This window comes from Neomonachus schauinslandi, chromosome 4, assembly GCF_002201575.2.
Source record: "Neomonachus schauinslandi chromosome 4, ASM220157v2, whole genome shotgun sequence".
Lineage (NCBI taxonomy): Eukaryota > Metazoa > Chordata > Mammalia > Carnivora > Phocidae > Neomonachus > Neomonachus schauinslandi.
Genome location: NC_058406.1, coordinates 30,619,213 through 30,691,301, shown reverse-complemented (window position 1 = coordinate 30,691,301; position 72,089 = coordinate 30,619,213). Strand labels below are relative to the sequence as shown.

General features: G+C 40.6%; 4 protein-coding genes and 1 pseudogene across 5 annotated transcripts in view; 1 reads left to right on the top strand and 4 right to left on the bottom strand.

Moving 5' to 3' along the window:
- Positions 1–9,723: 9,723 nt before the first annotated feature.
- On the bottom strand, positions 9,724–14,446 carry LOC110575425 (zinc finger protein 684-like). Its single transcript, XM_021684426.1, has 4 exons — positions 14,302–14,446; positions 13,868–13,963; positions 10,416–10,731; positions 9,724–10,324 (listed from the first exon to the last, which is right to left on the bottom strand). Exons 1-4 carry the CDS (start codon positions 14,444–14,446, stop codon positions 9,724–9,726), a joined length of 1,158 nt encoding a protein of 385 aa, XP_021540101.1.
- Positions 14,447–29,631: 15,185 nt separating this feature from the next.
- On the bottom strand, positions 29,632–38,924 carry ZNF684 (zinc finger protein 684). Its single transcript, XM_021684238.1, has 4 exons — positions 38,910–38,924; positions 35,250–35,376; positions 34,816–34,911; positions 29,632–30,816 (listed from the first exon to the last, which is right to left on the bottom strand). Exons 1-4 carry the CDS (start codon positions 38,922–38,924, stop codon positions 29,912–29,914), a joined length of 1,143 nt encoding a protein of 380 aa, XP_021539913.1. The 3' UTR covers positions 29,632–29,911.
- A 10,385-nt stretch (positions 38,925–49,309) lies between these two features.
- EXO5 (exonuclease 5) lies at positions 49,310–55,286 on the bottom strand. The gene is given in 3 exon segments (XM_021684237.1): positions 49,310–50,167; positions 50,169–50,812; positions 55,122–55,286. Coding segments are annotated over 3 exon segments (1,167 nt in total). The 5' UTR covers positions 55,153–55,286; the 3' UTR covers positions 49,310–49,675.
- A 4,463-nt stretch (positions 55,287–59,749) lies between these two features.
- Positions 59,750–61,482, top strand: LOC110575424 (annotated as a pseudogene).
- Positions 61,483–65,954: 4,472 nt separating this feature from the next.
- The window catches only part of ZFP69 (ZFP69 zinc finger protein), a 12,693-nt gene continuing 6,558 nt past the window's right edge, over positions 65,955–72,089 (bottom strand). The window contains exons 3-5 of one of the 2 annotated variants that reach the window (XM_021684232.1): positions 71,741–71,867; positions 71,360–71,458; positions 65,955–67,271 (exon numbers count right to left, since the gene is read on the bottom strand). In XM_021684232.1, coding sequence (XP_021539907.1) covers positions 66,139–67,271; positions 71,360–71,458; positions 71,741–71,867 — 1,359 coding nt within the window. In that variant the 3' untranslated portion in view covers positions 65,955–66,138. The remainder of the gene's footprint in view (positions 67,272–71,359; positions 71,459–71,740; positions 71,868–72,089) is intronic. The other variant, XM_021684234.1, reaches the window with a different exon arrangement.

The following is a 72,089-nucleotide window of genomic DNA, read 5'->3' as shown; positions in this document are numbered from 1 at the left end:
CTCAGAGCCGGAGCAGCCGGTCACAGGGCTGCGGAGCCAAGCCTGGAGTCGGAAGGAGAAAGGGATCCACGAGCCACTCGGAGGCAGATGCCACTAACCCCCGTCGGAGATGAGCAGAGCACCGTGAGGTGAGTGCTTTAGAGAACCGGAAAGGTTCTCACCCTCTACAGTCAAATCTCGGCATTACACTCTTTTCGAGACCATCGCCCCCGGGGCCCCAGATTTGGGGGTTCAAGTCCCTCCATCGCACCCGCACTCCGGCGTTCTGATCTCCATCGTTCCGCTGACCCCGAGTGCCCCTGTAAGCCCCAGTCTCTCCGCGAGTGACTGCTGGCGCTGCGAAGAGCTCGGTGGCCGGGACTAAGCCCGCCGCCCGGCAGCACTGCGCCCGCGCGCGGGGAGCCCGCAGCACCTCCCACAAGACCCCGCGGCGCGCCGCCTCAGTGCCCCCCGGCTGCCAGGTGAGCAACCTGGCCCCGCGGCGTGCAGAGGTTCCTCTGCCAGCCCTGCCGGTAGGTAGGAAAGTCACTTTTTAATTTCAGTTCCTGGGATCCTCAGTGGGAGGACGTTCTCCCTCCTTCCGATGTGGAAGCTTGCGCCGCACGGCAGAGCTCCGAGCCCGAGCCTCGCACTTGGGAGTCTGGCTTCTTAGGGGTTGGGGCTAAGAGACGGGCAGGGACTGGTTCCTCTTATTTGGCCGGTGGTCCTTTCTGGAATGTCATCGCACTGGCTCCTCTGGGCCAGCAGGCGTTCTCAGATAGGGTCGCCCGGGGCCTGAGTGTGCGGCCCTCCCTCTCGCACAGTTCTCTGATGCGTAGCCCCAGCCCAAGGTGACCCCGCCAAACCCCGGGCCTCTCCCCCGTCCCCAGTCAGGACACTTAATGTGATATCCACTTGGCCGCCCTTCCTCCCTCCTGTTTCTATACAGGTTTCCTACCTCCTCCTTGTAAGCAGCCTCAGTCTCCACGAGGGCATCTCTTAGAATCCTCACTTGATTTTTGGAGCAAACCCCGGGGGGGCATTCTCCCCCAAGGCTGATTCATGGCTGCTGGTTTCCAGCCCCACCCGCCAACTAATCTTGAAGTTATTTCAGGTGGTGGGGGTTGTCAGAACAGGTCTGGGGAAATGGTGGAGGATGGAGAAGGCTGTTTGGTCACCTTTTAGTAAGTCCTGGAAATGGAGAGGTTGTCTGGCCCCCAGTTATTTATGGCTCTTTTTACATTGTGGGGTGCTTAATGCCTCACCTCTTAATCCTAGTTTCCATCCTGAACTAAAGGACAAATCCCAGTTAACGTCATGTTCTGCACCTGTGACTCTGGTAGTCGGCCCTGTTCACAAATGTTCTGGGTTCCCTCCTCTTTCCAGAACATGGTAGGACTGCAATTTCCCATCCCTTGGAAGTTAGTGATGACAGTGCAAACTGTTTGGCCACAAAATATGAGCAGAAGTACTGTATGCCACTTCCAAAGGGATCTTTTAGGAGCCAATGCACAATTTGTCATGTTTCTTTTCCCTCTGCCCCAGAAATTGTAATGTTCAGTGTGTAGGCAGCCTCTAAAATGGCCCCGAGTTATCCCCTGCACACTTCAGGTCTCTGTCACATTTTGGTAATTCTCAAAATTTCAAACTTTCTCATTTTTATATTTGTTATTGTGAGCTATGATCAGTGATTACCACTTGCTGAAAGCTCAGATGATGCTTAGCATTTTTTAGCCAGAAAGTATTTTTTCAATTAAGGTATGTACATAGTGTTTTTAAACATAATGGTATTGCACGCTTATACAGACCACAGTATATACAGTATATACACACATATACATGTAATATAACACATATGCATACAGTATATATAGTATATACATACATATACAGGCTTATAACATTTTTTTAAGATTTTATTTGTGATCTTTCAGCCTCCATTCTTTTTTATTTGTCAGAGAGAGAGCACAAGCAGGGGGAGTAGCAGGCAGAGGGAGAAGCAGGCTCCCCGCTGAGCAAGGAGCCCAATGCAGGACTCGATCCCAGGACCCTGAGATCATGACCTGAGCCAAAGTCAGACACTTAACCAACTGAGCCACCCAGGCACCCCTGGGCTTATAACTTTTAAATGCACTGGAAAACCAAAAAAATTTGACTTGCTTTATTGCAGCAGTCTGGAACTGAACCTGCAATATCTCCAGGGTACGTGTGTACTTCAGTGACAACCCCTGTGTTAGTTATAGGGGATTAAACTGCTGTAACAAATAGACTTCCCAATGCATTGGCTCAAGCAAAATAGGAGTTCCCTCCTCTTCCTTATTTCACAGTACAGGGTAGGTGGTCCATGTTGGTGTGCAGCTCTCTCCCATGTGGTCATTCAGTGACTTAGTCCGTTAAGGCTGCTATAACAAAATGCCATAGACTGGGTAGCCTACAAAGAACAGAAATTTCTCATAGTTCTGAAGGCTGAAAAGTCTGAGATCAGGGTGCAGCATGGTCAGGAGAGGGACCTCTTCAGGCTGGCAGACTTCTTGTACCATCACATGGCAGAAGGGGCTAGTGAGCTCTGTGGGACCTCTTTTGCAAGGGTACTAATCCCAATCATGAAGTCTGCCTTGATGACCTAATCATCTCCCAAAGGCCTCACCTCCTAATACCATCACCTTGGGCATGAAGTTTTCAACATATGAATTTGAGGAGAACACAAAAGTTCAGACCATAGCAATGATCCAGACTATAGTGGCTCTGCCCTCTTCAACACATTACTTCCAAGGCTGCTCTGGCTGACACAGTCTAGCCACCAGAAGAGCATCTCCACTCCCAACACCCTAGTCCAAAGCACCATCATCTGTTGTCTGGACTCTGGAACAACTGCCTCTTAACTGGTCTCCCTATTTGCCATCTTGCCATCCCTACTATCTATCCCCCACACACAGCCAGGGAGAACTTTTCAAAAGTAAATCAGACTATACCAGTCTTCTGCTCAAAATCTTCACAACCTTCCCATCACATTTAGAATGCAATGTCACATACTCTGGAAACCTATCTAATGCACAAAACTCATCTCCACATCTCTCCTCCAGCCACACTGGAATTCTTGCTGGTTCTCAACAGGCCAGACTCACTCTTGCCTCAGGATCCTTGCAGGATCTTTCCAATGCTCCTTCCTTCACCGCATTCAGGTCTCGGCTTAAAGGTCTCTTCTCAGAGGACTTCCTTTGCCACTCCATCTTAGTTTCCTATCACATTCAATGTCCTCACAGGTTTTAAAGAGTGTTTTACTGGTCAATGCCTAAGATGATCATTTATTTGTTTCTTGTTGAGTAAAGTGCTGGTATCTTACGTTTTTTGGTCACTGCTGTGTTATCAGTGTACAGTTAGAACAGGGGTAGGCAATCTACACCTGAGGAACAAATCTGTTTTTCTGCCTGTTTTTGTATATAGTTTTATTAGAATACAACCACACTCATCTGTTTGTGTGTCTATGGCTGCTTTCATGCTACAGCAACAGAATAGTTGTAACAGATTGTATTGCCCACAAAGCAAGGTAACTGATATCTGGCCCTTTACAGGGAAAGTTTACCACCCTTGATCTATGGCAATTAATATTGATACATCAGCTTCCTATTATTTGATTAGTGGATCTTGTACCACTCCTTTATTTTCTATCCTTTCTGGATGATTTGGCTTCAATCTTGCATGCAGCTTATATTTGGATTTTAAAAAACAATCTGCTAGCCTCTGCTTTGGAAAAGTATGGATTTTTAGGCCTCTCTTTTGTTAAGACAAAAGGAGGAGGAATAAAAAGTATCTCCTTCTCCCTCTTGATTAAAATGCAGTGAAGACAGAGAACCCAGAAACAGTCACTCTGACTTTAAAGATATTTGTACCACTGCTGTGTGATGGAGAGCCTTGCTCAAAACAGACTAAATTAATCCTTTCTCTGCCCAACGTAAAGAGATAACTCTTATACTGATTAAGCACGCTTACTGCTTTACTAGTTATAATTAATTTCTAGACTTGAAAAAATTATTTGAACTTTGTTTTTTTTTAGAGAGAGAGAGTGTGTGCACTAGGTGGGGAGGGGCAGAGGAAGAGAAAATCTTATGCAGGCTCCGTGCCCAATGGGGAACCCCACACGTGGCTTGATTTCAAGACCCTGAGATCATGACCTGAGCTGAAACCAAGAGTTGGACACTTAACCAACTGAGTCACCCAGGCGCCCGGAAAACATTTTTTTTTTAAATAAGAGATAGCATTAGTTCATGAAATAAATTAGTCATATCACCAATTTACCTTCTTTCTTCCTTCTTTTCTCAAAAAAGTATCAGCCTTTGTTTTTGGAGAGCACCTGATTATCTCCCTTTTGCAATGTAAGTTATAAAGTGCTTTTGACATGTTAAAAAAGTATCCCTAAATATAATGCAGGCATTATTATTCCTCAGGATAGTGATTTAATCCATTTGCCTTTATTGTGATTAGTGATATACTTGGACACATTCCTGAGTTTTATTCTTCCTTTGTATTTACCATGCTTTTTCCTTGTTGCTTTAGTTTTCCTTTCCTGTGTTCTACTGGATTTATAGTTTTTATTCCCTTTCTCTCCAGTGACTTGTGACAGTCTGTTTCTTTTAGTGGGTAGCCTTCAGTTTTTATCATGCATATTCAACAAGGTGTAAAGTTAATATCTATCCTCTCCCAGAACACAAATTTATAACACTGTAACCCTGATTCCTACCATTTATTCTAATGTTATCTAGAATATTCATTTCACCTTATTTCTAGCCTTCTCCCAAATTAATCCTTAAATTACTTACCCCCAACATAAATTCAGATTTATGAACATGTTTACAATTCATTTGTTCATCAATGCCTCTTGCATTCTATTTCCCCCAGTGGCTGATGTTAATGCTGGTTTTCTCAGAAAAATGAGATTTCAGGTAATATTTTCATTAAAATTTTTTGTATGTTATATGTGGGTTTTTTTTTTTTAAAGATTTTATTTACTTATTTGAGAGAGAGAATGAGAGAGAGCACAAGAGAGGGGAGTTTCAGAGGGAGAAGCAGGCTTCCTGCTGAGCAAGGAGCCCAATGCGGGGCTTGATCCCAGGACCCTGAGATCATGACCTGACCGAAGGCAGACGCTTAACTGACTGAGCCACCAGGCCCCCGTTTTTTGTTTTTGTTTTTTAAAGAAGTAGTACTATATAAAAAATAACCTATCTTCATACTGGAAAAAATCAACCTAATGTCTGAGTATAACACTAAACAAAGAGAGTGTTGAGTGTTCCTGTTAAAAGGGGGGAAAATGAAAAGTAAAAATATATTCAAATGTAACATTCTAGAGGGAAGGTGAGTGTAAAAAAAGATATTCTGCTTACATTATATATGACTATTTCAGACACTTTTGACAACTAGACAAATGTGTAGACTTCAAATTTTAAAATATGGAATCTGGGGATTCTAAGATCAAGTTTGAGCTGAGTGTAAATAGTATTTTGGTTTTCTTCTTGTCAAAATCATGTTCTGGGGTTGAGGTTACCTAGGAAAAGAATGAGGTCAATGGTAGAAAGTTCCCCAGGTAACAATATGTATGTATCCAGTACTAGAATACTAGGTGTCAAAGAAGTCTGGAAATGTGGGAAAATAATTTTTTTCAGGTTAATGGTCATACTTATTGCTTTATTTTTTTTTTAAGATTTTATTTATTTATTTGAGAGAGAGAGAATGAGAGACAGAGAGCATGAGAGGGAGGAGAGTCAGAGGGAGAAGAAGACTCCCTGCTCCGCAGGAAGCCTGCTTCTCCCTCTCCCACTCCCCCTGCTGTGTTCCCTCTCTCACTGTGTCTCTCTGTCAAATAAATAAATAAAATCTTTAAAAAAAAAAAAAAAGAAAGAAAATGTAACTAGTTACTGTGTGAAACTTTTCTTGCAGCATTATTATAATAGCCAAGATATGGAAGCAGCCTAAGAGTCCATCGATGGATAAGTACATGAAGATGTCATGCACACACACACGTATACACATACAGTGGAATTGTTATTCAGGAATAAGGAAATCTTGCCATTTGCGACATGGATGGAACTTGAGGGCATTATGCTAAGTAAAATAAATCAGAGAAAGACAAATACCATATGAAATCACTTATATACAGAATCTAAAAAAGACCCTGAACTCATACAGAAAACAGATTGGTGTTTGTCAGAGGTAGAGGTCAGGGCGTGGAGAAAATGGGTAAAGGGGATCAAAAGGTACAAAGTCCCAGCTCTAAAATAATTAAGTCCTAGGCATGTAATGTACAGCATGGTGAATACTATGTTGTATGTTTGAAAGTTGCTGGGAGAGCAAATCTTAAAAGTTCCCATCACAAGAAAAAAATTTGTAACTGTGTGGTGATGGATATTCACTTGACTTATTGTGAACATTTCACAATGTATACAAATATCAAATTACGTTGTACACCTGGAACTAATATAATGTTATATGTCAGCTATATATCTCAATTTTTTAAATTTAGCAATATATATTTGTAAAAATATATTCAAGAAACTAAAACACTACAATAACTTGGGATCAGAGAAATCATTAACAACACAGGTCTTGGCTTAGATAAGAGTCTTCCAATTACCTCTTTTACTTCTCTTCACCAGTTTTTAAATTTATGAAAGATTAGGAAGATAATGTCAGTAGAGGTGGTAAAAACCTTTATGTGTAGTTAGTATAAGGCAATAAAGGAAATCTTCATTATTACAAGAGTGCAAAAAAAACCCAGCTGAATTTTTCTTACTTTTGGAAAATTTGAAGAGTATCAAAAGTCTCAAGCTTCTATATTTTAACAGTGACTACTCTTAAGGATTATGTTTGAGGCGCCTGAAATAATACATAAAAAATCAGTTAGCAATAAAGAACACCTAAACCAGAATGCTTACTAACCATTCTTAGTATTACAAAATTCTAGTCTTTCAATAAACTATAATTTGCTCAATAAAAAAAAAGAGTCTTCCAATTAAGTATAAATACCTAGTGCTCCTTGTAACCCTATTTTACTCAATAATATAGTTTCTTTATTTGAGAAAGAGTGAGGGTGCCTTGGTGGCTCAGTCAGTAAGTGTCTGCCTTCGGCTCAGGTCATGATCCCAGGGTCCTGGGATCAAGTCCCGTGTCAGGCTCCCTGCTCAGCGGGAAGCCTGCTTCTCCCTCTGTCTCTCCCTCTCCCTCTGCTTGTGTTCCCTCTCTCACTGTGTCTGTCAAATAAATAAATAAAATCTAAAAAAAAAAAAAAAGAGTGAGCCTAAGTTTGAGCAGGGGGAGAGGCAAAGGGGGAGAGAATCTCAAGCAGACTCCCCACTGAGTGCAGAGCCTGATGCAGGGCTCGATCTCATGACCCTGAGATCATGACGCGAGCCAAAATCAAGAGTTGGACACCTAAGCAACTAAGCCACCCAGGCACCCCTATACATGATGTTTTAAAAAAAAAAAACTTTAAATTCAATTTTACTTAAACAATCTGCATACTTGATTAGTTGACATAATGTTCTGCACACCTCACACTTAATCTCAAAATGTTGCTAATTTATGCATTTGCGTAATATGTACACAGCGTAGACCAGTTCCCCCTTCTCAAACATGAGCTCTAGCCCCATGAAATGCATTAGAATTAGTGGGATTCATGACTTTGTTTGAGTGCCTGACAATGACTTAGTTTAAATAGGAAAAAATTTTCTTTGTTTCAACTTTTCAAACATTTAATTTTGGTTCATACTTAGCTAATTCTTTTACTCTATTAATTACAGCATTTAAGAAAGGGAGCAAACATTTTAGTTCATAGAGCTCAGACTATAACTTCAAATAACACTCCCAGCCTCCTCATTCTCAGTCTGCCCCCTAATCACAAGACCTCTCTTAAGAGTCTCGCATAATTCTCACAGCAATGAGACATTCTACACCCCTAAGGGAGTCTTCTTGCTGTCTTAAAGTTTGTACTTGCTCAGATGCTATTACTGCTAAGGACAGGAGCTGAGAAAGAACTAGGAGGGGAAGAGTAATGTTAAATAAAGCAAAACGACAGCTTTAAAAGGAAATGAGAGATAAGGCAGTTGAACTTGAGAAAAGCTCCCTGAGTTTATAATTTGTTTACATATACACTTTTGTGGTTTGCCAAGTGATTTGGTGTGACTACCTGTTTAATTAGCATGTAGTCTTAGTTATTGAAAACTTTGTGAGACAGGCTTAACTTAGATCTGATGGATATTCTGAAAATCACTCTCATGCATAAGTCTTCACCCATCACCACCTACAAAAATGCTCAAGAAAGAAAAATAATTCCAAGTTCATACATTTAATCCAAAAACTTAGGCTAGCAAGAGAAAACCTGATTTGGTGAATTTAGGTTCAAGCTCAATGCTGTATAAGCCTTACAACCACCGAAGAAAGGGTTTAAAGACTTTTTTACATTATCAACGAACATTTAAAGTGAAATATAAAATTTCCACTTAAACCATTGTTGGTTCATGTGTTTTAAAAGAGAAAACACAGAATTTACATAATGTCAAATTATAAAATAGCTGCCAAGCAGCTCATGAAAGCAGAAAAGCTTTTCAAATAGCTTGATGCAACACCTAGGCTAGTCACCCAGAAACTTCCAAACAAGCGTGAGATATCGCTAAATCAATTTCCAAAACAAGAAAGTAATAATTTTCTTCCAGAAGTCTCTGCAAAGTATCATGCTGCCTAATTTTTCTAAACAAAGTATCCCAGTTATAAGCTACTTGAGCTAGGTTCACTCCTACTTATGTACCTGTGCCAGGGAAATAGGATGGCTTTTATTTACATGACTATTTACCCGAAGAAATGCCTCTTTTCCTGTACTAAGTGCTTAGAGTACGAAACACAGCTGCTTTCTTTCTTCAGTGACTAGTTAATCAGGATTAAACACACACACACGCACACACACACACACTTTGGTGTTCTGCATAGACAAGAAAACATATTATCCAATGTCCTCAGCTGAGCAGAGGCAGTACAAGACTTCATCACTGTCCCTAACTTCTATTATTTAAAAGGAGGCTCCAGAAGGCTCGGGCCTTCCAGAAGGCTGCCTTATCTCTTGCCACAGCTTTATATAGGTGCCATGAAATGGTCTATAAAATAAGCCGTACGATTTCACTTATAACTGGCCAGCCTGCATATGGTGATTTTAGGTTTGAAGAGACAATGATGCTGTTTACCAGACATAATCCTGGTTGAGAGTTTTATTTATACATTTTTTATTACAATAAAATATACACTCCATAAAATTTACTATTTTAACCATTTTAAGTGTACAATTCATTGGCATTAAGTACAATCACAGTGTTGTGTAACCATCACCATAACAGATAAAATTTTGTGTAAGTGCCTAGCCCGTATTTCAAACCTATGGTTATACAAATTTAAGCAATGCATTAATTGTATTTGTATAACTTGTATGACAATCATAAACCGGGGCAGTACATATATGTAATTATAGTCAGCTTGATGCCTTGATTTTTAAATTTTTTACAACTTCCTCGTTTTATGCTATACAGTAAAATTGTCAATTTATAACTCAAAATTTTCTATAATCTTCTCAATAAAATTAGTAGTATCACAGAATATGAATTTCAGAACATGCTTTTCCATATCTATCCAATTGATAGAGTTTTTCTCATGATGAATTCTTTGCCGCTTTATTAAAAGGCTAACTAATTGTAAGTTTTCCCACATTCACACAGCTTCCCTGTTTTTATGACTCCTTTGATGGAGAATGAGAGTCTTCTGGTTAAAAGATTTCCCACACGCACTACATTTGTTTTGTTGCTCTGCTGTATGAGTTAAGTAATGTTTAAGGAGATGTGACTTCTTGATGAAGGCTTTGCCACATTTAGTACACCCATGGGGTTTCTCGCCTGTATGAATCCTCTGATGCATGACTAGCACTGAGAAGTCTGCAAAGGCTTTGCCACATTCTCTACATCGGTACAGTTTCTCTCCTGTATGAATTTGAGAATGTTTATAAAGGGATGAGCTGTACCTGAAGGTTTTCCCACATTCTTTACATTCAAATGAGTTCTCAAATGTATGCGATTTCACATGTTGGGTAAAGGAAGAGTGCCAAGTGAATGACTTCCCGCACTGATGGCATTCGTAAGGTTTCTCTCCCATGTGGAGTCTCTGGTGGACCACCAGTTGTGCTTTATGCATAAACGCTTTCCCACAATCATTGCATACATAGGGCCTCTCTCCACTATGAATTTTTTGATGAGCTATAAGGTGTCCCTTACTGTTAAAGGCTTTCCCACAGTCATTGCATTCAAAGGTTTTTTTTTTTCCCCCTTGTATGTTTCTTTTCATGTCTAATGAGGCAAGACTTCTTTTGGAAGGCTTTCCCACATTCAGGGCATCCAAAGGTTTTTTTTCTTGTAGGCTTCTTTTCATGCTTAACGAGACAAAACTTGTTTCTGAAGGCTTTTCCACATTCCTTGTATTCATAAGAGTTTTCTCGGATATAACTTTTATTATAACTGAGCAAGTGTGAATTAGGTTGCAGACTCTTTCCATTTGACTCACATTTACGTTGTGTTTGTCTTAAAGAAATATATTTTATACTCAGATTATAATTTTGGACTCTCTCCTTGGTCAGTGTTTTCTTGAAGGTGAGCATATCTTGGTTCAAAAAATTGTTTTTGCTTCCCTCCTCTCTCTCTAGTGCATCACTGAGTAAGCAGATAACTTCTAAAAAGGTGTAAAATGAAATATTCCCAGTTACTCTTTCCAATCTCATGTTATAAAAAGAAAAAAATTTGAAGTATATAATGTCGGCAAGGATGCCTATTCTGACCACTTCTATTCAACATAGTCCTGAAGTCCTAGCAAGACCAATTAGGTAAGAAAGAAGTAAAGGTATCCAAACTAGAAAAGAAGACATAAAAATATCTCTGTTCACAGATGATATGATCTCATATGTAGAAAACCCTAAAGATTCCACAAAAAAACACTATTAGAGCTAATACTCAAATTTGGCAAAGTTGCAGGATGCAAAGTCAGCATACAGAAATCTGTGTGTTTCCATACACTAAAACAATCCAAAAAGGAAATTAAGAAAACAATCCTATTTACAATAGCATCAGAAAGAATCAATTAGGAATAAACTTAACCAAGGAGGTGGAATACTTGTATACTGACAACTACAAAATACTGCTGAAAGAAATTAAAGACAAGTAAATGGAAAGACATCTTGTGTTCATGGACTAGAAGACTTAATATTGTTAAAATGTCCATACTAACCAAAGTGATCTATAGATTCAATGCAATTCCAATGGCATTTTTTGCAGAAATCGAAAAAACAATTCTAAAATTCATATGGAACCACAACGGATTCAAACAGCTAAAACATTCTTGAGAAAGAAGAAGCAGGAGGCCTCACACTTCCTGACTTGAAACCATGTTACCAAATTACAGTAATCAAATCAGTATGGTACTGGCATAAAGACAGACATGTAGATCAGTGGAACAGAAGAGAGAGCCCAGCAATAAACCCATGCTTATATGGTCTTCAACAAGTGAGTTAAGACTACACAAGGGGGAAAGGATCTCTCCAACTAATGGCTGATATCTGGGAAAACTAGACATCCACATGTAAAAGAATGAAAATGGACCCTAATCTTACACCATATACAAAAATGTATTAGAGACTTAAAATGTAAGACCTGAAACTATAAAACTCCTAGAAGAAAACATAGGGGAAAAGCTTCATGTCATTGGTTTTGGCAAAGACTTCTTGCAGGACTCCAAAAGCACTGGCAGCAAAAACATAGACAAGTGGGACCACATCAAATTCAAAAGCTTCTGTGCAGCAAAGGAAACAATCAGCAGAGTGAAAAGGCAACCTACAGAAGGGAGAAAATATTCTAAAAACATTTATCAGATAAGAGGTTAATATCCCAAATCCATAAGGAACCCCCACAAGTCAACAGCAAAAAAAAATGGGCAAAGGACTTGAATAGACCTATCTCCAAAGGAGACATAAATGGTCAACAGGTATGAAAAGATGTTCAATATCATTAATCAGGGAAATGCAAATCAAAACCACAGTAAGATCACACCTTGCATCTGTTAGATGTCTATTACAAAACAACAACAACAACAACAGAAAATAACCAGTACTGGCAAAGCCTGGTGCACTGTTGCTGGTAATGTAAGATGATGGAGCCACTGTGGAAAACAGTATGGAATTTCCTCAAAATATCAAAAATAGAACCACTATACAATCCAGCAATCCCACTTCTGGGCATTTATCAGAAAACTGAAAACGGGATTTCCTAGAGATGTTTACACTCTCATGTTAATTGCAGCATTATTCACAATAGCCAAGAATTGGAAATAATCTAATGTTAATCAACAGATAAAGGTATGAAGAAAATACAGCATATACATACGTACTTTTATTTTTTAAAGATTTTATTTATTTGACAGAGACACAGTGAGAGAGGGAACACAAGCAGGGGGAGTGGGAGAGGGAGAAGCAGGCTTCCCGCGGAGCAGGGAGCCGGATGCGGGGCTCGATCCCAGGACCCTGGGACCATGACCTGAGCCGAAAGCAGACGCTTAATGACTGAGCCACCCAGGTGACATACGTACTTTTAAAAAGAAGGAAATCCATCATAAGCTATATGAATGAACCCTGAGGACATTAGGCTAAGTGAATAAGCCAGTCACAGAAGGATAAATACTGCAAGATTCCACTCATATGAGGTATTTAAAATAGTCAAACATATTTGAGGCACCTGGGTGGCTCAGTCGGTTAAGCATCTGACTCAATTTAGGCTCAGGTCATGATCTCAGGGTCCTTGGATTGAGCCCTCCCTCGGGCTCCACACTCGGGGGGGGGTGGGCGGGTAGTCTGCTTAGGAATTCTCTCTCCCTCTCCTTCTGTCCCTCCCCCCACTCGTGCTTTCTCTCTCACTCTCAAATAAATCTTTTTTAAAAAAATGACCAAACATAAATTCCTTTTGCATCTATCATCAGTTATTTCCACCACTTGATACAACTTTGTCCTGAAAATGGCTTTTTAGTTATAACCTCTTTCAATCTCCCAGATATAAGTCTCCAGAACCCTGCTTTGCCCGTGATACCACACGCTTCAACTCAAATTTCCCATTTTTGTTTCCACAATTAATGACTTCTATTAACTCTGGGGACATGAAACAGAAGACTTCTAGTTTTTAGCAACCTTTGCCTTTATATAGTTTATGATCAAGTAGGTCAACTCTGATTGTTACCATGATGCCACACCTTGCCCAGTGTAACATCATCACTGCTGAGCTCAAATCCTTACAACGCTAAGTCCACTGATACAATAATGTTAGGGAAAATGGGAAGAAGATGGTTCTTCATTATTTCTGAGATTTGATTCCCTTCCATTAAGAGGGAATATTAGTGCAACACTCTAGATTCTTAGCTCATTCCTTATTTCTCAAATCTATATGATCTAATTACCTTATAAGAACCAGATGTATGGAAAAGATCTGTGCTCCTGTTGAGGAAAAAAAGAAGAATGAAGATTTTAGGAATTAAGAGAACAAAGCAAGGACCTCCATGGAACAGGCAGTGCAGGGAGCCAGGGCAGAGAGGAGAGGGCCCTCCCTCCACACAAAAGCTGAGCAAAGAGAAAGAGTAGCTATGCAGAGTGAGTGAAGGTGTCATCTGGGGATCTGACGATGTTATGTCAAGTGGACCCAGTCACTTCCAAAGCTGTGTGGCTTTTAAGAAGGGCTTCCTGAAAGAGCTGCTTCAGAGGGACCTGTCCCTCACTGACCGACTGGAATCTCAATTCCAAAGACTCCCATCTGCCTGGTTTTCTTTCACTCACCTGGATGGCGCCAACGTGGGTTCTCCCCCTCCCCCATCCATGGCTCTTGTCCTTGCTCTGCCTTGAAGATCGCTTTTGTTTGGGTAACTGGGCCCCCTGTTCATGGGAAACAACACAGAACTGGAGACCAAGTGCTAGAGACAAATGACTACCTCACAATTCAGGTCTGTCTCCTTGAGTCTCAGGGCCTGGAAAGGATGACAAACAGGCTTTAGAACAGAAAAGACCCTTCTCCTCCATTTGGGAGGCAGAAGCATAAACCCTCTGTCTGTTTATGCGTCATCTCAAAGGGGATTAAGAATCTGTGACCACTAACATTCAGGGCCAAACTCAGGAATGCTTCAGAATGTCCACAGCTTCCAGCAAGTCCTAAAGGCAGGGCGCTAGGAGTATATTCTTAGTTCCCCTGAAGAGTTACCACCCACTGTCCTTACCCACTGAGATGAGGTTTCTAAAGTTCTCCAACATCACATCCCAATACAAGGTTCTCTGCTCACAGTCAAGCAGCTGCCACTCCTCTGGGGTGAAGTCCACAGCCACATCCGGGAATGTCACTGATCCCTGTAACAGCACATTCATCTTCAACCTGTAGTGAGTACCGCTGGGGAATGTGGAGGGGATTCAGAGCAATTCCTCTGATTATGTTCATTGTTCTGAATTTGCAGTAAGTTATACAGAGTAACTAAAAACTACTATATACTTGACTCAGAATTAAAATTTGTGAGAAAAAAATCTTATACACACTATATACCTATAAACACACATGTATATATACACAGATATATATACATCCATATATATGGGGAGGGAGAGAGGAAGAGAAGGAAAAAGAGAGAAAATATTAAGTTCACTGAGCATTGCTTTGGTCTCATGTATTCTGTTTATACAAAAGGACACTAAACAATGGTCATATGAAAACTGCTACTGCATTTACACAAATCCCCTACATAATAAATACCCCAATTTTTCTTTCATAGTCCGTGCCAGGCAAACTTTTATCTGTGGAATTGTTATACCTTATTCTCTAGGACAAGGCCAAGAATTCACCGATTGGGTATCCTTTTTCTATGACTGCCAAGATTAAGCACACATTTGCATCTCAACATTACAAACGGTGTGCAGACCCAATGGTCTTCACATAGGCTAAGTTTGTATTCAATTTAAATGTCTACCTATATTTTTCCGGTTTCTTATATAGTAATACTTTCCATGTCAGTATATGGATTCTTATAAGTTCCTGCAAATCCACCAGAAAACAAAGTGAAATTTGAATGAATAATTGGATGGACAGATGGATGGATGGATGGATGAATGTCCTGCCTGGAAACTGGTCATTTTCTGATGCTCATGGGAAAGGACACAGATCTATGAAAACAAGACTTCGGGGATTTCTCTGCCTTTCCAGCCTGGAAATAAGTACTCATATGCCAGCTACAGAAAAGGCTACTTGCAAGTCAGGGAAGTCCACATTCTGGAAGCAGTAACTTGTCCACTTTTAATTCTGATATGATAGTAGGAAACTTGGACAAGGATGTTCTCTTTTGGGTAGATGTACACATTTCTTCCCTATTGATTTACTGTTCATTTCTTATCTGGTGATTTCTTTTCTCCCAGAAATTAATCCTAAAGAAATAAAAAGGGATGGATGCAAAGATTAAAGCCTGGGCTGGGGAGCCAGGCAGCCTGGGTTCAAATTCAGCTGCCCTACCTACTGGCAGTGTGACCCTGACAGAGTTACCTTAACCACTCTGTAGCTCACTTTTCCTATCTGCAAAATGCTGGTAATAATAGTACATATGTCATAGGATTTTGTGAAGATTAACTAAGTTAATACATATAAAGCATTCAGAACAATATATGGCACATGGTAAGAACTTAGTAAAACTGTAATTATTTTTTAAAATAAAGGAGAGATAAAAAGTAATGTTTTCACATCATTGCTTATAATATGAAAGCACTGACAACAGCCTAAATATCCATTAATATGGTGTTGATTTTTAAAAAATGCTATAGGAAGATATTGTTAGAAGAGGTTCCATTTATATTTGTAGGTGAAAAAAGTACATTAAAATACATAATAAGATCCTTCCCTGCGCTTTAAAAAAAATATACACACAGGGACACCTAGGTGGTTCAGTAGGTTAAGTGTCTACCTTCGGCTCAGGTCATGATCCTGGGGTCCCGGGATCGAGTCCCACATCGGGTTACTTGCTCGGTAGGGAGCCTGCTTCTCCCTCTGCCTGCCGCTGCCCCTCCTTATGCTCTCTCTCTGACAAATAAATAAATAAAACCTTTAAAAAATATTTGGTGAGATATATCATATTTAAAAAAATATGCACACAGACACAGACACACAATCTTGGCAGTCATATGTCAAAATGTAAATAACTATTATTTAGGGTTGTAAAGAGATAGCAGGGTCATATGTAACTTTTATTTTATACTTGTACTTTCAAAATTTTTTATAATGCATTACTTTTTCAAAGATATATGTACATATATACGTACACACATCAAAAAAACCCAGCTATACATATACAATCTACAAAGATACAAAGGCTGTGAGTCCCTACACCATCTTGGTTCCACCTCTTCTAATCTCATCTACTTCAATCTTTCAATCACTCTCTTACAGCTCACCCTGATCAGACCTTCAGCTTTCTTGCTGTTCCTCCCAAATACTGAGGTTGATTACTCAGGATCTCTGTACATTCCTTCCGCTGGGTCAGTTCTTCCAGGAAAAACCCAGATACTGCACAGCTCACTCTACATTCCCCATGTCATTTAGCAGTGAGGCTTTTCTTGGCCACTTCATATAAAATAGCTTCCCTCACTGTCATCATTACTCTGGACACCCTTACTCCTTTTCCTCAGAGCACAGATTATGTACCTGTTCATTTGGGTTTCATTTATTTCCTTCCATGAAAAAAAAAAAGGCTCTGTTTTGTTGACTGTGGTATACCAAGCACTAGAACAGTGTTCAGTCCACAACAGATACTTAGCAAATGTTTGCTGAGTGTATTGATGGATAAACCTCTCTTAGTGTTGGTTTTCTCCTTGCTATGCATTTTCTAAAGAAACTTATTAAGCACCTTGGGCCCCAAGGAACTGTGAGGCAGGAAAAAGAACAACAGTCTGGGAATTAAAGACTGGATTTGGGCCTGACTTAGCCATTAACAAGCTGTGAGGTTGCAGGCACTCAATGGCCATCTCTGGGCTAGTTTCATTCCTTCTTAAAATGAAGAAGCTAGAAGATTCCTAAAAGACCTTCTAGGACTACTAGTCATTGATTACTCTGTAAAGTATTTCTGCATTTAGGTAAGGGGAGAGAGGGAATCAGTATCCCCAAAAGGCAAATGTAACAACAAATGGTATGGAGCCAGCCTAATTCTGGAAGATCCAATGGACTAATAGGAAATGAAGGGAACACATCTGTGGTAATGTGTGTTTGTGAGAGCCCAGAGAGGGAGGGAGAGGGAAGGAGACAAGGACAAAGGGAGGGGCGGCAGATGCAGAGAGGAGGAGAGAATGTGTTTAGCAAAGAAACAGTTTCGTTTGGTAGTAGTTCTTGATTCTTCCTTTCCTTGATCATCTCCTCCTCCTCCTCCAAGCGAGTTTCCTTTTCTTGTGGGGCCTGACCACATACACCCAACTCTGTTTTTCTGTAATTCTCACCTCTCTCCTCAAATACTTAGGATACTTCTACTGACAAAGTCCTTGAAGGCACTCACATGGAATGCCTTGAGTCAAGCCCTACTCTCACTAGATAAGCAGGACAAACGTTGATTCCTGTCTCTCCTAAAATGGGATAAAAAGTCACAGTTCAGGAGAGTCTCCTCCCCCTTTCCTTCTTCTAGAAAAGATGGACTGGATGACAGACAAGCAACACTCCAACTGGAACCTTCACGTTGGGCCCCAAGTCTGTAAACTCACCATCACCTGCGGCCCCAAGTTGGCCTTGTGTGGATTTTAACCAGGGCTGCTGGAAACTGAAACAGGCAGGAATAGGCAAGAGGAGCCCACAGTTCAATTACACAGACTTCGTGCAGGGACACCAAGAGTTCTCTCAAAAAGCAGTAATCGCAAGTTGAAATTCACTTAGCACTCACTCCTCAGAAACAATACAAACTAACTTTTTTGTTTTAGGCAGAGTACTACGTTACAGAAAGAAATTTCAGGTAAAAGTGCTCCAAGTTTGAATACTATCGCTTCCACTTACTGGCTGTGTGATCTTAAGCAGGTAACTCCGCATCTCTCTCCAAAACGATGAGGACACTTACATCGCAGAGTAACCATGATAAATAAATGCCATACTCTTTGAAAAGTGCTTAACAGTGTCTGGCACTGGGTATACTGGTTCTCGTCCCCGCCGCCTTGAGGGGGTTTACTACCGTTTGCGAGTCAAAAGGCTCCTGGAACGAGATTAGATTCAATTCAATGCCCTGGCGTGGGCTCCCTACGCAGTGCACAGCACCTACAGCACAGCGACACACTGACCCGCCACACCCCAGCCAGACCTGGGCTCCACCCAGGGCAGTGGGAGCCCGGCCCTTCCTCGGCTTTCTCTGAGCCAAATGGTCCCGTGCAGAGGGTTTACCTATAGTTTTACTTCTTTTGAATGAACCAACAAGCCGGCCTTTGCTCTTCAACGGTCCCTCCAGCCCTTCAGGGTCACCGGCAACTCGACACCCAAGCAAGCCGGAGAACTCGGACTCTTCCTGATAGCCCGCTGCGCGTGCGCGGAAGTAGCGACCCACCCAGTTTCCCAGGGTCTTCCGGGGAAATCCACTTGAGACAACATTTCCCACATGGCTCGTGGAGTTTTTGTCCGGAAAGCACCACTACCTGGTGGAGATTTCTGATTTGGTGGCCTTTGAGCTTCATGGAAGAGCCCTGGTTATACTGAAGGGAAATGTGTACGTAATTTTTATTTATTAATGTAGACATGACATATAGAAAATATATGCCATATCCGCACGGCAAATAGAAAAGAGTAATTTATGAAAACAGACTATGGCCAAGTATGAGTTCTTCTTTTATTTTCTTTTTAAAAACAAACTTCTTTGAGTAACACAGGAATAACGTAAATACGTTTTATTTTAAATAATTTAAAAATATAATCTGTTTAATGTATTAGGGCCCTGTTAAAAAGGGGGTTTTTTTTGTTTGTTTCAGGCAGCCTAATTATGAGTATGTTTTCAAAGTTTGGTTTGGTTTTGTTTTGTTTTTAGATTATTTATTTTAGAGAGAGAGAGAGAGAATCCTGAAGCAGACTCCTTGCTGAGCGTGGAGCCAGAGACAGGGCTCAGTCCCAGGACCCTGAGATCATGACCGGAGCGGAAATCAAGAATCCGGTGCTTAAACGTCTGAGCCACCCAGGCCCCCTCAAAGTTTGTTGTGTGTGTGTGTGTGTTTTGTTTTGTTTTGTTTTGTTTTTATAGTCTTGCTATAAAGGAACGTTGGCAAGAGGCGAATTTCAAGTTTCACTTAGGGAAAAGACTTTATAAGTGGAAAAGAGATGGATTACATAATCATTTTTGGCTAGCTACAAAAAGAGTATATCTGACAGGCATCAAGGTGGGGAAACGACTGGTTTCTACAAGTCTTAATTCCATTAAAGTCATGTTAAAATTTATTAGGAATGATCATTCTTCTGAGAATTATCCCAGAATGATCATTTTCCCCATGAATTATGCAAAACAAAAACAAGCCCTTTTCCCAGACCAGGTTTGAGATAATTTCTCTTTTGCAGGATTTTTTAGACCTTTTCCCCTCAACCCTCTGCCCCCACCCTTTAAGATAAAATGTGTGTATGCCGTCAGGCCTTATTGTAAGCATATATCCAGTATTCTTTCAACAAAAACATGTTGATCGAGCTCCTATTATGTACCAGGCATTGGTTTAGATGTGTACTAGTGAACAAAACAGATAAAAATACTTGCCCTCATGGAGCTAATGTTCTATTTTATTAGACACTAATACATTTTTGATGAGAAACAGGATATTTCCTGTGCAAATTAATTAAAAAGGAAAAAATGGTAATTTTACAAGGGAGAAACCTGGTAGATGCCACCTTAACCAAGTGATCAAAGTTCAAATCACCAATGATGAGACAAGTCAACATTGTGCCTCCTGTCATGAAATGCTGAGAATATAGCTTATGTGATATACTTGCCCCAAAATGCATAGCTTAAATCTAATTATGAGGAAACATCAGACCAACCAAAAATGAGGGACATTCAACAAAATAACTGGCCTGTACTCTTAAAAAATATCAGTGTCATGAAAGATGTCGAAAGGCTGAGGAATTGTTGCAGATTAAAGGAATCTAAAGAAATATGATGACTAAATGGAGTGGGTAATCCTGGTTTGGATCCTGGACTGGAAAAAAAAAAAAAAACCCAGTTAAAAAGAACATTGTTTAAATGCAGTGTAATATCTTGGATTGAATCCTCGAATAGAAAAAGGACATTTGTGGAAAAAGTAGTGAAATATGAATGAAGTCTGGAATTTAGTTAATAGTGATGTAAAAGTGCTGGTTTCTTTGTTGTACTCCGATAATATGAGACGTTAACACTAGGGGAAATAGGTGAGGGGCATATGGGAACTCTCTACTAGTTTTGAAGCTTTACTGTAAATCTAAAATTATTCCCAAATTAAAAATTTATTTTAAAAAGAACATTATTGAAGAGCGCCTGGGTGGCTCAGTCAGTTAAGCATCTGACTCTTGACTTTGGCTCAGGTCGTGTTCTCAGAATTGTGGGATTGAGCTCTGTGTCAGGCTCCATGCTGGGTATGGAGCCTGCTTGAGATTCTCTTTCACCCTCTCCCTTTGCCCCTCCTCCCTAAAAAAAATTTTTTTAAAGCACATTTTTGAGATAGTTGGGTAATTTTATGGATGACAGATTAGATAATAGTATTGTATCAGTGGTAAATTTTTTGATCTTGATAATTGAACTGTGGTTATGGAACAGAATGTCCATGTTCAAATGAATGAAATATTAGTGGAAATCTGCTCAGCTCCACTTCCTCCTTCTTTTTTCTTTGGAGGGACTGCACTGTTCCTATTACATGGGATCTTAGTGGTAATATAAATAAAGTTTTCCTACTCTCCTGCGAAGGGGTGAACATGTTATCCAATTTAAACTGATCACGCACACCTATGAATTTAAATATTTAACAGAGTGACTATATAGTTGGCTAGGTCTTCCATGACACAATACCACAGACTGGAAGGCTTAAATAATAGAAATTTATTTTCTCATAGTTCTGGAGGCTGTAAGTCTAATGTCTCAGTAGGTATGGCTTCTTCTGAGCTCTCTCTCCTTGGCTTGCAGATGGTCTCCTTGCTGTGTCCTCCCATGATCTTTCTCTGTATGCATCTCTGTGTCCAAATTTCCTCTTCTTATAAGGACATTAGTCAGATTGAGTTAGGGCCTACCCTAAAGACCTAAATTAATTATCTATTTAAAGATCTTATCGGGCGCCTGGGTGGCTCAGTTGGTTAAGCGACTGCCTTCGGCTCAGGTCATGATCCTGGAGTCCTGGGATCGAGTCCCGCATCGGGCTCCCTGCTCAGCGGGGGGTCTGCTTCTCCCTCTGACCCTCTTCCCTCTCATGCTCTGTCTCTCATTCTCTCTCTCAAATAAATAAATAAAATCTTTAAAAATAAATAAATAAATAAATAAAGATCTTATCTCCAAACATGGTTATATTCTGACGCACTGGGGTTAGGCCTTGATCATATGAGTGGGAGTACAGAGGGGGGATCACAATTCTGCCCGTAACAGTGACAAAATGATGTTAGGTGATTGGAGCTGAGTTATTCCACAGGCAACACTGTTATAGAAAATCAGAATTTTTAAAAGTAAATCTGTTAAAGACTTTTTTATTCTTGAGAAATTACATTTGCAAGAAGGAATATTTTTAGATACATTCCTGATATTAAGAGGGTTTTCAGTCTTTAGAATGTATTATGTTTATTAAATTTGATTAAGTTCATTAGAATTGATTGAGTGGAGTCAGGGTCAACAGTTTAATTATCACAACGCCCAAATCTCATTGGTTTAAGATTAAGATTTAATATTAGGGTCTCAAAGGTTTATTTTTTGTGCTTGCTACACATCCATTACAAAACAGCCTGGGGGGGCGCCTGGGTGGCTCAGTTGGTTAAGCGACTGCCTTCGGCTCAGGTCATGATCCTGGAGTCCTGGGATCGAGTCCCGCATTGGGCTCCCGGCTCGGCGGAGCCTGCTTCTCCCTCTGACCCTATCCCCTCTCATGCTGTTTCTCTCTCTCTCAAATAAATAAATAAACAAAATCTTTAAAAAAACAAAAACAAAAACAAAACAGCCTGGGGTTCCTTATTGTCACCCAAGACCCAGCCGGAAGAGTAGTTACCATCTTGGCATGCCAGAGGGTAAATCCAGTTTTGAGGGGTCTTGTATCAGCAATTAAGTGCTATGACTGGAAATAACACTTCAGTTTCGCTTATAATTCATGGGCCAGAACTAATCGCTTGGCATCATCCAAACATGAAAAAAATGGAGGGGCACCTGGGTGGCTCAGTTGTTAAGTGTCTGCCTTCAGCTCAGGTCATGATCCCAGGGTCCTGGGATCAAGCCCCACATCGGGCTCCCTGCTCCGCAGGAAGCCTGGTTCTCCCTCTCCCACTCCCCCTGCTTGTGTTCCCTCTCTCTCTGTGTCTCTCTCTGTCAAATAAATAAATAAAATCTTTTTTAAAAAATGGAAATTCAATCCTACTCAGTGCCTACGAGAGTTAGACATCTTTGGTGAATGTATTAACAACCACTGGTCACCAAATATTCAACTCATGCTCCCCTCTGAAGGCAAAATACAGTCATCTTCTTCCCAATGGAGAAAACCAAAAAGTCCCATCCTGTCAAATATTAAACTCCTAAGCTCAGGATTTCTGGGTAGTGCACAATAGTGTATAAATAAGAGGTGATGAGTGGTAGTCTTTTTATGAAGTCCAGATGTGGCCGCTTGATCTGATATCTGTGACCCAAATGGACAAGTTTTCTGTACATCACACAACTTGATTTGGCAGAGGGTAGAACAGAGACTGATGAGCATATACACTCCCATTGTGAAGGATGACAAGTCTTTTGTCATTTTCATTCTGAAGACAACACTCCCTTTAGGGTGAGAAATGATCCTTCTGTAGGTCTTGGTTCTCCTTCCTGGAAGTAGCTTTTGTTCATTATTGTTGTTCTTTGTTATTGTCCATTATTCTCCGTAGACCTTGGCTCCCTCTCCGGGAAGTTCTTCCTTTTCCATTATCCTCGCCCCCATCTAAAAAGGGCTTTGGGGAGTATGCCCTCCTTGTGCAGCTTTCTTACCGCTTGCTGTCTGTGCACAGCTGGGGCTTCCTATTTTAAATCTTGAGTAGTTGCTGTCTCTTGTAGCTCAGGTAGTACAATGGTCTCAAAGCCTTCTTATCTGTGTGATTCCAGTCAGCCTCACGTGGCGACAGCCACACCCCCAGTTCTTTTCCAGACATACTTATATTTACTATGTGTATCTTCTTTCTCAGCCCCAGCACTCCTACCCCGTCTCAATTCAAGTCCTCTGAGCCTGTAAGGCTTCAAGGAGAGAAGCACATCTTTAGTCTCCCTAGCTCCACCTATTTTGCTCATTGAAGATATTTGTGAGCATAAGGACATTAATTGGGTATTTTCTCGAAGAGACTTTCAACTGTTGAGAGGTTTTTAGGATGTGTGTGTCAGCCATAACCTTGATTTGATCCTTGCTGCAAGACCAAGTTTAATTCAGACTTTTTTTTCCCTCCAAGGCTCTCTCAATTTATCTTGGTAGGGAATGGAAAGTGGTACATGAGGCCAGCAGCTTCCCCCAGCGCCCCCTTGGTTGGTCTTGTAGAGAGTGCCTCCGGCTCCTGCAGCATTTGTCCCTCCTGCTGTGCATGGTGGCCAGAAGCGCCCAGTGGCCAACAGCTTTCCCGGCCTCCCACAGCAGTTACTAAGCATGTTGCTCCCAGTGAGACACCTACCAGTGAAGAGCTTTGCCCAGTATCCCAGGGGTGGGTTTCCAGCAGCTTCTGCAGGTGCAGTGACACACAACTTCTCTGCCATCCTGCGGCTGAGGCCTCACCACCAGGATCTGGATCTCAGCACTGGCTGGGGGGTGCTCTTCCTTTGGACACTCTATCTGAGCCCTAGAGATAGTGACTGCTCCTTATATCTATTATTTCTGTATTTTTTAGAGTTCTCTTTACATCTTACCAGCCAATCCCTTGTTATTTGTTTTTTTTGTTTGTTTTTTAAGATTTTATTTATTTATTTGACAGAGACACAGCGGGAGAGGGAACACAGGCGGGGGAGTGGGAGAAGGAGAAGCAGGCTTCCCATGGAGCAGGGAGCCGATGTGGGGCTTGATCCCAGGACCCCGGGATCACGACCCGAGCCGAAGGCAGACGCTCAACCGACTGAGCCACCCAGGTGCCCCCAATCCCTTGTTATTTGAATCCTGTTACAGGAAAAAATTCTTCTATTAATAGGGGTGCCTGCCTGGCTGAGTTGGAAGAACATGTGACTCTTGATCTCAGGGTCATGAGTTCGAGCCCTATGGTGGGTGCAGAGATTACTAAAAGAAAATAAACTTAAAAAAATTCTTATATGAATAACTTTCCCCGTGTGGTTTCTATCTCCTGGCTGGACCTTGATTGATACATATCTTAAGTGAAACAAAACCAAACAAGATGCAAAACATTATATATAGTAGTATGCTGTTTAAGATAAAAGAAGAAAGAATATGTAACAATAACGTATAACATATATATACGTGTGTGTGTGTGTGTCTGTGTAAGAACCTGGAATAAACAAGAAATTAATGAAAATGATTATATGGTAGGTGGCAATGGAATGGAGGAGATACAGTTTGACATTTAAACCTTGGAAATATTTGTTTAAAAACAAATTAGAAAAAATATATGAGGAATTCAAATACTGATTCAATGTTTATATTGGATTACTTTAATAAGTGTTGTTAGTAGGGATAATCCTATTGTGGTCATGTTTTTAAAAAGAATCCTTAACTTTTAGATATAGATATTGAAGTATTATGAATGTAATGATCTGGTTTCTGTGATTTACTTAAAAAATAATTGAAGAGTGAATGGATACTGGGAATGAATATAAAGAAACAAGATTGGCCTTGAATTGCTGATTGTTGAAGTAGGAAGCAGGTACATGGTTGGGAATTCATTATAGTATTCCCTCTATTTATGTGTATGTTTGAAAATTTCCATTACTTAAAGTAAAAAGTAAATTAAATAAAAAAGAAAAAAACAAAACCCTAAAATTAAATGCCAACAGAAGAAAATGAACCAAACTGCATATTAAATCAATAATAAACATGCAAAGAAATGAAGCAATTGAAATAATTTTGAACATGGTACAGAAAGTATACAATACTGGTGCTGAAACTCCTCTCCCAGCTCCTGTCCCCCATCAAAGAAACTCCGAAGTGTACTTAAGACAACAAGAAGTGAGGGACACCTGGATGGCTCGGTCAGTTGAGCATCTGCCTTAGGCTCGGGTCATGATCCCAGGACCCTGGGATCGAGTCTCACATCGGGCTCCTTTCTCAGCGGGGAGCCTGCTTCTCCTTCTGTCTGCCTCTCCCTCTGCTTGTGCTGTCTCTCTGTCTCTTTCTCTCTCTGTGTGACAAATAAATAAATAATTTTTAAAAAGACAACAAGAAGTGGGTAGAGGGCTGTTGCGAGTGAAGGGCAACTGAGTGGGTCAAGGTGGCAAGAAGTGTCCAGTGGTATGCTCTAGCTCACTGGAAATTAGTTATTTTTTTTTTTTTTTTTTTTAAAGTTTTTTTTTTTTTAAAGATTTTATTTATTTATTTGAGAGAGAGAGAATGAGAGACAGAGAGCATGAGAGGGATGAGGGTCAGAGGGAGAAGCAGACTCCCTGCCAAGCAGGGAGCCCGATGCGGGACTCGATCCCGGGACTCCAGGATCATGACCTGAGCCGAAGGCAGTCGCTTAACCAACTGAGCCACCCAGGCGCCCTGGAAATTAGTTATTTTTAGTTTGCAAAGGAGATTATCAAAAGAATAGGGCACCTGGGTGGCTCAGTCGGGTAAGCATTCAACTCTTGATTCCCTCTCAAGTCATGATCTCGGGGTTGTGAGATCAGCCCTGCATCAGGCTCTGCACTGGGCACAGAGCCTGCTTAAGATTCTTCCTCTCCCGGGGCACCTGGGTGGCTCAGATGGTTAAGCATCTGCCTTCGGCTCAGGTCATGATTCCAGGGTCCTGGGATCGAGCCCCACATCGGGCTCCTGGCTCAGCAGGGAGCCCGCTTCTCCTTCTCCCTCTGCCTCTCTCCCTGCTCATGCTCTCTCTCTCTGTATCTCTGTGTCTCAAATGAATAAAAAAAAAAAAAGATTCTTCCTCTCCCTCTGCCCCTCCCCTCCAAATAAAAAAATAAAAACAAAAGATTAAAGTGCTTCTGGAAAAATCATAATGGAAATTATTCTTCACAGGTGAGTTTAACCCATTTGCAGTTAATGTTATTATTGACAGCCTATTATTTATTTATGCCTTTTTTGTTTTTTTCTTAGATTTTATTATTTATTTGACAGAGATAGAGAGAGCACAAGCAGGCAGAGAGGCAGGCAGAGGGAGAGGGAGAAGCAGACTCCCCGCTGAGCAGGGAGCCTGATGTGGGACTTGATCCCAGAACCCTGGGATCATGACCTGAGCTGAAGGCAGCCGCTTAACCAACTGAGCCACCCAGGCGCCCTTGTTTACTTTCTATTTACTTTTCTGCACCTTTCATCTTTCCTGATCACTGTTGGATTTATTAAGTTTTCATTATTCCTCTCTTTAGATACATTCTGTTTCTATGCTTTCTAGTTTCCCTTAAAGCTTTTCACATCTTAGAAGGCCTAAATGTTCTGTTTCTAGAACATGAGGACTCCTAAACTCAGACTTCCCTTTTCCACTTTTTTTCTTCTTTTCATTACATTTTTTGTATTTAATTCTTAAAAATTAGCATATATGATATAATCAGAAAAATGAAGTTTCACTGGGGGAAAAATACCAATCCACCATCCATGTATAAATAAAAGAGAAAGAAGGCATTTTTGAATGATCTTTTTATAGAGTGAAAAAAGAAAATATCAAGGTATGACAAACTCTTAGAGGTGGGAAAAATCAAGGGATTTCTCACCAAAATGCTCTGTTTCAGCCACAGAGCACAAATAGACTAGGGAGTTCTGGGAATCCAAGATGTTTGGATGGATCCAAACATAGTTTTGTTTTTCTTCTTGCCAAAATCTTGTACAGCCCAAGACAATGAGGTCAGCGACAAAAGCTCTCTAGGAGGGAGTTTATATTTGCCCAGTACTGGAAATAATTTTATCTTCTATTTGTATTCCTACTTCCACTTAAAGGAGGGAGCAAAATAATTCATGAAATCCAGATTACATGCTCCCTGATCTATTACCATCAAAACTCCCTTGTTTTACTCCCTTATTTCCAGGGCAGACCAGTGTACACTTCTTGCCACTTGACCTACACCCCTGCTCTTTCAAGGGGCCTCGCTCATGCTGGCAACAGTAGGAGCCCCTGCTCCCTCTCTTCCTGTAGACTTAAGTAGTTTGGCATTTCTCAGATGAGAGGCACAGGTTTGGGAAAGGGAGATAGGATGAGATGGCAGAACTAAGTAGGACGAAGTGGGGATTTCATGTAGGAAATGAGAGAACAGTTGAGCTGAGAAAAAGGCAAGTCCTGTGACTATAAATACCTAAAGAATTTCCTGCATGGCTGTCAAACTGATTCTGAGGACAATTCCAAAAGAAAGAGGTTCCGGAAATTTTGGAAACTCCAAGAGTGAAACCAGCATGTAGCCTCCTGAAATACTTGGGGATTGTTGAAGAAAGAAGCTATTCAAGGACACTTGTTAAAGATGGCAAGGCTGATTTTATTCAGATAGGTATAAGGACCACTGTAATGGGATTTTAGTCAGGTAGAGAGATTGGGCTCAACTGTGAATACAGCATGGGTAAGTGGGAATTTATAGCAAAGGAGGGGGAGGAGAGGGGTGGTGGTCAATGGATGGAAAATTACTAAGAGAAAACATCAGAGGTAAGGAGGGTTCTGGCTAAATTGGCCTAAAAGGAATCCTTTCCTTTTTTTAAGTTTGTTTGTTTGAGAGAGAACATGCACATGGGAGGGAGGGAGAGAGAGAAAGAGAGAGCACGCGAGCATGAGCAGAGAGAGGGGCATAGGGAGAGGGAGAAGCAGACGCCCCGCTGAGCAGGGAGCCCCACACAGGGCTCAATCCCAGGACCCTGAGATCATGGCCTGAGCCGAAGGCAGCCCCTTGACCTAACAGGAATCTTGCTGAAGAAAGGCCAGGGTGATCAGACCTCACCTGATGGACTGTAGAGGGTGAAGAACCAGATCACATATCAAGAGTAGGGAGTTCTGGTTAAACTGATTTAGTGAGATTCTTGCTAAAACTAGATTTTACAAGGAAGTGCACAGAAGGCCTAGGAGAAGGTTTGGGAGCCTGACTATAGTTTGGTCAAGCAAGGAATTTTTGTCAGTAGACAAGATTTAATTTAGTTCCTTAAGTTCTAGCATGCTTGTTCAAAAAGGTACTTTCATTCATTTACAGTCATTACACAACATTACTCTTCAAAAAATGACTAATGGAAGAAAAACAATGCAACAGAGTTGTAACTCAGCTTAAACTTGAAAAGGCTTGATATCCAAATTTAGGTTCAGGTTGTTTTGTCACCACTCAAGAAGGCATAAAGGTTTTTGACATTAGCAAGGAACACTGTGGACAGCAATAAAAACTCTAGCCTAAATAATGGGTGGTTCATCCTTTTAAGGGAATAGGTGTAACTGACATATCACATTCCAGATTCAAGTTGCTAAGCAGAGAAACTTGCTCTTTTCAACTTGATTAATGCTGCCTATGCTATCACAAGGACAGTTCTAGGCACCCCTAGGCGCTAAACCTGTATTGATTTCTTAAATACAGACCCAAAAACTCACTCCCCAAAAGTTGCCAAGTATGACACCCTACTTATTAAAATCAAATACAGATGGGGCGCCTGGGTGGCTCAGATGGTTAAGCGTCTGCCTTCGGCTCAGGTCATGATCCCAGGGTCCTGGGATCGAGTCCCGCATCGGGCTCCCTGCTCAGCGGGGAGCCTGCTTCTCCCTCTGCCTCTCTCTCTCTCTCTTATGAATAAATAAATAAAATCTTTAAAAAAAAAAAAAAAATCAAATACAGATGGTACCTGTGATAGACACTACTTGAGCTACACTCACATCTTATGTAGATACATCAATGAAAAAGAACAGGAATATTTGAAGTGCAAATGTTTTATTTACAAGCTTATTTAAATACTTATTCTCCTCAACTGAATACTTACTGTAATACGGAATACAACGGCTCTTCCCTCTCAAATGGTGCCTTAAATTGGTTGTTTTGCTGTTTACATACATAGGAAAACATCTTTATAACAAGTTTTATAACTCAAGAGGAGACAGATCAGTAACACTGCCTTGCCCATTAAAAGTGCCAGCAAATGGGTAAAAATATTACTGAAATTCATATTTCATATTAGACCACATTTTTTTCCACTTGTATGTTAGGATTCGAAGAAAAAATGATATGTACTTCACTTTAATTGATATAATTTAATGTAATACATAAACATTTTATACTTACACTTGTATAATTCTGTGTTATAAAAACAAAAATCAGAGATAATAAGTGTTTTCACTGATTCCTTGATTAATTTATGCTCACTTTCTAAGCTCTATGCTCTATTACTTATGAATCAATGTTTTCTGTGAACTTTTTCTGTAAAAACTTTATTATCACTTCCAGAACATGATTGGCATTGATTCTTTTTTATGGGAATCTACTCTTGCAAATTCATTTGAATTGGTGGATTTCTCACCATGAATTCTGTTTTAATAAGATTTATCTAGTATTTAAGGCTTTGTCATATTCAACATGAATATTATGTATGAATTTTCTGATGTACAATAAGATTTGACTTCTGGGAAAATGCTTTCCCACATCTATTACATTCATAGGGCTTCTCTCCTGTATGAGTTATCTGATGTCTAAGCAGATGTGACTTCTTGATGAAGGCTTTGCCACATTCGATACACCCATACGGTTTCTCTCCTGTATGAATTCTTTGATGCGTAACAAGCACAGACGTGTTACCAAAGGCTTTGCCACATACAATACATCGGTACGGTTTCTCTCCTGTATGAAATCTAGAATGTTTATAAAGGGATGAGCTGTACCTGAAGGTTTTCCCACATTCCTTACATTCAAACGAGTTCTCAAGTGTATGCGATTTCACATGTTGGGTAAAGGAGGAGTTCCAAGTGAATGACTTCCCGCACTGATGGCATTCGTACGGTTTCTCTCCCGTGTGGAGTCTCTGGTGGACCACCAGTTGTGCTTTATGCATAAACGCTTTCCCACAATCATTGCACACAAAGGGTCTCTCTCCATTATGGATTTTCTGATGAGTTGCAAGGTGAGCCTTCCTGCTATAGGCTTTCCCACAGTCATTGCATTCAAAGGGTTTTTTTCTTGTATGATTTTTTTCATGTCTAATGAAATGAAACTTCTTTTTGAAGGCTTTCCCACATTCAGTGCATTCATATGAGTTTTCTTCCGTGTAACATCTATTATAATTAAGTAAATCTAAAGTAGGTTGCAAGCTCTTCCCATATGATTTACATTTATATGATTTTTTTCTTGTAGGATTAAGACTTGTGCTCATGTTATAACCATGGAGTCTCTCCACAGTCAGAATTTTATTGAACGTGAACAAAACTGAATTCAAAAAATTGTCTTTGCTTTCCTGGTACTTCTCTGATTCATCAACAAGTAGGCAATCAGCTTCTAAAAAGGAGTACAATAAAACATGGCTCTGTTAATTTTTTCCATACCAGTTATAGAAAGAAACATTATTTCAAATCTAGTATCTAATTCTGAAACAAATCCTGTATTTGCTTCCCTCCTGAGCTTTAAGAATACAACTGCTAAAGAGGAAATGGGAGCAGATGCATGACAATAATGAGAATAGATGGTTTAACTTGTGACCTATGGGAAGATTGTGAAATAGGCACAAGTTACAGTGAATAGGGTACAAACATCAAGGCCTGGTTATCTCACATGAAGAGAGCCCACTGAGGAGATCTGACCAATGGATGAGGTGACCCAAAGAACAAGATACTAGGAGCTAAGGGAAGATACCAGAGGAAAAACTAGATCTGGAGGTGGCAGATCTAGAATCCTCACTACTCCAGTCCTAGATTACCCTGATGGGAGGGCTCCCCATTTCCCTCATTCACATCTCTTTTTCCTCTTAATCACCTGGCACAACGGCAGTTACCTTCAGGAACATTCTTATATTTCCAGTCCTCTAATTCCATCCGTATCACAAGTGAGACAGGCCTACAGACAGGGCTCTAACTCTGCAACAGCTGGGATTCATTCTCCCACGTACTTGTAAGTCCAGGCACAGATTCTGCCTGCTTGCTATTGCTTTTATTCTGGCTGCGTTTCTTTTTTGGAGCGGGGGGGGGGTTCTATATATGACCATTTGTCATATTTGTATTTGACAAGTACTGTTTTTACATTTTCTTTCAAACTACCTAACAAACTAGTCCCCAGAAAGCTGCTGAAGTCACTTTTCTTTGTCCTGAAGTCACATTTTTTTCATTCCTAACCTCAAAACCCTAAAAATTTCCAATCCATTTCTCCATTAAAAAGGGGGGACACCTGGCTGGCTCAGTGAGAGGAGCATGAGGCTCTTGATCTCAAGGTCATTGGTTCAAGCCCCACACTGGGTGCAGAGATTGCTTAAATAAATAAACTTAAAAAAAAAACAAACAAACTAGGGAGAAGGGGTTATATTCCCCACTCCTGAGTTTCCCTCCTTGTGGAATGTTAGTACCACACCCCAACTTCTTGCTTCATGTCTCATTCTTCTCTGTGCAGCTGCCCCGAGTAGCGGGCTATAGCCATCAGTGTGCATTTCTTTATGGGGATTGGGGTTCCTGTCTTCTTTCCTCTCTACTTCAACTAATGGGAAGCAGCATCCTGTGTTACCTCAACTAGCAGTAACCACCTGAAAAATCCAAGGCACTCAGCCTGGTGAACAAAACTATACATTATAATGGGCGCCTGGGTGGCTCAGTCGGTTAAGCGACTGCCTTCGGCTCAGGTCATGATCCCAGGGTCCTGGGATCGAGCCCCACATCGGGCTCCCTGCTCCACGGGAAGCCTGCTTCTCCCTCTCCCACTCCCCCTGCTTGTGTTCCCTCTCTCGCTGTGTCTCTCAAATAAATAAATAAAATCTTAAAAAAAAAAAACAAAACTATACATTATAATGAATTCACTCATGGTATCTAAGTACACATTCTTCTCGTCCTGAACAAATACTTTCTGTTCCAAGAATTCTAGACTCTAAATAACTACAATATTTTGCTCATGTCTCTTCCCCACCTTAACATGCCCTACCTCACTCCCTCTCATCCTATCTGGTCCTTAGATATTCTTTAGGGAGGAGCCATTGTTCCATGATCTCAAAAAAAGACTCCTCTAATCTTTGTATACTTTAAACTTTAAGCTCCATTTTCTCTGAATTCCCAAGATAGTCACCACTGCTCCCCAAAACCATTCATTCTGACAATTAACTAGAACAAAAATGGCAATGTTACTGTGCATTGAACAAATATTCCACAATCCTAAAACTTTAAAATGTTTTATATGGCTGTTTTGCCTTTCAACTACAACTTACACACCTGGAAAATGGTAATGGGCTGTTTTTTGTTTTGGGATTGTGGTGGTTGTTGTTTTTTGTTTTTTGTTTTTTTTGCTTTCTTTGAATCCTTCTCAGGAAACATAAAAAAGCCTCATTGAAAGAATAAGAAACACCCCACAATGCCTGACTTCACAACAGTGAATTAATGAAATGTTCATTAAATATCTGTTGTGTGCTCAGAAATAGTGTAAAAACAAACAATGGTACAGGGCTTTCTCTTTAGGGCATTATCACAAGAAAACATGCCTTATAAGCTACAGGATTAAAAAAAAATCTAAGAGAATATATGTCAAGTTTTCATGATAGAGTCATAGGAGGGCTAGGATGGAGGTTCCAAGAAGGTAGAGATTAATCTAGGCTGGAGTTACCATGAAAGAGGAGAAGACTGAATTCAGACTTACTAGCATGCTGGGCTTCGTTAGGTAGAGCACATCAGCATCAAAAGAGCCGATGCACAGAAGAAAATCATGTACAAAGTTCGCTAAAGAGCCCAACTGCCATGGCATAAGGAAAAGATGGACCATTCCGGGCAAACAAAATGGGATCACATTAAAGAGGGCCTTAAAAGCCTTTTAAATATCACAAGTTATGAAGAAATAATTTGTGTCTGTCAGCAGAGTGACAAGGAATATGTAATGATTTGGATACATCTTGCAGGAACATCTAAGATAAACCAGAAAATAGGATGAAATTGGCAATATAGACTCATGAACAGCCTAGACACCCTATCGGGAGTTAAAAATCATTTGGTTTAGGTCATTAGAAGTTGGGGTCCCAGGGGATCTAAAATACACTTAATTTGTATCTTAATCATTTGAAACATATGTCTTTTATAGGCTCTGTGGAAAAAGAAAATTTTATTTTAAATCAGTCTTGGATAAACTAATAGTTAAATCATAGGTAATAAGTCATAAAAGTATTTAAGGAGACACTCTTGAGAGAAAAAAGCTAAGTTGCTTACCACAGTGATCTGGAGACTGCAAAGCAGCAGGCCAGCCATTATCTTTTATTATAATGTAAACAGAAAGGTGAAGGTTGAAGAATATTAAATAGTGGTTACTATGAAAAAACTGAGATGAAGGCCAGGTCCCCACCTGGAGAATGGGAATGGGAAGTTGGAGACGCACGGATGCCACAGAGAGCACAAAGAAAATCCCATTAGTTCTTCAGAGGGATGCAGTTTCTGAGGGAGTTACTGTGAGAGGAGTTCTGAAGGTGGACACAAAGGCAGGAAGCAACGGTGGGGAAGCCGTAAGTGAAGGTGAGGGCAGATTCGTGAGGAACCAACTCACATGATGTTGGGAATTTCCAAATAATATCAGTATTACCAAGTGAAGCAGAGAGATGCACTATAAGGTAGATACCCCAAGTCAGCAGTGAGACTAAAGATGAGCAAGATGGGGTACACAGGTGGGGTATATGCTACAAGAAAAGGAAGAGGTTTTTTTTTGAAAAGGGGAAATAATTAGAAAGCATAATGTTACTAAAAGTTTTGAAATAAAAACAACCAACATACTGAACACGTACTATATGGCAACTATTTGAAGGGTTTTACATGTATTAACTCATGTGATCTTTCAAAGGAACCGGAAGTAAGGATTAATATTATCCCTCTTTTATAAATAAAGTTGTGCTACAAAATAATTAGGTTAGACAGTGATTGGTGGAGTAAGACTTCAAATCCACACAATCTGACTACCTTACGAGAACCAGATGTATGGAAAAGATCTGTGCTCCTGTTGAGGAAAAAAAGAAGAATGAAGATTTTAGGAATTAAGAGAACAAAGCAAGGACCTCCATGGAACAGGCAGTGCAGGGAGCCAGGGCAGAGAGGAGAGGGCCCTCCCTCCACACAAAAGCTGAGCAAAGAGAAAGAGTAGCTATGCAGAGTGAGTGAAGGTGTCATCTGGGGATCTGACGATGTTATGTCAAGTGGACCCAGTCACTTCCAAAGCTATGTGGCTTTTAAGAAGGGCTTCCTGAAAGAGCTGCTTCAGAGGGACCTGTCCCTCACTGACCGACTGGAATCTCAATTCCAAAGACTCCCATCTGCCTGGTTTTCTTTCACTCACCTGGATGGCGCCAACGTGGGTTCTCCCCCTCCCCCATCCATGGCTCTTGTCCTTGCTCTGCCTTGAAGATCGCTTTTGTTTGGGTAACTGGGCCCCCTGTTCATGGGAAACAACACAGAACTGGAGACCAAGTGCTAGAGACAAACGACTACCTCACAATTCAGGTCTGTCTCCTTGAGTCTCAGGGCCTGGAAAGGATGACAAACAGGCTTTAGAACAGAAAAGACCCTTCTCCTCCATTTGGGAGGCAGAAGCATAAACCCTCTGTCTGTTTATGCGTCATCTCAAAGGGGATTAAGAATCTGTGACCACTAACATTCAGGGCCAAACTCAGGAATGCTTCAGAATGTCCACAGCTTCCAGCAAGTCCTAAAGGCAGGGCGCTAGGAGTATATTCTTAGTTCCCCTGAAGAGTTACCACCCACTGTCCTTACCCACTGAGATGAGGTTTCTAAAGTTCTCCAACATCACATCCCAATACAAGGTTCTCTGCTCACAGTCAAGCAGCTGCCACTCCTCTGGGGTGAAGTCCACAGCCACATCCGGGAATGTCACTGATCCCTGTAACAGCACATTCATCTTCAAACTAAAGTGTGCATCATTTGGGGACTTGCAAGAGAATCATGGCAGCCTCTTATGATCGTATCATATTCATTGTTGAGTTTTCAGAAAGTTATATATTATAACTACTATATGCTTGACTCAGAAATATATTTTGTGATCGGGCGCCTGGGTGGCTCAGTTGGTTAAGCGACTGCCTTCGGCTTAGGTCATGATCCTGGAGTCCTGGGATCGAGTCCCGCATCGGGCTCCCTGCTCGGCGGGGAGTCTGCATCTCCCTCAGACCCTCCCCCCTCTCATGTGCTCTCTTTCTCATTCTCTCTCTCTCAAATAAAAAAAAAAAATCTTTAAAAAAAAGAAATATATTTTGTGATAGAAATAAAAATCACATTAAAAATATTCACTAGTGTCAGGACAGTTCAATCGGGTAAAGCATAGTCTTTTTAACAAATGGTGTTGGGATAGCTAAATATCCACATGCAAAAGAATGAAGCTGGACCCCCTTCACACACACAAACACCTCATATCATATGCGAAAATGAACTAAAAAGGGATCAGAGACCTAAATGCAAGAGCTAAAACTATAAAATTCTTAGAATACATACATAGGAGTAAATCTTTCCGACCTTGGATTGGGCAATGGTTTCTTAGATACGACAGGAAGTGTAAGTGACCAAAGAAAAAAATAGATAAAATGGAAATCATCAAAATTTAAACTTTGTGCTTCAAAGGACAACATCAAGAAAGTGAAAAGACAACCCACAGAATAGGATAAAATATGTGCAAATCATATACCTTGATAAGAGACTTGTACCTAGAATATGAAAAGAACTCTTACAACATAACAATAAAAAGATAACCCAACTTAAAAATGGGCAAAGGATTTGAACAGATTTTCTCCAAAGACACACATGGTCCATAAGCACATGAAAAGATGCTCAACATCATTAGTAAATACAAATCAAAAGCAAATGAGATACCACTGCAGACTCACTAGGATGGTTAAAATCAAAGACAGACAATGACAAGCAGTGACAAGGATGTGGAAAAACTGGAACTCTCATATATTACTAGAGGGGTTGTAAAATGGTGCAACAACTATGGAAAACAGTTTTACAGTTCCTTGAAATGTAAAACATTGAGTTACCATATGACCCAGCAATTCCTCCTAAGTATGCCCGCATAAAAACTATACACAAATGTTCACTGAGAAGTATTCATCCAAAAGTAAAAACAATATGAGTATCCATCAGCTGATGAATAGATGGATAAACAAAATGAGGTATATCCATATAATGCAATATTATTTGGCATACATGTAACATTAATGACCCTTGAAAATACTGTGCTAGGTGAAAGAAGCTAGTCAAAAAAAAATCACATATTGTATTGTCCTAGTTACATTAAATGTTCAGAAAAGGCAAATCCATAGAAACAGGAAACAAATTAGGGCTGGGAGATGGGAGGAACAGGGAATGACTGCTAATATACGGTTTCTTTTGAGGTAATGAAGATATTCTGAAGTTAGATAATGGAGATGGTTTTAGTGAATAGACTAAAAACCACTAAGTTGTATATACTTTAAATGGGTCAATCTGTAATATTTGAATTATGTCTCAATAAAATTATTTAAAATATTGCTTATATGTCCTTCATTCATTCACTCAAAGAATGTTTAATAAGGACCTACCAGACACTGTACTAGTGATACAAAAAAGAATAAAGGTATTACTGGTCTCAGAGATCTTACAATCTATTAGACACAACAAAGTAAATATATAAATTAGAAGGGCTATAAGTTAACATGTCAGACTCACATGACCATAATAAAATAGAAAATAAGGACTCTTTTTTACATGATAAAATATATCCTCTCAACCATAAGGCCAAAATCATGTTTAACTAACTTATGCTGAAATTAAAAAGGCATGTAGCTACATGTCTATCACAAAGAGATAGTTAAGACCATAAAGAACAGGGGTCAGCAAACTACAACCTATACACTGGCCTGCTGTTTTTGTAAATAAAATGTTACTGGAACATTTACACCCATTCATTTACTTCAGCTGCAAAGTCAGAGGTGAGTAGTTGCCACAGAGGCCATGTGGACTTCAAACCTAAAATATTTACTATATGGCCCTTTAAAAAGTTAGGAGACTAGCTAGGGTTTGTCCCATGAATGCATAGATAGTTCAGTATTAAGAAATGTGTTAGAAATTATCTAAGTTGCTGTATTAAAGAAGACAAAATATATTATTTCATCAACAGGTATTTTAAAAAACATATAAGGATAAAGTTTCCAATTTATGAAAACAATCTTAAGCTAAAAATCTTTAACTTAATTAAAAACAACAAAAAACAAAAAACCCCAAATATCTACCAAAATACAAAAGGAAACAATGAAACACTGGAACCATTCCCATTAAAACTGGAACAAAAAAGATACTGGCTAGTAATTACATTGAAAATTATAGTTTCCAGAAGTCCTGTCCATTCCAATAAGACAAGAAAAAAAATGAAGACATACATATTGAGCAGTAAGGAACAAACTCCATTTGAAGAGTATATGACTGTCTACCTAGAAAATCTAAGAACCAACTAAAAAATTCTTGGACTTAATAAGAGTCCTGTAAGTTGACATAAAGTCAAATAGATAAACACATATTTTCCTATACACCAAAATAGCTGATTAGAAAATATAATGAAAAAAGATCCATTCATTCTCAACAGCAACCTAAACCATAAGTAAGAATAAACATTACAAGAAATGTACAAGAATTATAATAATAAACCTATAAAAATATAAATAAGGACCTATAAGAAAAATTGAACGGAGAATACTTTATCAAAAAGTTATGAATTCTCTACAAATCAATGTAAAAGTATACTGCAATCACAATAAAACACCTAATATATTCCTTTATAGAGCCCGACACACTGATTTTAAAATTCACATGGAAGAGAAAATGCTCAAGAATACCAGAAGACTCTGGAAAAAGGTACAAGGTTTACTTATGGTTCCAGAAGAATATTAGAAAGGCTATGTAACTGAACTTACAAATTGAGTTCATATAGTGCTGCTTATTGGCACTATGTTCTCTGCTTACTCTGGGAAACACTCTTAAGAAAGTCATAGGAAATGTGATGTTATATTTATCACAGGTTTGTTGCTGTGAATGTTATTTCTAACATTATCTCTATAAAAACCCATTATAAGATTTTTTTTTCAGAGAACTGAATCAGGAATATCTTTACTTATCTGAGGAATTATTTAGCTTCAATCCTTACAGATAATACCAATACTTTAACTGGTTGGCTATCCATTTTCTATGATTGAATAAAGACTGGGTATACACATGCAGCTCAAATTTATTCCAACTATGTGCAGACCCTGTGACCTGGATATCAACTTATCAATTTTCTAAATTTTCTTTTGGACTTGATCTATTCAATCCATGTTTTCCCTGTTTATACATTTCCTTTTTATATGGATTTTTGAGAGATTTAAATGACTGAATAAATGGATACCTTACCTGCAAGTTGATCATTTTCTGCAGCTCTTACACAGAGACCTATGAATATAAAAATGGGAAAAAAGAATAGAAAGGCATGAAAAACTAGAAAGCAATGTAGAAAAGAAAAGAAGCACTATCAGAAAAGAAGGACCCGGGCGCCTGGGTGGCTCAGATGGTTAAGCGTCTGCCGTCGGCTCAGGTCATGATCCCGGGGTCCTGGGATTGAGTCCCACATCGGGCTCCCCGCTCTGCGGGGAGCCTGCTTCTCCCTCTGACTCTTTCTCTCTCATGAATAAATAAATAAAATCTTTAAAAAAAAAAAAGAAAAGAAGGACCCACACTGTAGCTTCAGTAAATGTCACCTAGTGGGAGAATTATGATTCTAGGAGATGTCAGAAAAGTCCGTATTTTATAAGCACCAAACTCTACTGGTGGTTTTGTTATGAATATATGAAGGTTAGATAAGTATGTTGTACATTTCTGTCCTGCTGATCTAACAGCAAGTTGTTAATCTTTGAACCAGTGACATTTTTTCCTCCCAAAATTTATCCTAAGAAAATAATAATAAATGAGTCAAAAGACTAACTAAAAGCCTGGTCTCTGAAACTCAGTATCTCTGGAAGTCTCTGCTCTGAAGCTGGGATAAAAGAGCTCAAATTAGGTTGGGTTTTCTTGAGAAGGCTGGACCCAGGAATTTTTTTTTTTTTTTTTTTAAGCTGGAGCACCTTCAGTCTAAACTCTAAATCAAACTCTCTCTCTTTCTCTGGAAATTCACCATCTCCTATGAGCCTAGTATCAGTTGTTTTTTTGGTGTTTTTTTTTTTTTTAAAGATTTTATTTATTTATTTGAGAGAGAGAGAAAGCATGAGGTGGGGAGGGTCAGAGGCAGAAGCAGACTCCTCGCTGAGCAAGGAGCCCGATGCGGGACTCGATCCCAGGACTCCAGGATCATGACCTGAGCCGAAGGCAGTCGCTTAACCAACTGAGCCACCCAGGCGCCCGCCTAGTATCAGTTTTTAAAAATTCCAACCAGCAGGGCGCCTGGGTGGCTCAGTTGGTTAAGCGACTGCCTTCGGCTCAGGTCATGATCCTGGAGTCCCTGGTCATGATCCTGGAGTCCCTGGATCGAGTCCCGCATCGGGCTCCCTGCTCGGCAGGGAGTCTGCTTCTCCCTCTGACCCTCCTCCCTCTCATGCTCTCTGTATCTCATTCTCTCTGTCTCAAATAAATAAATAAAATCTTTAAAAAAAAAAAAAAAAAAAATTCCAACCAGCAAAGCTGGGGCCATAAAAAGGCTAAAATACGCAAAAGGGACTCACAGCTTTATTTACACAGCCTTCCCTGGAAAATCTGCATTCAACAGAGACCCTTTAAAAAAAGAAGACTACAAATCGAAACTTACTTAGAATTCATTGCTCAAATATTTCAAAAGGAGAATAAATCCAACTTTTGTTTTTTTTGCAGGATGCTATCTTGCAAAAAAAGAATAAAATTTGGAGCACAGCATAAGGAATATAGTCAATGATACTGTAATAGTAATTTAAGGGGTAGAGATGGTAACTACACTTGTGGTGAACATAGCATAATGTGTAAACTTGTCAAATCACTAAGTTGTACATCTGAAACTAATATAACATTGTGTGTCAACTATAACCAAAAGAAGAAAAGGAGGAGGAAGAGGAGAAAGAGAAGGAAGATAATTTGTAGAAAACTCATCTGGGTTTGAATCTCAGCTCTTCCACTTTCTGTCAGTCTAAAGCAAATAACCTCTCTCAGCTTCAGTTCATATGCAAAATGGAGAGAACACTTACTTCAGATTATTGTGAAAATACACTAAGAAGAGAACATAGTAGTTTCTCTAGAAATGCTTTCTTCCTAGATCCCTTTGAATGGTTTAATATTACCTTTTGCAGGCTCTGGTAGGGCCAATGATGTTCTTGTAACATCATTAGGAAAGGTGCTGCTTGATGCACATACTCCTACACAGTGATCTCTACCTACAAGAGCAGGAATATGCAAACTGAGCCTGCCCCAGCCCCACCCGGAATCTGGGAACCCACTGAGTGGTAGTCAGCCCCTGCTCTTGCTCTCTCTGAACTACTCCAGAATTGGACAGGTCTCACACACCCAAACACGAAATCACCGCACGTGGGGGTTGTGAAGTTTTATCTTCGGTAAGCCAATAAACTGGTCCCTGTCTTTCTCCTCGCCCGTCCCTTACGTCCCCAGGCTCCGCAGAGTCATACCTGCCTTTCACCGCCACGCTCCCAGCGTTGCCTCTAAAACATCAGGTTACAGAGCTCTCCTAGAGACTCGGGGCGAAACCCGCGTTCTCACTTCACTCTGCACAGGTTGGAAGATTACGGAATACCGGTTGCCGCCCCATTGCGCGTGTGCGGAAGTAACTGACGTCCAGGTTCCCAGGTCCCTCCGCGGTGCAGCCTATTCATAGGGGACTACATTTCCCATAAGGCCTGTGGAGCTCGTTTCCGGAAGGCGTCAGAAGCATCGGCCTCTTTGGGGCAGGTTTCTGGGTAGTATCTCTGGGGCTTCCCTGAGAGCTGCGCTCCTTTGTAAAAAGGAGGAGTATATATCATTTTCGTTAAAAATATATAAAGACATCAGAATTTTTAAGAACTGGAAAATCTAAATCAGCGGTGTAAAATAATAATCTACCCTTAGTTCAGTTTCTTCTGGCAATGCCCCAGCTTAGGTCCCAACAAAGGAGGTGAAGAGGACTCAAGAAAAAAGACTAAGAGATAATGTGTGAGACAGACTTAAAAGTAGGAGAGTTTGGATCTACAAAATCGAAGGAAGAAAATGTTTCAAGACGTGGAGACTGATCCACTGTGTTAAATGCTAGTGATAAGTAGGATGGTAACTAAGAATTGACCATTGGATTTAGCATGGTGGAAGCTGTTAAAACATGCCGTTTTGGTGTAGTGGTAGAAGTTTGATTAAATCTGATAAGAACTTGATAAGAGTGGGATGAAAGAATGGGAAGAGAGGCAGTGTAGAAAGCAAGTATAGACAGTACTTTTTTTTTTATTATTCTTATGTTAATCCCCATACATTACATCATTAGTTTTAGATGAAGTGTTCCGTGATTCATTGTTTGTGCATAACACCCAGTGCTCCATGCAGAACGTGCCCTCCTCAGTACCCACCACCAGGCTAACCCATCCTCCCACCCCCCTCCCCTCTAGAACCCTCAGTTTGTTTTTCAGAGTCCATCGTCTCTCATGGTTCGTCTACCCCTCCGATTTCCCCCGCTTCATTCTTCCCCTCCCGCTACCTTCTTCTTCTTCTTTTTTTTTTAACTTAACATATATTGCATTATTTGTTTCAGAGGTACAGATCTGAGATTCAACAGTCTTGCACAATTCACAGCGCTTACCAGAGCACATACCCTCCCCAGTGTCTATCACCCAGTCACCCCATCCCTCCCACCCGACCCCCCACTCCAGCAACCCTCAGTTTGTTTCCTGCAATTAAGAATTCCTCATATCAGTGAGATCATATGATACATGTATAGACAGTACTTTTAAGAAGTTTGTTTGGGGGGAGCACCTTGGTGGCTCAGTCGTTAAGCATCTGCCTTCCGCTCAGGTCCTGATCCCAGGGTCCTGGGATCGAGTCCCATATTGGGCTCCCTGCTCATCTGGAAGCCTGCCTCTCCCTCTCTTGCTGTCTCTCTCTCTGTAATAATAATAATTAAAATATTATATAATATAATAATAAATATAATAATAATTATTATATAATTTGTATAATAATAAAATATAAATATAAAAATAAATATAATAATAAAAATATTATAATATTTTTATAAATAAAAATATATTTTTAAAAAGGTTGATTTTTTTAAAGGTGAGTAGAAAAAGAAAGCTGTCATTGCATATGGATTTGAGGTCCAGAATTTTTTTTTTAAGTTGGAAGAAATTATAGTATGTATGTTAATTAAAATGATACAGTAGAGGGGGAAATTGACAATATAGGAGACATGGGACAGTTGCAGAAAGAAAGTCCTTGAGAAAAGGGATGGAATCCAGTACACATCAGAAGGATCAGTTGTGAGTATGGAACATTCATCTATTGAAATAAAAAGGGAGGCAGAATTTATAGGTACAGATGCAGATAGGCACACAGATTTGGTGGTGGGAGAATGAGTATGTCCTTTTCTGAGTGCTTCTGTTTTCTCAGTGAAATAGGAAGCTGAAAATGAAGATAGGGAGACGGTATTGGAGGTCTGAGGAGAGAAAAGAAATACTATATTACATTGATTCTAATACACTTTTTATATTTTAACATCTGCGAAATTTGCTTTCTTACAAATGTTGGCATGCCATAGTTTAACTGGCAGTATTTTTTTTCTTTTTTAGAGTATGTGAAATATTTATGTATCTTATAGTCAATGGCATCTGAGATTCTAATGATAGTTACTTAGGAATGTGGGAGAGTGAATGGATTAAGGAAATATAGTACTATTGCTCGGTAACAGTAAGAGCCCACTCGATATTAGTAGCCATTGACTTTACTGGCATTTTCAATGTCATAAAAACATATTTTTATATCTCATCTTTTAAAAACATCCTTTTGGGGCACCTGGGTGGCTTAGTCAGTTAAGTGTCTGCTTTTGGCTCAGGTCATGATCTCAGGGTCCTGGGATCGAGTCCCACATTGGGCCACTGCTCAGTGGGGTGTCTGCTTCTCCCTCTCCCTCTGACCCTCCACCCCTGCTCATGTGCTCACTCTCTCTCTCTCTCTCAAATAAATAAAATATTTTTTAAAAATTAAAATCTTTTCTTGGGGTGCCTGCGTGGCTCAGTCAGTTAAATGTCCGACTCTTGATCTCAGCTCAGGTCTTGATCTAGGGTCATGAGTTCAAGCCCAGTGTTGGGCTTCATGCAGGGCAGGCATGGAGTCTACTTTAAAAAAATCCTTTCTTGATCTGTAGCCCACTTGAGCAATTGCACCATTTCTTAACTTTCCTTCATAGAAAAATTCTTCTTAAGAGTTGTTTCTTGTTGCTGCCTACATTTTCTCACCTCCAATTTTCTCTGCAGTCCACTCTAATGGCTTCTTGACTCTATTCTCCTGAAACTGATCTTGTAAAGTTACTAATGAAATTCCATTCTGTCCTCATTACATTTGACCTCAACAGCACTCAACATAATTAAAACACTTCCTTATTTTGGTTTCTAGAACATCTCAAAAAATCTAGTTTCTCCCACTTCACTAAGACTACTTCTGTATTTCCTTTACTAAAACTCTTCCTCTGTTCTACCTCCAAATGTTTGAATACTCAAGGGTTTGACTTTGGGTCTTTTCTTTCTGAAAATTTCCTCTAAATGATCTCATTTGGTCCATGACTTTTAATACCATTTATGTGATGATGACTAAAAATATATATATCTCCAGCTTTCATCTCTCCCCTGAACAGAAGACCCCTGATTCCTATGCCTACCTGAAATCTCCCCTTAAATATCTAAAAGTCACCTCCAACTTCACATGTCCAAACCCATTAATGCCTGCCCCCTCCCACCCCCCAGTCTAGCACTTCTAGTTCGATAAATACATCACCACCTCATTACTCAAGCAAAAATTTAGGAGCCATCCTTGATTTCTCCTATTCCTTTTCCTTTCTTTCCCTCATTGTATATATGTTCTATGAAAGCACATTATTTTTGTTTTGCGATATTGTGACATAATAAGAAATATATATTTCATCTTCATCCCCATTTCTGGCACAGAGCTCCTAAAACTCTTGGAATTTCCTAATGATAATGGTGTTTTTTATTATATTAATGAAGTGACTTTTGGACTGTACCTAAGGATGGGGGCTGGCTGCCAGGAGAAACAACCATATGATTAGAGGGTTGGAACTTTCAGTCCCAACTCCCTGACTTCTGGGGAGGGGAGAGAGGCTGGTGGTTGAATCAATTGCCAGTGACCAATAATTTAATCAATCATGCCTATGTAATGAAGTCTCCAAAAGAACTCAAAGGATGGGGTTCAGAGACTTTCTGGGTTGGTGAACACATGGAGATATAGGGAGAGTGATGACCCAGAAAGGGTGTGGAAGCTCTTTACCCCTTTCCCATACTTTGCCCTATGCATCTCTTCCATCTGACTGTTCCTGAGTTATATATTATTTTCTAATAAACTGGTAATCTAGAGAATAAAGTGTTTCTCCAAGTTCTGTGAACTGCCTAGAAAATTGGCCAAACCCAAGGAGGGACTGTTGGAACCTCCAATCTATAGCCAGTAGGTCAAAAGCACAGGTGACAGCATGGACATGTGACTGGCATCTGAAGTTGGGGGAGAGGGCCAGCCTTGCAGGACTGAACTCTTAACCTGTGGGATCTGACACTATCACCAGGTGGTGTCAGAGAATTGTTTGGTTGTGGGGAAAAACCCATACATTGGAATTGATATTGGTAGAATTTTCGTTTTGTTCATGACTATATCTCCAGAACCTGGCACATAATAGGTGCTAAATAAATACTTGCAATACTGAATAAATGTGTAATTGTCTATAGTTTTATCTCCATAAATGCATCATGGAATTTGTGTTTCCCAGATATGGGAAAATATAAGTCTGTTTCTGTTCTGCTTTATTTGTTCATTTGTTTTGTTTTTCAGATCCCACATATAAGTGAAATCATATGGTATTTGTCTTTCTCTGACTGATTTCACTTAGCATAATACTGTCTAGGTCCATTCATGTTGTCAAAAATGGCAAGATTTCATTCTTTTTTATGACTAATATTTCATATTCCGTTTTGTGTGTGTGTGTTTGTATGTGTGCGCACACACACACATTTTCTTTATCCATTCATCTGTTGGGCACTTAGGTTGCTTCCATATCTTGACTATTGTAAATAATGCTGCAATGAATATAAGGGTGCATATGTTTCTTCAAATTGGTGTTTGTGTTTTGGTTTTTGGTTTTCATTTTGTATAAATACCCAGATGTGGTATTGCTGGATCACATGGTAGTTCTATTCTTAATTTTTGAGGAATCTCCATTCCGTTTTCCATTGTGGCTGCACCACTTTACATTCCCACCAACGGTGTTTAAAAGTTCCCTTTTCTCATGGAACAAATAATCCTAAAATTTGTATGGAACCAGAAAAGACCCTGAATAGCCAGAGGAATGTTGAAAAAGAAAAACAAAGCTGGTGGCATCACAATTCTGGACTTCAAGCTCTATTACAAAGCTCTAATCATCAAGACAGTATGGTACTGGCACAAAAACAGACACATAGATCAATGGAACAGAATAGAGAACTCAGAAATGGACTCCCAACTCTATGGTCAACTAATCTTCGACAAAGCAGGAAAGAATATCCAATGGAAAAAAGACAGTCTCTTCAACAAATGGTGTTGGGAAAATTGGACAGCCACATGCAGAAGAATGAAACTGGACCATTTCCTTACACAGCACAAAAAAATAGACTCAAAATGGATGAAAGACCTAAATGTGAGACAAGAATCTAGCAACCTCTTTGACCTCAGCCGCAGCAACTTCTACCTAGACACACTGCCAAAGGCAAGGGAAGCAAGGGCAAAAATGAACTATTGGGACTTCATCAAGATAAAAAGCTTTTGCACAGCAAAGGAAACAATCAACAAAACCAAAAGACAACTGACAGAATGGGAGAAGATATTTGCAAATGACATATCAGATAAAGGGCTGGTATCCAAAATCTATAAAGAACTTATCAAACTCAACACACAAAGAACAAATGATCCAATCAAGAAATGGGCAGAAGACATGAACAGACTTTTCTGCAAAGAAGACATCCAAATGGCCAACAGACACATGAAAAAGTGCTCAACATCACTTGGCATCAGGGAAATCCAAATCAAAACCTCAATGAGATACCACCTCACACCAGTCAGAATGGCTAAAATTAACAAGTCAGGAAATGACAGATGTTGGTGAGGATGTGGAGAAAGGGGAACCCTCCTACACTGTTGGTGGGAATGCAAGCTGGTGCAGCCACTCTGGAAAACAATATGGAGGTTCCTCAAAAAGTTTAAAATAGAGCTACCCTATGACCCAGCAATTGCACTCCTGGGTACTTATCCCAAAGATACAAATGTAGTAATCTGAAGGGGCACCTGCACCCCAATGTTGATAGTAGCAATGTCCACAATAGCCAAACTATGGAAAGAGCCCAGATGTCTATCGACAGATGAATGGATAAAGAAGAGGTGGCATATATATATACAATGGAATATTATGCAGCCATCAAAAAATGAAATCTTGCCATTTCCAACGACGTGGATGGAACTAGAGGGTATTATGCTAAGCGAAACAAATCAATCAGAGAAAGACAATTATCATATGATCTCACTGATATGTGGAATTTGAGAAATAACGGCAGAGGATCATAGGGGAAGAGAGGAAAAAAATGAAACAAGATGAAACCAGAGAGGGAGACGAACCATCAGAGACTCTTAATTTCAGGAAACAAACTGAGGGTTGCTGGAGTGGTGGGGGGTGGGAGGGATGGGGTGGCTGGGTGATGGACATTAGGGAGGGCATGTGCTATGGTGAGCGCTGTGAATTGTGTAAGACTGATGAATCACAGACCTGTACCCTGAAACAAATAATACATTATATGTTAAAAAAAAAAAAAAAGAAGAAGATAGTAGGAAGGGAAAAATGAAGGGGGGGAAATCGGAGGGGGAGCTGAACCATGAGAGACTGACTCTGAGAAACAAACTGAGGGTTTTTGGGGGGGTGATGGGTATTATGGAGGGCACGTATTGCATGGAGCACTGGGTGTTATATGCAAACAATGAATCATGGAACATTACATCAAAAACTAATAATGTAATGTGTGGTGACTAACATAATAAAATAAAATTAAAAAAAAATAAAGCTTCTAGTATAACTAAGATGATGCCAACAGAACTCTGAGCAAGTTGTTTTCTTGAAGACTGTTAATACTGTTTATCCTATAAAGTCCAGTTTACTTACTATGCCCCCAGTTTGATTCCAAACTTCCTAGGGCCTAGAATAAGATACAGTGTAGGAGGCTTAACAACAGCAAGAAATATCTTAGAGCATAATGGTGAAGAGCATAAGCACTGCAGTCAGACATACCTAGGCTGGAGTCTTACACTTTCAAACTGTAGGATCTCAGGCAAGTTATAGAAGGCTTCTAAGCCTCAATTCCCTCATCAGGGATAATAATGGATATACAGATTTAATCATAAAAGTTCTTAGCACAATGCCTGGCACATAACACTCATTCAGTAAATGAGAAAGAGTTATTATCACAAGATTCCCATTGTCCATAAGAAAAGTTTATGTGTAGCTCAGAACACCTCCAGAGGTAATTTACCGTAACTCCAAAAATGTCCAGGTTTTACCAGTTCATGTAGAACATGGAGTCACATTAACAATATTCACCATGTTCTGCTGGTTCTTGGCCTTCTAGTTCATATGGAAACCCCACCCCTGCCAACTCTTCTCTCCCCTCCATCTACTTATGCAAATTCTCCAGTAGTGTCTGCATAAACAAGCCTTTTCCTTCCAGGTGATATCCGTATCATTCTTTCCTCTGGCCTCTTTGGTGATGTTTACAGTTAAGGGCTCCACCGCCTCCTAAAATGCACTGAGATTCCTCTCCACTATCTTCACATTTTCCTTAAAATGTTTTTAATTTTGGGCGCCTGGGTGGCTCAGTCAGTTAAGCGACTGCCTTCGGCTCAGGTCATGATCCCGGCGTCCTGGGATCGAGCCCCACATCGGGCTCCCTGCTCAGCGGGGAGTCTGCTTCTCCCTCTGACTCTATCCCCTCTCGTGCTCTCTCTCAAATAAATAAAATCTTTTAAAAAGTTTTTAATTTTGTTGGTTCTCCCTTTAGAAAAAGGGCACTGTACCGTATGTAACCTTTGGGGACTTATCCTTTCATTTAATATTGTGCTAAGATTCACCCATGTTGCACGTCATTGTGGCTCATTTATTTTGGCTGCTATACATTACCCACACTCTCCTGATGATGGGCACCTGGATACTTTCTAGGTTTAGGTTTTGCTATTGTGAAAGTACTACAAAGTATACTCTTCTTCATATGTGTAAGAGCTTCCCTTGGCCTACCCCTAGGAGTGGTATTGTAAGGTGTAAATGTTACATGTTACTTCATGTATTGTATTTTTTATATCTAATGTTTTCATTTTTTATGATCTCCTACTCCTGCTTCATTTTCCCTTATTTCTTTGAGCATATTTATTATGCTTATTTTAAATTCTTGGTGTGCTCATTCCACTAATTCTGCTTCAGAAATATGTTTATGTTATGTACTTAAAGGCTTGGAATACCATACAACTATTTATAGTGGTCATCTCTGAAGGATTGAGATTATGGGGGGAAAAAAAATCAGTTCAACTGACCTGGACAGCATTTCATTTTATTTTATTATATAAAATGTAGAAAGCCTTGACTAATAAAAAATAGGGAAGAGACTTAACAGAAACTTCAGAATCTTCTTAGGAAAGCAATGATTGCTGAAGGATACCTTTTGCTCAAGCCATGATGAGCAACTGTCTTCTTGGCAATTCACAGCAAAGTTCCAGAGACCATATAATCCCAGATTCCTCCCACTCACCCTTGAACCTTGGTCATAATTTAACTGGTTAGAATTTGAGGAAATATGAAAAGAACCAAAATAAGAACACTCTCCATGAAAGCCAAGCTCAACGACTGGTCCTCTTTTATTCTGCTGATGTAAGCTGAAGTTCCTGAAGAAGGCATATACTTCTATTCATTTCATTTTTTTGGCTTGGGGCTCTAGAATGGAGCTGGGCATCCCACCACCCTTCCTCCACTCACAGATATCTGCATAGTTGCATGTCCGGCACTTCCAAGCCTCCTCCACATCAACCCCTTGAGGCTCTCGGTGGCCCATCCAGTAGGCCATATAGTGCTGCACTTTGCCTTTCACCTCACTCTCTTCGAAGGCCACAATCTCTGTACCCAGCACAGTGGCAGTCTCTTGGTGGATGTACTCAATCTTCAGGATATCAATAACTGGAAGGTCAGACAGTGTTAGAGACAAGAAGACTAGCTCCATGAGGTCACCCAAGGACTTCACAGAGAAGCCTCCCTGCCGGGCATGCCTCAGCACTGAAGGTCCTAGCGGCTTGTCTGGACATAATTTTGTGTGGTGGATTAGGCTGGCACTGGTCACTTTCCCTTGAACCATGGCATCAAAGATGTATTTGTACAGGTTGACTTGAAAACAGTCTTTTTTTTTTCTGGGCTTCCAGAGGGAGCATAGGGCGCCTGCGTGTCTTAAGTTCAGCCAGTTCCAGTTCCCCCTTGGCTGTATAGTGCAGCTCATCAATTACTCCAACGAGCAGCACACCCTCCACTTCTCCAAACACTGGAAACTCTCTGATGCGTCCTTCTGACTGCAAGATAGGAATCATTGATAATATATTCAGAAACTTAACTGCCCAAGCATCTTCTTTAGTATTGATGGGGATAGTCACAAGATCATGAACTTCTAGTTCTCTAGCTAGGTGGATGCTGGCACCAGAGTCCAAAACAGCTGCCTTCTCAGGAGCCAAGAAACCAGGAAGCTCCTTCTCATATACCATTTGCTGTTCACACCAATCCTGAGTACACAGGTCAGTGACATACAAATATTTAAGGTGGAATCGCTCAATAGGTGATGAGACATCCAATTGTCTTTTCCACTTTGGTAAGCTGATGAGCTTGCCATCCTTCCCAGGGAGTTCAGAAGAAGGGCCAGGCTTGCTAAGTGAAGCACTTGACTCTTGAGTATCTTCCAGGTCCAGATACTCTAGAAACTCTGAGTCACTCAAGTCTGAGAACCCTGAGGCCTCTCCTGACACCTCTTCCCCAGTCTCTGCCATGGCACAAAGCCCTGCATATCCTGTTAAAGAAATGTATTATCCAAATAAAAAATTTCTCCAAAGCACTGTCAAATTCTAATAAGGTTAAAAGAATCATGACTATTTACATTCTTTAAAGTAGCCTATTTTTTAAATTTAAATTCAATTAGCCAACATACAGTACATCATTAGTTCCAGATGTAGTGTTAAATAATAGAAGCCTATCTATTTATGACCAATTAGTAATGTAACAGATTTGCCTTGGCCTCAATCTCTTCATTTAAAAGGAGATTGAGGTCAGGGGTGCCTGGGTGGCTCAGTCAGTTAAGCATCTGCCTTCGGCTCAGGTCATGATCCCAGGGTCCTAGGATCGAGCCCCACATCGGGCTCCCTGTTCAGCAGGAAGCCTGTTGCTCCCTCTCCCACTCTCCCTGCTTGTGTTCTCTCTCTCGCTCTCTCTCCGTCAAATAAATAAATAAAATCTTTAAAAAATAATAATAAAATAAAAGGAGATTGAGGTTTGCCTTTTCTGCTTCAAAATTCTCCTGACTTGGGGGCACCTGGGTGGCTCAGTTGGTTAAGCGACTGCCTTCGGCTCGGGTCATGATCCTGGAGTCCCGGGATCGAGTCCCACATTGGGCTCCTTGCTCAGCGAGGAGTCTGCTTCTCCCTCTGACCCTCCCCCCCTCATGCTCTCTCTCTCTCTCTCATTCTCTCTCTCTCAAATAAATAAATAAAATCTTAAAAAAGAAAATTCTCCTGACTTGCGACATTATTTCATTATTTTAAGTGAGTACAGATCTTTGTAAATGTTGGGGCAATGTTGGTAAAACCATGTCCACTTCTACAATTCCTTCGATACAAAGTCCTTGACTAGGAAAATAAAATTACAAACTGTTCCTTGAGAAAAATCAGCTCCATAATGACTGCTTTTAAATGTAGCTCTCAGGAACACAGTATGGCAAAATTCAAAGACTAACTATAAATAAATACAAATAGATCTGCTCACACACAAATTATTGGCATGAAGTAATGAGAGAGGATGTTCACAGCAACATGTGGAAATCAGTTGCTTTTTATATTTGAGATACATCAAGGAAATGGCAAAGAGGAAAAGCTCTTGGTGGGTTCTATTTTACCCATACGGGACTTTACAAATTACCCTCCTAACATTACAGAAATTGGTGTTTCCCACTAAGTTTATTTTTTCCTTCCAGAAGAAATTAGCTTATGATGGAAAATATCTGTCAATAAGCGTTATAAAATACCACTGTATTTGCTATAATAGTGAATATTTTATTGTGCAGTTATTGAGTGTCAGACACTGAGCCAAGTGCTTCACATCCAATACCTCACTACTCTACTGTGGGACAGGTACTCTTTTTAAAACTTTTACTGCAAGAAATTTCACATATACAGAGAAATAGAACAATGAACACCTATATACATACAATGTAGATAAACAACTGTTGATATGTTGTTGTATTTGCATCTTTCATGTGTGCATTTTTTTGGATTAGTTTGGCTATTTTAAAGTAAATTATAGATATCATAACATTTCAGGTATAAATGCTTCAGCATACATTTCTAGATAAGGACATTCTCCTACATTAACTACAATATTGTTATCACATCTAACAAAATTAATAATTCCCTGGGCGCCTGGGTGGCTCAGTTGGTTAAGCGACTGCCTTCGGCTCAGGTCATGATCCTGGAGTCCCTGGATCGAGTCCCGCATCGGGCTCCCTGCTCGGCAGGGAGCCTGCTTCTGCCTCTGACCCTCCCCCCTCTCATGTGCTCTCTCTCTCTCATTCTCTCTGTCTCAAATAAATAAATAAAATCTTTAAAAAAAAAAAATTAATAATTCCCTAATACTACCATCCATACTCAAATTTCCCAACTGCCCTAAAATGTTTTGGATAGCTTTTCTTTTTTTTTTTTTTAAAGATTTTATTTATTTATTTGACAGAGAGAGACACAGCCAGAGAGGGAACACAAGCAGGGGGAGGGGAGAGGGAGAAGCAGGCTTCCGCCGAGCGGGGAGCCTGATGCGGGGCTCGATCCCAGAACCCTGGGATCATGACCTGAGCCAAAGGCAGACGCTTAACGACTGAGCCACCCAGGCGCCCCTGGATAGCTTTTCTTTAAACCAGGGAACAAAGACCACATATTATGTTTGATTTGCTTTGTCTCTCAAACATTTTTAATCCTAAGAAACTAGGCAAATTATCCTGTAAAGATACTCTTCTTAAGCCTTCTTCCTAACCTCACATATCTAATCTAGCATAGAGACAAGACAAAACAAAACAAGGTTATGACCACTCCACCAGTATTTGACTTTGGGTGCCAGGAAAATAATCTGACACAGAATTTAAACTGATTGAGGTAACTTTGAGCCAAGTTTTCTCTTTGCTAATCTAATAAGCAATGAATAAATTGACTGCACCAACTCCCATATTAAAAGCTTAAGAATTGATACCTTGAAAATGGTATTAATATTAGTTACGGTTGTACCTAACTCATTTTTAAATACTCTAAGTGTCCCTAATGAAAGCAAACATAGATATAGCTGGAATAAAAGTTATTTGCAATGTAATACAATGTGAAGACTTCTGCTTATATCCTATAAAGTATAGGATATACTTTAATAGTAATAAAACACAGAAGCTACACATTTGTACAAAAGTGTCTTAAATTATAAGCGGTGCCTGGGTGGCTCAGTTGGTTAAGCGACTGCCTTCGGCTGGGGTCATGATCCTGGAGTCCTGGGATTGAGTCCTGAATCAGGCTCCCTGCTCAGTGGGGAGTCTGCTTCTCCCTCTGACCCTACCCCCTCTCATGCACTCTCTCTCTCTCAAATAAATAAATAAAATCTTTTTTTTAAAAAAGTGTCTTAAATTATAAATGTGCCTTAAATGATGACTGTTTCAAAATGAGTAATGTTAGTTGGACTATGAAGTCCCTGTAAGTTGGAGAGAATCTTTACCCTCTGTCAAGAAACTGAAGTTAAATGGCAATTAACATATATTGGGGTGTTCCCCCCCCCAAGTGGGAGGGCACTAAATCCAAATCAATGGACCTTGAAAAAAAATTTTTTTCCCAAATATTTAGACCTGGGCTGTCCAATATGTAGCCATCAGCCACATGTGGCTATTTAAATTAACTAAAATCAAATAAAATTTAAAACTCAATTTCTCTGTTGCATTAGGCACATTTCAAGTGCTCAATAGCTACATGTGGCTAGTGGGTAGTACATCATAAGGCAAAGATACAGAACATTTCCCTGACCACAGAAAGTTCTATTGGACAGTACTGTTTTAGATTAATTCATGTGTGAGTATTAACTCCCAAAGAGAGAGTAAGCTCTTGAGGTATGGACTTTGTACTTGTTTTACATACTGAGAATAGGGTAGCCCTGAACAGGTTAAGTGAAATGTTTTGCAGAGAAGACACAAAAAGGGGGCATTCTCTGTGGAATTATTCATCTAAAAGAAGAAAACAATACACTGATGATGGACAATTTAGACTCAGATGTATTGCCTGGACTTTCCTATGCAGAAAAAATTCAGGCAAGAGCATGATGCAGTACATTGTGTCCCTAATGCAAGTTTGTATCTTTCTAACATGAGATGATTTTACATGGCACAAAGGTCAACATTTTTAGATGTATCTCAGAATATAAAGCTATTAGAGTTTCCATCAAATGCATAATTTCATAGAGAGTGTTTCTTAGGACAAGTTTGGTTTTTAAATAAATGAAAGTAAAAAATTTAAAATATGACAATAACAATACAGGTAGTACATAGGAATGGCAACAATTATTAGGTGGTAAGTGAATGAAATAAAATATTCGGGAAATACCAGCAATACCTGCGTCAAGAGTCTGGGGTCCTATGGATCTAGATTCTAAACCTTATCCTGACTAGGTCAGTAGTATTTAGTAGGATGCTACTTGCCTCATGAGTATTCTTGGGCAAGTTTTTCCTTTTCCTGAAGCTACTGACACTTTAGAGTACTCCTTCCAACCCTACTTAGCTACCCAAAATAATGATAAAACATTATATACATACTAACATTCAACAAATGTGGATCTCCTCCCCCTTCCCAAGGAAGGCATGATAGTCTATCTATTCCCTCTGACAAATGAGATTAAACTTTAGGAGAGAGGAAACTTCTACTCCCCTGGGACTTGGCTGATCTTTCTCCTCACAAGGTAGTGCAGAATGCTAAAATGACACACGGCTAGGGGAGGAGAAAGGAGCTCTGAAAAACCAGGTCTGCATTGAGGAATCCAGATTAGCAACTCTGCGCCGTGCTGTGGCAAAACGGGGACTTTTGGTCCTTTCTCACCTGACCAGTCCCTCACATTGCAGCATATCATCCTCTCCGATCCCCTCGGCACAGGCTGTTGCCCATCCCAGATACTAGGTAACGCTTGCCCCTCTCCTGGATCAAATTCTCCATGACCTCTTCGTTTTCCCACACCCCGGATGTAGTTACTTAATCCAATCTTTGCTCCCTGCAAGCAAAAGAGTCAAAAATAACCAGAAGTCCCCCAGGAGTCCAAGATCAGTTCCCTCTTCCAGCCCCAAACCTCAGCCCAGGTGCTCAGCAGAGACTCAGGTGAGAGGCTTTTCTTTGATGGGTTCCTGCTGCCTGTGGGGCTGCCACGACCTTCACCCTCAACATCCTGACTTGTTCGGAGCAGCCCGGACTTCTGGGCTCCGAGAGCGCTCGCCTTCAGCAGGGACCTTTCCAAGAGCCCCAAACAACTGTCGGCCCAGGAATTCCACGTCTGCCCTAAAGTTTACTGAGCACTCCCCACCACGTCTTGGAGGAGCCGGAAATGACAGCAAGGGGTCGCCGGCCTCGGGAAGGGGTCCCAGTGGACCTCCGCAAAAAGTCCAGAAGCCACAGGAGCCTGGCCTGCGAGGGCAGACACGACGAGCCACTGCCCGGGGACCGCTCCCATTCGGGGGCCGCGGGGACAGCGGGGACAGACCCCTGCGCTCCACACCACAGCCCCTCAGCTCCCCACACCCATTCGCCGGCCTTGCCCTAACCTTGGCTACTCCTTCGAACCGCGGGCTCTTCCTGGCTCCGCCGCGGCCTCGGAAGTGCTGGCGGACGCTGCCCACCACCAGCAGGCGGAGCTTGGGCAGAGAGCAGCGGGGTTGGCACAGCCCCGGGTGGAAAGCACACCCAGAATGCTCAGCGGCCGCCCCAGGCCCGCCCCCTCCCAGAGGCCTCAGCAGCGCCGCCTGGTCCTCGCGAGTCCCGGGCCTGAGCGGACTCCCTTTCGCGGCGGGGAGAGGCGGCCGCTAAGGTGAGGGGTAGTGTGTTTGGGCAGGCCGTCCCCGCGCGCGCGGGCTGTGCGTGTGGCTTCATTCTGGACGGAACCGCGCTGTCGCCTGACCCGGAAGCTCTCACTGCGGCGGGGCTCCCGGCTAGCTGCAAGCCGGGGTCCGAGAGAGGTGTGGGCGCGGCCCTCTCCCGGCGGTGCACCGGCCTCTGTCCGTTCAGTGCTGCCGTCTTGGCTTTGTCTTTCTTGGATTCCGCACCACCTTGCTTCTCGCGCCGGCGTTCCCAGCTGAGAACAACCACGAACTCCCTTTGCAAAGATGCTGGCGCCCGTCTTTTAACCTTTATAAACACAGCTATATTCTGAAATAGAAGATAAAGGTCAATATTAAGTGTTGAAAAGATATGTCATCGTTAGATCAAAAACAGAAAAGCGAAAGTTCCTTTCCAAATACAGTCCCATGCCCCCTTCCGGAGGAAACACACTAGCCTGACTTTTAGGACAGTCCCTTCCTTGCTTTTCTTTACAGTTTTATCACATATGGGAAATTTATTTTATTTTATTTTATTTTTAAAAGATTTTATTTATTTGACAGAGAGAGACGCAGCGAGAGAGGGAACACAAGCAGAGGGAGCGGGAGAGGGAGAAGCAGGCTTCCCATGGAGCAGGGAGCCCGATGTGGGACTCGATCCCAGGACCGTGGGATCATGACCTGAGCCGAAGGCAGACGCTTAACGACTGAGCCACCCAGGCGCCCCGGGAAATTTATTTTACAATAAAGGTGGCATCACATAGCAACGGAGAAAAGGTGGTCTTTTCGATGAAGGTTCTGTGACGATAGGGTATCCTTATGAAAAAAATATATGAAATGAGACCTCTTACCTTACTTCCTCACAAAAATCAATTCCAGGAGTATTAAAGTCCTAATTGTGAAAAGCTAAACTAGAAAGCTTTTAGAATATAATACAGTAAACTATTGTTTGGACTTCAAAATAGGCAAAGATTTCTTAAAATACAGAATACTAGAAAGGACAGTTGGGGAAATTAAATGTGACTTGTATATTAGATAATAGTATCTATCAATTGTAAGTACCCTGGATGTGATAATGATTTTGTGGTTGTGTAGGAAAACGTCCTTGATCTTAGAAATATGAAAGTTGAGGACAATCTTTTTAATCAAGTGAAATGAGTAGGCATTGCTGGGTTGAGGCTGGAGAAGGTTTCTTCCTCCTCCCTAGTATAATCTTCTGTAGCCAAAATGTAACTTCCAAAGCCAGGAAAGCCTCTCCTCAACCCTTTCACACATGGACCTGTCTTCAAATGAAGTTTGCAGTGTAGGGTATGCTGCTGGGGGGAGTGAAGCAGGAGAGATTCCCAAGACAGTAGGATCATGTTCCCCAAGGCTTTCATTCTCAACACTGTGGGACTCAAATTTTGGGAAGTGATGCCCTTTCCCCAAAAGGCTATATCCTAAGAAGTGTGGGCATGTAAGGCCCATTCCGATACAAAACTCACTGATACAGTTCATCCATCTCCAGGGATATCTGTAACCATGGAAATACCGTTAGACTCAAATGATCTGCTTGCCTCTCTTTCCATCTTTCCTTCCTCTTTCAGAGCACGGGATTTGTACCTCTAACATCGCACTGATTACAGTCTATCATATAAGAGTCTATATGATAAAAGTGTTTCTCTGTATGATTACTCTCTAGAGCTGCACTGTCCAATGAAGTAACCACTAGCCACATGTGGTGCTCTTGAGCACTGGAAATGTGGCTAGTCCAAAAAGATCTACTCTAACTACAAAATACTAGATTTTGAAGACTTAGTACCAAAAAAAGAAGAATGAAAATAACACATAATTTTTATATTGATTACATGTTGAAATTATAATATTTTGGATATATTGGGTCAAATGAATATATTTTAAAGTTAATTTTACTTATTTTTATTATATTAATGTAGCTGCCAGAAAATTTTAAATTACCTATGTGGTCACATTTGTGTTGTGGCTCACTTGTATTTCTCTTGGACAGTGCTGCTCTAGGGCATCAGAGCCTAAGGGCAGGGAATTTATTTTGCTCATTTGTGTTCCTCACAGGTGCTAGAACAATTATTTTATTTATTTATTTTTTTAATTTTATTTATTTATTTGACAGAGAGAGACACAGTGAGAGAGGGAACACAAGCAGGGGGAGTGGGAGAGGGAGAAGCAGGCTTCCCGCGGAGCAGGGAGCCCGATGCGGGGCTCGATCCCAGGACCCTGGGATCATGACCTGAGCCAAAGGCAGATGCCCAATGACTGAGCCACCCAGGCGCCCCAGGTGCTAGAACAATTATTAACATAATTTTTATATGCTCAAGAGAAGCCCATTGGCAATATTCTGCATTTGAAAATCTTTTCTTCCACATATTAAGATCAGCCTCTCTTTAGCCAAACACCTATTTCTGGTAATTGAAAAGGGCATTGCTTGTTTGGAGAGAGCCAGAGAAAATGGCCCTGAGGGAGGGGGAAATGAGCTAAGGATGTCAGACTGTGCTAAGGATGTAAGACTGAGGCATGGCTCTTCTAAAAACAGTCAGCTTCAGATGTAGGACATTTGAAGCTTTGAATCAATTAGGGTTTATTCATTTATAAGAGATTGGAAACCCAGGTTTCTACAGCTTCAGGTGAGGCTTGATCCAGGGATCAAATAGTGTGACCAGAATTGAGTTTTCTATCTCCATTTCTTGGATCTTCTGTGTTTGCTCCATTTCTAAGCAGCCTCCCTCCTTTTCCACTGCCAGTAGCTTCCAGGAATATAGCCTTCCAGATTTGTGTCTAGTGGCAAAAAAAGGAAGTCTATTTCCCTGATACCTCAAAGACAAATCCAAAAATTGTCCCCTTAACCCTGATTAATCAAACTGGGGTTATAAGTTTGCCTTAGCCAGAGTCTTACAGAAAACAGAGCTTAGAGCAAAGATTAGATTTTTTTTTTTCTTTTTCTTTTTGGAAATGCAAACCTATAGTAGCAAGGATAAGAAAAGGAAGTAAAGCAAGCAACAACTTGAAGCAAATTGAAATCGTGCACTGTTGTATGGCTATTGCTTCATGTTAACCCCATGGTCTTACACACTGATTCCAGAGTGATATTATAAAATTAAAACCCCATGTTGTCAGTCTTTGATTTTAAAAATCTTGTACGATAAGGCCTATCTCGTTATTTAGTAAATTCAGCCAAAAATTCAAGTGTTCATCTGAGAAGGCATAAATTGTGTGTAGTATTCCCTGATGATGTGACACAAGTTTAATCTGGGAGGATAAGTAGGAGCTAACTGAACAAAGAAATTAGGCAGAACAAAGAAAATAGCACAGTTGAGGACCAGAAACCATGCAATATATTGAATGGAATATTTACAGGACTATAAGATCTTTATGACTGGAGCAAAGTCTGCTTGAGGGGAAATTTGGGAGCCACTGCCGGAAAAATAGGTAATGCTCTATGCCAAGTGTTCTGTATTAAGAAGAATACAGAAGATGAAGTTTATCTTCAAGTTATGAGAACCCATTGAGGGGTTTTAAGCAATGTGATTCAATTAGATTAAGTTTGATTAAATATGTGTTTTGGAATGATCACTCTAGCAGCAGTGGGGAGGATAGAAAAATGAGTCCAAGTCTGGAGGGGAGGCAGAACTCTGAGCAGGTGATACATTATGGCTGACATGCAAAATCTGGTAGAAAGACTGGACAGGGCAGTGGGCCGCCTGGAGGCAGTATCCCATGCCTCTGACATGCACTGTGGGTCTGGAGACAGTGCTCCGAGAGCAGGAGCCACTCCATATGTGCAAGTATTTGACTCGCTGCTTGCTGGTCCTGTGGCAGAGTACCTGAAGATCAGTAAAGAGATTGGGGGAGATGTGCAGAAACATGCGGGGATGGTCCACACAGGTCTGAAGTTGGAGCAACCTGTCTTGGTTACAGCTTCTCACTGCCAGGAGCCAACAGGCTTAATAAGCTTTCTGATTTGTTGGCACCCATCTCAGAGCAGATCCAAGAAGTGGTAACCTTCAGGGAGAACTGAGGCAGCAAGTTGTTCAATCACCTGTCAGCTGTCAGCAAAAGTATCCAGGCCCTGGGTTGAGTGGCTGTGGCTCCCAAGAGCCTGGTCCCTATGTGAAAGGAATGAATGATGCTGCCATGTTTTATACAAACCTAGTCCTCAAGGAGTACAAAGATGTTGATGAGAAGCATGCAGACTGCATCAAAGCTTATTTGAGTATATGGACAGAGCTACAGGCTTACATTAAGTTCTGTCCCACTGGACTGGCCTGGACCAAAACAGGGCCTGTGGCAGAACTAAGTGGATTGCCATCTGGCCCTTCTGCTGAATCAGGTCCCCCACCACCTCAACAGACCCTCCCCATAAAAGTCCCCACCATTTAGGCTCAGATGAGTCTGCTTCCCACTCAGCACTGTTTGCACAGATTAATTGGGGGGAGAGCATCACCCATGCCCTTAAACATGTATCTGATGACATGAAAACTCACAAGAACCCTGCCCTGAAGGCTCAGAGTGGTCCAGTATGAAGTGGCCCCAAACCATTCTCTGCACCTAAACCAGGAGTCAGTCCATCCCCCAAACCAACCACAAAGAAGGAGCCAGCTGTATTTGAACTGGAGGGCAAGAAGTGGAGAGTGGAAAATCAGGAGAATGTTTCCAGCCTGGTGATTGATGACACAGAGCTGAAACAGGTGGCTTACATATACAAGTGTGTGAACATGACATTGCAAATCAAGGGCAAAATTAACTCCATTACAGTAGATAACTAAGAAACTTGGTCTGGTGTTTGATGACATGGTAGGCATTATGGAGATAATCAATAGTAGGGATGTCAAAGTTCAGGTAATGGGTAAAGTGCCAGCCATTTTCATCGACAAAACAGATGGCTGCCACATTCCAAGCAAGAATTCCCTGGATTGCAAGATAGTTACTGCCAAACTTTCTTTTTTAAAAGATTTTATTTACTTGTTTGAGAAAAAGAGAGAATAAGCAGGGGATTGGGGTAGTGGGGGAGGGAGAAGCAGACTCCCCGCTGAGCAGGGAACCTGACTCTGGGCTCAATCCCTGGACCCCTAGGATCATGACCTGAGCTAAAGGCAGATGCTTAACTGACTGAGCCACCCAGGCACCCCAGTGCCAAATCTTCTGAGATGAATTTCCTCATTCCTGCAGAAGGCGGTGACTTTAGTAAATTCCCAGTCCCTGAGCAGTTCAAGACCCTATGGAATGGGCAGAAGTTGGTCACCACTGTGACGAAACTGCTGGATAAGCGAAGTGCCACTGGGTCCTTTGCCCTCTCCCTCACACCATGGGATAAATCTGTATCAAGACGGTTCTTTTCTAGATTTCCTCTACCTGTCTGCTCTTAAACTGCTTCTCTGCCCTGAGAAGCACAGCTACCTGCCTTCACTGAAATATACCTCAGGCTGAGATTTGGGGCAGGAGAGCAGGTCAGTTGATCTGCAGGAAGGTGCGGCTTTTCCCTATTGGCTCAACCACACCGCCAGTCCATTCTTAAGGAGCCGCACACCAGGACTGGTGTGTTTAAGCTTTCAGCCTTTGTGGGCTATTTGACCAACAAACAACCTTTTGGGAAGAATAAAGCAGTCCCCAAGGATTAACAGATCAGAATGTTCACACAAGTTCATCTTTTTCTAAAAATGAGCATGAAGTTAGCAGAGGCTGGTGTGATTCTAGCTGATTCTTCTAACCAAACTAATTTTTCACTGTTGACAAGTGAGGCAGGGGTTGCACCGGACCAAAGGCTGAAACTTGGCCAGCTAGCATTCCAAGCAAAATTGTTTCCCGTAAGCATTCCTTTCATTCTGCGTTCCGTCCTGGGTCTGCCTGAACCTGCGAGAGTAGGTTCTCCTGTGTGAGCGGCTGCGGCAGTGCCCTGCACCCAGGCCAGTTTAAGGAGTCTTGGCCCCTTCCTTTCACTGGGATCCCTGCCCAGCACCTTCCTATAGAGACGACTTAAAACAAGAAAAAAAAAAAAAAAGGAAAACACACCATTCCAAGGAATCTGGAATTCCTTCCTCCTTCCGTGCTAGGTGCCTGTCCTCCACCTTCACTGCCTCCTCTGCCCCGTCATGCTCAACTGCTTTTGGTTTCTGTCTGGGCACCTGAACAAAGGATGAAAATCTCCACTGCAGCCTGGTTTTAGGTCTTATGTAAGAATCTTGCACAGCACTGCTAATGTAAATTACACTTTTTCTCTCTAGGACACCTACCAAAATATGCTACTTTTTTGGTGGGAAGAGATTGTCCTGTGTCTTTGACCCACTTCCCGAGGCCTGTAGAAATAAAACTTTATGTACTTAAAGTTATACAGAAAATAGAACCAATTAATAACTTAAAAAAAAAAAGATGAGTCCAGGTTATAGAAAAACCAGTTGGAACCCTATTTAAGCAGTTAGGACGTGCTAACAGCCTAATTAAAGAACTGACAATGGGAGTGGAAAGGAAGATAGTGAAGAGATCCCAAATAGAATATATAGGACTTAGTGACTGAGGGAGGTGATGGATGAGAAGAGGAGGAAGTTTAAACTGGAGAATTGGATAGAGGGTGGTACCACTCCCTGGATTGAGGGTACAGATTTCATTGAAAAGATTATGAGTTGAGTTTTGGACATACTTTGAGGTGACTATGGGATATCCAAATGGAGATATTCAGTAGGATGTTGACTATAATGTTCTGGAGTTCAGGAGAGATTCCTAAGATAGAGATGTAGATTTAAAAAGTGTTGAGATGTTGGGGTGCCTGGGTGGCTCAGTCGTTAAGCGTCTGCCTTCGGCTCAGGTCATGATACCAGGGTCCTGGGATCGAGCCCCGCATCGGGCTCCCTGCTCTGCGGGAAGCCTGCTTCTCCCTCTCCCACTCCCCCTGCTTGTGTTCCCTCTCTCGCTGTGTCTCTCTCTGTCAAATAAATAAAGTCTTTAAAAAAAATAAAAAATAAAATAAAATAATAAAAAATAAAAAGTGTTGAGATGTTAACAAAATCAGACAAAATGTGTAGCTTGAGAAAAGACCATGCCTAAGGACATAGCCCCGGGGAAGAGCATTTATGTGATCAGCAGAGGGAGAAGTGCCTGTAAGATAACCAGAAAGAAGGAACAGGCGGAAATAGGCAAAACCAATGGATAGGCTCTAAAGTTATTAAGACCTCCTGAAGCAGTAGCAGATCTAAGAAATAAAACTTAGAATGGCAAAGAACAGCTTTGTGTAGCCATTAAGGGCAGGTGTTTGGAAAGCTAAGCTAAACCTGGAGAAAAAATGCTCAAAAATACAACTCAATCAAAGGACATGAATAATTAAGGGGGACTCTGTTTCTTCATCTATAAAGTGAGTTTTGTTTTGTTTTTTTAAGATTTTATTTGTCAGAGAGAGAAAGCACAAGCAAGGGGAGTGGCAGGCAGAGGGAGAAGCAGGCTCCCCGATGAGCAAGGAGCCTAATGCAGCACTCAATCCAAGGACCCGGGGATCATGACCTGAGCCGAAGGCAGACACTTAACTGACTGAGCCACCCAGGTGTCCCTAAAGTGAGGAGTTCTTTTTTTTTTTTTTTAAAGATTTTATTTATTCATTTGAGACAGAGAGAATGAGAGACAGAGAGCATGAGAGGGAGGAGGGTCAGAGGGAGAAGCAGACTCCCTGCCGAGCCAGGAGCCCGATGTGGGGCTCGATCCCAGGACCCTGGAATCATGACCTGAGCCAAAGGCAGATGCTTAACCATCTGAGCCACCCAGGCGCCTCGAGGAGTTCTAAATAAGTGAATTCCTAGACCCTGTCCAGTTCTAAAATTCTGATCCTATGAGCTGTTGTCAAAAAGTGAGTTAGGATCTGGAATTCTATGAACAGTAACGCTTTCTGCTCTCTTGCCCCTCCGGCCACCCCCCACCCAATTCACACCATCCACATGGTTCCCACAGAAGTTCTCTGCCTACCTAGAGGTGGGCACCTGACCTGGCTGGGCCAATAAGAGAACTTTCCTAGGATTTTAAGATAGGAAGTAAGAAAGAGAAGACAGTATCTTTTTTCTGGGTGATGGAAACAATATATATAAAATCGAGCTGATGGTAACTGCAATTTGCTACAAGGTGTTAAAAAAACATAAAAAGCACAGGTGAGAGATGGACAGAAAGCTGCCTGGGTTTCCTTAAGTGCTTCAGGTCCTAGTTCCAGTCTGCTGTTAGAATGTGTTGCAGCCTATGAATTACAGGATACCCCAATATCCCTCTAATAACACCCCCACTTTGAGACTTAAATTGCCCCCAAATGATTTGTGTTATTTGACCAGAGTCTCAACTAATTTACTGAGCTCAGTCAGAGCCCACATGGGAAGGAGGAAAATGGGAGATGGAACTCTAAAGTAGCACCAGCTACAACGGAGGATCTAGGTGCCAGGCTTTGGTTTATAACTGGAGTAGTGGCTGTGGGATGGAAATCAGGGGAAATCCATTACCATTTTACAGAATCACTAAAACTGTAATAAACATTTACCAGATTGAAAAATGAACATGTACAAAACCATGTGGTCCTAGTCTTGGTGCTTAGCTTTCACAACATAAGCAATGTTAATTAATGCTCTCACTCATTCATTAATGCTTATTAGAAAGTCACATCCTACCTCTTTTCTGTCTTCCTCCATGTGTTAACTGTAACTTGCTAACATAACCATCCTGTAAAAGGCTGTGTGGTTGATCATCCATGGGACACCCTGCCATCTAAGTACCCTGACTCAATTGTCAGTGTTCCTCCATTCCATCAGATGGGCTGCAGCCAAAATTTTACTTGCTAAGTGTATTGGTCTCCTTAAAGGGACTCTCATTGATCAGGCAGCTCCAGCCTCAGAAGTCAGGGACTGGAGCAGTTGGTGGAGAAAGAGTTTCTCCTTCTCCAGCTGAGATTTTGGTGGGCGTGGCTGCTGTTCAGGAAGATGCAGATTCCTCTCTGGCTCCAGGAATGGCAAGCACCCCTCTTCCTGGGGATGCAGCTCAGCTGGTACCGCTATGCTAAGTTACTGAGACAAACAGTGATGATTGAAAGGGCAGTTGGTCCAGGACATGCTTCAGCATCAGGCAGCTCCTACAGTTCTCTATCTTGCTGATAGGAAAATAAGTTGGTCCAACCTCTCTATGAAGGCCAGTTTGGCAATATCCATCATAAAAATGCACATACCCTCTAGTAAGAGATTCCAGTTCTCGGAATTTACCCTACATATATACTTACATGTGAGAGAAATAAAAAAAAAAAATGTCTCAGACTATTCATTGCAACAAAAGACTGGAAATCCAAAAGTCCATCCATAGTGAACTAGCTAAATAAAGTACAAACCACAGGATATTATGCAGTTGTAAAAAACAATGAGTAGGCACTTTACTAATATGGAATGATCTTCATGATATATGGTTAAGTAATAAAAGTAATGTGCAGATGTGTTTACAAAGGAGGCTGCCATTATTCTTAAAGAGAAAAACTCTGCGTTTGTATTCTCTTGGATACAAACAGAAAAATCTCTGGAAGGGTGCATAAAGTGGTTGCCTCTATAAAAAATTTGGTGGGGGGGGGGATGTAGGAAAAAGATTTTTCACTTATACAACTATGCCTTTTGAGCCTTACACCATTTTTAAGTTTCCCCATTAAAAAAAATAAAAGTTAAAAAAAAAAAGTTTACTTAAAAAATAGGGGTGGTGATATTTTTGACAGTTCTTCCCAATTGTTAGTCTATAAATGAGTGAATGCCCACGGAGAATAACTAATCCACCATGAAATCAGAAAGATAACAATTATGTGTGCACTTTCCATTATGCTGAATTTAATTTAAAGGACCATCCTTTATTCTTGAGTACTTTGTACAGAGGTGTTAGTAGATAGTAGTTATCAATGCACTGTTTATTTACATATTGGGCAAGATTAAAAGCTGGCATCATGATATCAATTCCTCAAATTTAAAATCCTGGAATTTAAAAACAGAATCACTGATCTAGAGCTGGCTTTTGTTCTCATGTTGAATAATCTATTTTCACATGTTATTTCGAAAGGCATTCCTCCTGTGTATCTCATGGTGTCGACTAAGTGACGAATTATAGCTGAAGGCTTTTCCGCATTCATTACATTCATAAGGTTTTTCTCCAGTGTGGTGTCTCTGATGTTTCTTAAAGGATGAATCATGCCGGTAGGCTTTTCCACAGCGGTTGCATTCATATGCTTTCACTCCTGTATGAACAGTTTTGTGGTTGCTAAGGTGTATCCTCTGCCTAAAGGCTTTCCCACATTCCTTACATTTGTAGGGTCTCTCCCCAGTATGGATCCTCTGGTGATGTGTTAGGTATGCTCTATGACTAAAGGTTTTACAACACGCAGTGCATGCATAGGGCTTCTCCCCAGTGTGAATTCTTATATGTTCACTAAGGTGTCTAATTTGTCGGAAGGTTTTCCCACATTCATTGCACGTAAAGGGTTTCTCCCCAGAATGAGTTCTCAGATGCTGGATCAAGCTAATGTTCTGGCTGAAAGCTTTCTGACATTTATCGCATACGTAGGGTTTCTCTCCAGTGTGAGTTCTGTGATGCTGATTAAGAGATGAGCGATGTCTGAAGGCTTTGCCACATTCTTCACATTCAAAGGGTTTCTCACCGGTATGGATCCTCTGGTGTGTAGTCAGTGATGCGCTTTGACTAAAGGCCCTTCCACATTCCTTACACCTGAAAGGCTTTTCACCAGTATGAATTCTCATGTGTTCAGTAAGATGAATGGGTTGTTTGAAGTTTTTTTCACATATATTACATTCATAGGTTTTTGTTCTTATGTAACTCGGATGATTAATCAAGTCTAATTTGTATTTGTTCCTCTTTCTAGGTGTTTCACATTTATGGTGCCTCTGCTCTATAATAACATTTGAACTGACAATATTTTCCCCAAATTTGTTAGTTTCTTGGCCACTCTTCTTGTGGGTCAGGATGGCTTGTCTTACATCTCTCCCATGGGTTTCCTGGTGCCTTTCTAAGTCACCATCATACTTAGAGACTTTTCTCAGTGTGGAATAAATGACATCATCTCTCAGGAACCCTTCCATCATAATGCCATGATATAACTGTTCCTGTAAGATGTCATTCTTTGCAGTTGATGCATTGGTTTCTGTTTTATTCTTCAAGTCTGAAAGAAATGGAAACATGCAAATAACTCACATCCATTATGCTTTAAAAAATCAATTATTGTAATGAGTAAGACAGAAATTTAGATAACTATAAAGTATGAGATTTTGATTACAGTTGACCCTTGAACAACATGGGGGTTGGGATACCAACCCCAATACAGTAAAAAATCCATGTATAACTTTTGACTCCCCCCAAAACTTAACTACTAATAGCCTACTGTTGCCTAGAAGCCTTACTGATAAGTCAATTAACACATTTTTTATGTTATATGTATCATATACTACAGGCTTACAATAAAGAGAAAATGTTAAATTATAAGGAAGAAAAAATACATTTATAGTGCTGTAAAAAATCCACATATAAGTGGACCCATGCAGTGCAAACCAGTGTTGTTCAAGGGTCAACTGCACAATTAAATATGGTTATGCAACCACGGGGGCGGTAATGGGAAGTTAAGAAACAGATAAATAAGGAAAATGTGTGATTTTATATAGAGAGTAAAATTTGAGTACTTTAGACCTGTTCTTTCTAATACTAAATGATCAAATTTCAGAGCTATGTCTTATGAATATCTTTTTAATTGACAACCACTTTTGGAAAACAATATCAAAAAGATAAAAAGATGTCCCTCTCCCCACACCAGCAGCAGGAGGAAATGCTCATTCGAAAAATAAGGTCTGAACTAAGAACTTTCATAAAAACATTAAGCTTTTATTGAAACTTGTATTAATATTTACATTGTTCTATTTTCTGTGGTTATTAGTCTGTCCCTAGAAAGGAGACTTGTAAGAGACCCAGACTATGTTGCTATTATTATTATTTTTTTTTAAAGATTTTATTTATTTATTTGACAGAGAGAGAGTTAGCGAGAGCAGGAACACAAGCAGGGGGAGTGGGAGAGGGAGAAACAGACTCCCCGCCAAGCAGGGAGCCCGATGTGGGGCTCGATCCCAGGACCCTGGGATCATGACCTGAGCCGAAGGCAGACACTTAATGGCTGAGCCACCTAGGTGCCCCACTATGTTGCTATTATTGCTATGTTCCATGAAAGTATCTTTTACCTTTCTTGAGGGGGGAGGGGAGTGACAGAGGAATAGGGAGAGACAGAATCTTAAGAAGGCTCCACACCCAGTAGGGCGCGATCTTACAACCCTGAGATCATGACCTAAGCCAAAATCAAGAGTCGAACACTTAACTGACTGAACCACCCAGGTGCCCCTGAAAATATCTTTTATCCTTTAAAATTCTGACTGGCTTTTTTACTTGATAATTTGTTGTACCCATTACCAATATTTCAACTGACAGATCTGTATCCTGAAAGGTATAACTTCTTGTAAGATTTTTTGTTCGGCACAAAAGGATCATTAGTACTAACAAATTCTTTTTTTTTTTTTAAGTACTTACAAATTCTTAATGAGTAAAGGCAATAATAGAGTCTATGCTCTGTAGGCTTCTGATTCTAGTCCTGAATATGGGAGGGGGAAGAGAAGAGGACAGGGAAAGAGAGAAGAAGCCACCATCTATGTCCCCTTCCCCAATTCAGTATCCAGGCCTGAAGAAGAACCAAACTATTGAAAAAAAGATTTAACTTTGAATGAAGTTGGGAGTTTTTGTTATTGCCCTAAAGTAAACATTTTACTAAAATCAGATTGTTCTTATTATTTAAAGGGACTGGACCATCTAGATGAAAATCATGGTAGCTTTTATTATTTTCATTATTTTAAGTTGAAAAAGAGAAAACCCAAGAGAATATATAAACAAATTGTTGGAATTAATAATGGAGTGAAACAAGGTGGCTAGCTATAAGATCAATATATAAAATCAAATGTGCTATTACACACCAACAACAAACAGAAAACATAATTTAAAAATATATACTATTGGGGCATCTGGGTGGCTCAGTCGGTTAAGCATCTGCCTTCGGCTCAGGTCATGATCCCAGGGTTCTGGGATCAAAACCCACATCGGGCTCCCTGCTCAGCGGAGAGCCTGCTTCTACCTCTCCCTCTGCCTGCCACTCTGCCTACTTGTGCTCTATCTGTCAAATAAATAAAATCTTTAAAAAATACACACACACACACACACACACACAATCTACAATAGCAAAATATAAGGTCTTCAAGATGAACCTAAAAGGGGATGTAATATGAAGAAGACCTTATAGGGAAAATTCTGAAACTTTGTTTTTAAAAAAGTTAGGAAATACCAAAAAATGGAGCAATTTACCATGTTTCTGGAATAATAAAACTCAGTATCATAATATTAATTCCCCCCAAAGTTGATCTATAAATCCAATTCTATTCCAATCAAAATACCACCGGAGTATTTGCACACACGCACATGTGTGTATGTGTGTGGGTGTGAAATTTGATGCACTCATTTGTATGGAAAAAGCAGGAGGCTAAGAATAACCAGGACAATTTTGAAGAACACAGTGGGAGAACTACCTCTACCAGATATGCACCTCACTATGAAACACAGTAATTAACTTGCCATTAGAGAAGGGCTAGAAATTCCAGGTGAATTAACTCTAAATATGAAAAGCCAAATCTTAAAAATATAAGAATATATATTACATCAATTTTTCTATAAATCAAGAAAAAAGATAATAATAGAGCAACTGGCAAAGGATATAAACAATTTACGTAAGAGAACTCTGGATGGTCAATAAACATGAAAAGTATGCTCCTCTTGCTAGTAATCAGGAAAATGAAAGAAACAACAAGATACCAAATTCACCCACAAATTTACAAAAATTTTATTTTTTTATTTTCAATTTATTTATTTTTAAAGATTTTATTTATTTATTTGAGGGGTAGGGACAGAGGGAGAGAAAGAATCCGGAGCAGACTCCACACTGAGCGTGGAGCCTGAGATGGGGCTTGATCCCACGACCCTGAGATCCTGACCCGAGCTGAAATAAAGAGTCGGGATTCTCAACTGACTGAGCCACCCAGGCACCCCTACAATAATTTTAAAGTTTGACAAGGCCAAGTGTTGACAAAGATGCTGAGCTCTGGGAACTCTTATGGCTTGCTGAGGACAAACTGGTGCAACTGCTTTGTCGAGCAAGTTGGTAATCCCCAGCAAAATGAAGGTGCACATACACCATGACCAACAATTTTGCTTCCACCAAACACCTCGAAATACTTGCGTATGTACATAGGAAGACACTGCATCTTGGTAACCCCCAACCTTAGAAACAATATAAATGTATATTAATAGGAAAATGGATAAATTGTGGTTTATTAGTTCAGTGGAAATAAAAGAACTAGAACAACATAGATTTCAACCATGCTGAATGAGAAAAGCAAGTAGAAGTATATACACCATTTATTTAAAGAATAAGAACATGCAAAACAATACTATATATTGTTTCGGGATATACACATGTAATGAAAGTATGAAGACATGTGAAAATGACAATATTTAAACTCTGAAAAGCGGGTTATTTCAAAAAGCAGGAGCGTAACAGCAGGGCTTCAACTCTTTTTTTTCTTAATCTAGTTGGAAGCTACATAGAAGTTTGTTTTAATGTTCTCTATGCCTTACTGAGCACCTAAAATATTCCATAATAAAGCAAAATTTAAGGAGATGATTAAAGACCACTGAATTTGTGGTAATTTCTCTTGCAAGAATTTTCATATAGTTGTTACAAAAAATACAAAAGATACACGAGTTTAAAAGAGACTGAGAATCAAAGCTGAAATTGTTAAATGGAAGTTAGCAAAAAGTGGAAATAGAATGGAAGAGAGAAAATTAAAGATCTGTCAAATGCAGTGAGAGTCCTGAAAAGAGATGTGTGTTCTGTGAGGAGAGACCATGTACATCTGACTGCTTAGAGAAAGAAGCTTTCAATTCAGAGTTCAGGATACTGAAGAAAAGAGGGAAAGTCAAGTTTAACCTTAATGAAGACAAAATTCCTTCCCTCCAACTGCAGAGAGACTTTTGCAAGGTCAGGTGAAGTAAAGGGATGACGGAGGGAGGGGTGAAGTCAGGTTTAGCGCATGCCCTGTCCAGGGGCTGGAGGAACACTTCGGGGACTCTGGCCTACATATTAAAATGTACTACCTGTCTTGGTCTCACCTGAACTGGAATCTCCTGGGCCTTCTTTCTCTGTCATCCATGGTTCTTGTCCTTTCTCCAACTGGGATATCACACTAGGTTTGGAAAGTTGGTATCCTGCTTATAAAGTAAAAAAAAAAAGCATGAATGGTTATGCTGAGTTCTAAGAACTATCCCCAGAATTTCATTCTAGTCCTCTGATATTCAGGGTCTCTGAAGATGGAAAGGGGCACCACAGAATGTCTTTCTATTCTAGCTCTACCAAGTAAAGCTGTTCCCCCAAGGAATGTGACATCTCTAATACAGAACCCAAGGTCAAGCTCCAGACAACATTTAATAATTTAGAAATAAGGACTCTCCTATAATGGGCAGGTTTCCTGGATGAATGTTTGCCATCCTTACCCACTGAGACCAGGTTCCCATAGTTCTCCAGCATCACCTCCCGGTATAGATTTCGGTGAGCAGGGGCCAGTTGCCCCCACTCCTCCTGGGTGAAGTCCACAGATATGTCCTTGAAGGTCAACAGTCCCTAGAATATTGAATATATTCCTTTTCAGAGACCACCTCCATCAAGTTCCAAGGAGTTCTGACAGAATTCTAAGTTCTGAGAGATTCTAAACTAGTTTTACTGGGAACCTCCTTTGGATGTGTTTAAAAATCCTTTAGAGATTATCATAAATAAATATTTGGAAAAACAGATAGTCATATGTGCCTTAGAAAAAAATTAAGCAGGATAAGGGAGGAACATGGA

Coding starts and splice junctions, on each gene's coding strand:
- LOC110575425 (XM_021684426.1), bottom strand. CDS start 14,446: ATGAATGTGCTGTTACAGGGATCAGTGACATTCCCGGATGTGGCTGTG. Junction 10,732..13,867: donor CCCACGTTGGCGCCATCCAG/GTGAGTGAAAGA, acceptor ACACCTTTTTAG/AAGTTATCTGCTTACTCAGT. Junction 10,325..10,415: donor CATGAAAAGAAGCCTACAAG/AAAAAAAACCTT, acceptor ACAAGGGGGAAA/AAAAAAAACCTTTGAATGCA.
- ZNF684 (XM_021684238.1), bottom strand. Junction 34,912..35,249: donor TAGAAACCTCATCTCAGTGG/GTAAGGACAGTG, acceptor TCCCATGAACAG/GGGGCCCAGTTACCCAAACA. Junction 30,817..34,815: donor CCCACGTTGGCGCCATCCAG/GTGAGTGAAAGA, acceptor ACTCCTTTTTAG/AAGCTGATTGCCTACTTGTT.